Source organism: Lissotriton vulgaris, chromosome 3_1 (assembly GCF_964263255.1).
Source record: "Lissotriton vulgaris chromosome 3_1, aLisVul1.2, whole genome shotgun sequence".
NCBI lineage: Eukaryota > Metazoa > Chordata > Amphibia > Caudata > Salamandridae > Lissotriton > Lissotriton vulgaris.
Window position 1 is genome coordinate 658,148,432 of NC_141689.1, and position 72,089 is coordinate 658,220,520.

Sequence of the window (72,089 nt, forward strand, 5' to 3'; positions counted from 1 at the left end):
GCTTGTAAGGTTCAGAACGGAGGGGTGGCTGATTGTGAGAGCTGTCAGTTCACCCTCCGTTTGTCATCTACGGTGTCTCTGACGGGCCTGTTGATTTATCGCCCGCCTGGCTCTCTGGGAAATTTCCCCAATTCCTTCCTAGAAACAACGACTCTTCTTGCTTCCTCAGCCACCAACTTTGTGGCTCTTGGGGATTTTAATATCCATCTTGACGACCCCTCTAACGCCCCGGGAGTAGATCTGTTGGATGATCTCAAAGCGTTCGGAATCACTCTGGCCAACCCGGGGACGACCCATGAGAAGGGTCACCTGCTTGACCCCATATTCTCTAACCTGGGCCACTTTATTCCATCTCCGGCGCTGCCCCTGCCCTGGACAGACCATTTCTTGGTGTCCGCAGTGTGGCAATTTGATAATCTAGCTGCAATGGTCCCAAGGGTCCACACTTTGGAAAGAGCCTGGTCGAGGCTCTCGATTGACACCTGGTCGGCACATTTGGAGGCAACGCGGCCCCCTCCTGGTTCTAACCCGTTAGTCGCGGAAGCGAATGTACACACTTGGCTTACGGACTCGTTAGATATCCTTCTTCCTAAAAAGAAACAACTTATGAAGGGGAAGAGAGTGGGTTCGGCGCCGTGGTATACGCCCGAATTGAGATCCCTAAGGAAGGGATGCAAGAGGCTAGAGCGGTCCTGGAGGAAGGACTGGTGTGAAACGAAGCGGAAGGATTATCGGGAGGCCCTGAGTATATACAAATCCGCCATTCGTGCAGCAAAATCTGGATTCTTTGAAGAGAGAATAGGCTCCGCGGCCAACTCTTCTAAAGAATCATTCAGAGTTATCAAGGAATTACTCAACATCCCTGAACCCCAGATCATCCATGAGGACCCGCGCAAAAAATGCACAGAACTGGCGTCCTTTTTTAAAACAAAAATTGATAATATACTGGCTTCCCTTCCCCAGGTATCTCCCCCGGGTGATATCCCTGGTCCGCAGGGTAGGATGCGATCAGTGGAGCTGACCTCCTTTGGTACTGTTACCATGGAGGAGGTTCTCTTGATTTTGAGGACCATGAAGAGTGGCTCCCCGAAAGATCCGGTACCTGTTAAATATCTTAAACAGGTGGCATCTACCATTGGTGGCCCAGTGACGGACCTTATAAACTTGTCCCTCGCTCAAGGGGTAGTACCCCCCAGTTGGAAAGGGGCGGTCGTGAAGGCCCTTTTAAAAAAGCCTAATCTGGACCCCACCGACCTTGCCAACTTCAGGCCTATCTCGCTGTTGCCGGGCCTTAGTAAGATCGCTGAGAAGCTGGTCAACTGCCGCTTGTCGGACTTCTTGGAGGCCAATTCCCTCTTAGGTGACTCCCAAACCGGTTTCCGTCCCGGTCAGGGGACTGACACCGCCCTGCTGGCGGTTGTGGAGAACGCTAGGAGCATTTTGGATTCAGGGGGATCAGTGGCAGTGATCCTCCTGGACCTCAGTGCTGCTTTTGACACCGTGGACCATCAGGTGCTTCTCCAACGGCTGGCAGGGGTGGGGATCACCGGTCTGGCCCTCAAGTGGTTTGCTTCCTTCTTGGAAGGTCGCACATTCGAGATATGGGAAGGCCCTGAAAAATCATCTTCAATCCCTCTCCAGTGTGGTGTGCCACAGGGCTCTTCATTGAGCCCTACGTTATTCAACGTCTACATGGCCCCCCTGGAGAGCGTGGTACTGCCACTGGGTATCAAAATCATCAGTTATGCTGATGATACTCAGTTGGTGGTAGGCCTTTCCCAGTCGGCTCACCATCCTGACCGGCTGCACTCGTGTCTGGAGAAGATCTACACATGGATGTGCAGCTCAGCTTTAAAGCTCAACGGCTCCAAGACGGAGCTGATGCTGCTGGGAAACTCCTCTCCATCTCTGTCTCCCAGCAGCTGGCCCGACTGCCTTGGACCTGTACCCACCCCCAAGCAGGAGATTAAGAGCCTCGGGGTCTGGCTTGAGCAGGACCTGTCGTTTAAAACCCATGCCAAAAAGACTGCTGACGTGTGCTTTGGCCTGCTCCGCTCGGCTCGGAAGATTCTACCGCTGCTCCCAGCGGCCACTAGGAGACTTCTCATCCAGGGGCTTATCATCTCGCGGCTGGATTTCAGCAACGCGTTGTTCCTGGGTGCTCCAGAATCTACCATGAACAAACTGCAGCAAGTGCAGAATGCGGCCGCCAGGCTTCTGACGGGTATCCCCAGACATCAATCTGCTCGCCCTGCGCTCAAGGCACTGCATTGGCTCCCTGTGAGGGACAGGGTGAAGTTCAAGTCACTCTGTATCGCTCATAAAGTCCTGCAGGGGGCAGGTCCACCTATTCTGGGGAAGATGGTTCAGCCCTACAAAGCCCTCCGCTCTCTCCGGTCTGACCACCAACATCTTTTGCAGGTTGGGAGGGTGAAGAAAGTAAGAACTGGTGGCAGAAGGTTCTCTATAAACGTAGCCACTCTGTGGAATTCTCTTCCCCTACAACTTCGCTCGGAAGCCAGTCTGCTTCGGTTCCGCAAGCTTTTAAAAACTTTTCTGTTTTCTGCTTAAACCCCCGCATTACTCTGTAGTTTCATTCCCTGGTGAGCGCTGGGATGCCTTTTTGGTAACCAGGCGCTATATAAAACTCAGAATAATAATAACATTCATTGTATAGATTCAGTAAGTGGGGAGCGAGCTTCGTAGCCATTGGTTTCATCAGTTCAATCGGGGGCCCCTTAGTGCCCTTTGACTTACAAGACAGTATGTCTCGAATGGCTTTTTGATTCTCTTCGACCGAGATATCCACCTCAAAGGCCTCTCTATCCTGCTGGGAGATACATGACACCCCAATAGTGGCAAGGAGTTCTGCCGCCCATGGTGCTTGTGAGTGCAGTGGCAGAATATAAGTTTGCTCATAGTATTTCGCGAATGTCTCCGCAATGCCCTGAGGGTCAGTGATCAGAACGTCATCAGGCCCCCTGATCGCGCTCACCCATCTCGCCAACTGTTCCTTGCATTCCAACCTTGCTAATAATTTACCGGTTCGTTCGCCCTGCTTGTAAATTTTGTGACGGGTGGCCAGAGCTCACCTATTAGGGTCCTCTAGAAGCAGTTGTCTATAATCCCGTCTCTTAACATTGAGGGTATGCTGGGCATCTGGGTCTGGGGACTGTGAAGTGGCGCGCTCAAGAAGTAAGATCTCCGTTTCCAACTCACTCACACGCCAATCGCATTCCGCCCTGTGGCCCACCATCAAAGACAATGCTCTCCCCTTTATCACTGCCCCATATGCGCCACAGAGCGTTATCGTTGACTTCACCGAGCACATATTTTCTTCGAAATAGTAGTCAGTGTCCTCCCGTAAATTATCTCTAATGTGTGGGATCTTTAGTGCCCAGGGTTGAATCATGATGGGGCCTGGCTGCACTGCATGGTGTGCCCTAAGACTGCCATGACCGGAGAATGATCTGACACTCCCTTCGCAAGGAATATGGAATCTGTGAAGTCCTGAATGTGTTGTGCATGGGTAAACAGGTAGTTTAGTCTTGATTGGCTGCCATGTACACCAGATTGGAATGCGAAAAGTGTGTCGTGGAGTGTGACCATCTCCAGACGTTCACTATCCCCAAGGCTGTAGCAAAGTCATGTAGCTGTGAGCCGTGTGCAGAGTCAAGTCTGGGCGGGGAATGGTCTATTTGGTCATTCATTGTCAGATTAAAGTCGCCACCCATCACCAGTGTGCCTACGTGCAAGTTCAATAATAGCACCCCTATATCCGCTAGTGTCATGCGTTGAAAAAAAAAGGCTTTTTATGATGTGAAGGGCAGGAATCAATACCTCCAGTTCACACCCACATTCCAAACTGTTTTGGTCGTATTCGCAAACACACTTCTTACTCATTAACATAAGTGGAGATGGATTCTGCAAATTATATCGAATGATCATTTTTGCACTTTAAGGGATGCGACAATCCAATGCAGCACATGTTGATGCTCATATTGCTCACAAGTCGATTTTTGCACACAGTCACCTCTTTTCAACCTGAGAATGATTTAACAGGCCCTCAATCTTTCAATGTTTCCAGTAGATGCACATGAAAATACAAGTCACTAACGTCCTCACTTCCAGTGGCCGCTTAACTCCGATGGGTACTTAACACCTTTGGAATTTGAGTTTTTTTGCTTTCAGGCAGAGATTGCTCATTTCATTGTGAACTCTCAGGACACAACTTAGAATGGGCCACATTTTTCCCACCCACACTGGAGTTACCGGAACCTCGGGAATCTTTAACACCAGGAGTAGGGGAAATCAGGCACCATTTACAGGGCCACTTGCTGAATGAGGGCCTAACATTTGCGTCTGTCAAATTACATCAGTCAAATTCAATCAGAGCACGGGACAGGGAAAGTAACTCCTGTTCCCCAAGTGGGCCGCCATTTCTCTGCATAGATAAAGCTTCAAGAGTCAAGTAGTTAAGGTGGTGCCGGCCACGCTGCAGTGCAGTACTGCAGAGTTCATAGTAATCGTAAGTTCTTTGCACTTTCAGTTCTATCTCGCGTTAGTGATATCAGTAAAACAGGTACGCAATTTCCGTAAAATTATAATTTGATAACTGATATCCATAATAAAGAATTGTGGGAGCCAAAGCTGTGCTTTAAACTTCCACGTTCACACACCACTTTAAACTACGAATACGGTTATCCTGTAAAATGCTCAAAATATTATATTGTCATTTCAAGGCTGCTTTGTAAAATCTCCATCAAAGGGCAATGTTCTCTAGTGGAAAGACATCACTCGTGGGACTTTTCTAAAAGTGAGTTCGAGTATCTGACCTGTAACCTTCAGTATTCCCCAACTTAAGTTTAGTGAAGCTTAAGTAGGCGAAGATGTGGAGGTGAGAATGCATGGCCGTCACACCTGCCAGAAACAGGCTGTTGCTAAGCAATCAAATGTCACACTAATCATCCAAGAAACCCTTCAGAGAGAAAAGTAATCACACTAAACAGAAGCTTCCACCAGACTCCTCTGTGCCGTCCATTTCGCGGAGTCAGAGGAAAAACATAAAAGAGTACAAGAAAAATAACCCTGAAATCCCAAGTCGCGAACAAAGCGTACTGTAGAAAAAGAAAAGTGTGCTCTGGGAATGCATTAATGTTTCCTAATGCGAAAAAAAGATTCTGCCATGATGGCTTGATAAAGGAAAGCGAGAGATTGTTCTTCAGACCGTGATTTACTGCCTGCTAAGCTTCAAATTGCATTTTGAACAAGCAAAACATGACAAGCAAGTGGTAACTGCAAAACAAGTACACTAACACTTGCTTTACAGTTCGTTTGGATAGCACTTCAGAATCCAAAACAAAGATGACGTAAAAATCTCTACAACACGTTAAAAGTAATTTCATTTTGTGAAAGTTATTACACATGAACGGTTGGCTTAAACAGAGACTACCATAGTTGACCATTTTAGCTCATTCCATACTGACTAGTGAGATAAGCGTACCAAAACAAGAGCTTCCGGTCTCTTCCTCAACTTCTCTAGGGCAATAGCCTCACACAGCAGTGACAGGTGTCCCCAAAATGGGAACATAAGGTGTGTGGTGTAAAGTTGAGCTAGGGTTTCTTTTACACCCTTTCTAGTTGTCCAACAGCCAGGTCTCAGGCCAAGGTAAGAAGTTTAAGATATCAAACAAGGTTAGCTAAAAGTTGAACAAAAAAGCTAACAATGAACACTAGAAGTCATTGCCAGATTAATGAGGATAACATGTAACATAACACGTGTATTTGTAAAGCACACCTTCACCCCAAAGGGGTATCGTGGCGCTGAATAACAGATGTTTATTGCTACCCAACTCAATGGTACTCATTTTATCAACCTCATAAAGGATGAGAGGCTGAGTGGACCCGCTGGGATTTGAACCTGTGACCATGAGGTCGAAAACAGGCCACTGCAGGGGATGTGGCATTGGGTGGGGTCTTCCGGAAAGTGTAAGATCAGCGGAAAATTAGAGGGTACTGTGCAAAAAGTGTTTTCATTAGAGTGTGTTATTCTGCAGTCACTTTCCTAGGTACTTGGTACAGGCTACTGATGCGGCTCAGACGATTTTCTGAAGTGGTGATCATTAAGGGCTAGATTATAGGACAAGCAAGGTACATTTGCTAGTTCTTTCTTACTTGAAATTCAAGGTGAGTAGGCTTCTAGGTTCTAGGAAGCATGCTGGTAAGTGCAGGCATACCAACTTTACTGCCAGTTCCAGATTCCTTTGACCTCATTGTCTCAGGGTCACAATAAGAAGAGTAAAATATCTGCCTGCAGGGATGATGACTTTGATAAAGTATTTTAAAGATTATGCAGATCCCGCAGAGCAGAGGAGCAGTGTGAGCCACGAGCAAGCCGCGGTAGCCGTGAGCCACGGGAACCGCGAGCCGCCGAGAGCATTGACGAAAACACTGGTCGTGACCACCCATGGAAGAAAGGGGGTTGCAGCACAGCCCCCGCAGCCTGTGTGAGTTTGTGCAGCGGATACAATCTGCAGAGCCATTATGGCATTACGGTAAACCCCAAACCACACCGCCGCTCCTCAACGCCTCTGTCAATCAGCTATCCGCTCTTCAACAGCTCCATCTCCCGTTAATCTCCTGCTACCACCTGCCAAAACACCACCTCTGCCAGCCAGCTACATTTAGAGACATTAGGGAGTTACAAGAATTGATTGTGGACAAAGACTGGGAAAAGAATCTGGAAAAAGTACTTGGTTGTACTTGTTGGTGATCATGGGAGGCAAGCACGGCTGCCCTTTAGTGGGCGGTCGCAGCAAGTGTGTGCCCCTGGCGTCTTGCAGAGGTGGCCTGAATAGTTCAGGTGCAGCTAGGAACACAGCCTTGTGAGCCCCGCTTGCCCCTGCCCCCACCCCTGCTCCAGCTCACCACCACCGCCCTTGTCCCTGCTCACCATCACCGTATACACACATCACCTTGTTTGAAGTTTCAAGGCAGGTTTGACTCCCGATTTCACATATTAATATTCATTCGCTCACTGCCTTCACGCCTGTGCTGTAATTAACATTGGATTTCGATAATGAGTAATCGCAAGGGAGCGGTGGGGACTCTGGACGCCTTCATTGTTAGGGCAGAATCAATGCTTAATCACAAGATACAACTAACTGAGAGGCGCCTTTCTCTTGACCCACTAACTCTGCGGCGCTCTTCTTTGGGACAGATCACGCAGTGTGAAACCCCTCATACTCAATCGTCTTCCATCTCTCACGGCCCGGTGGACAACACCCCTGCCTCTGCACTTGTACTGGCTCCGGAAGTAACTGTGGTAGTTACCACGCAAGGGTCTGGCATGGGCATGAGAACTCGGATTTCTAAGACCAGTGATGAGGATAAAACAAAGGAACAACCAGCGAAACAAAGGAGGGGAGAGGGAGTGGGTTCTCTAAAACCTAAACCTAAACCTAAACAACAGAAACTGCCCCGGCGTGTAAAAAATGTAATGACAAGTACCTGTTTGGTTGGTACGCAGACTGAAGCCCCCTGTCCTGTTTTTTCTCACAGTGCATTAGTGGACGCTGCCTCAAATACTTCTGGGAAGACAGCCCATGATAATGTTCTGATGTATATTAAAGAGCTATTAGATAACAGCCTGGTACCGTTACAAGGTCGTCTGGATCACATGGATATCACACTGACCGCATTGATTGATAAATAAGCAATCTCACAGTCTACGCCTAACTTAGTGGAGGGTATGGGCATAGCTGCTCTAGTCGCACCTGCTGTTTCTGTATCTAATGATTTACTTAATGATGTTGTTTCTGCCTCACTGGATAAAATGTTTACTAGGGTTACTGCCATTGAGGATCTAATAAGATTAGGGCAGATAGTACCCCTAGCAATTTTTTGAATAAACCCTTACATTTTGTACGGGATGAAATTACGGTAGCCCCCACTGTGCAGACTGAACCTGTACATATTGCAGATAATGTGGCAGAAAGTTCTAGGGGATGTAGTAGCTCCTCGCTTAGAGGTGCCTTGACTCTTAATAATTTAAGAGAAACTCAGCCCATATCAACATCTCGGTTATCCTCTGCAGCTGGGGAGGAGATTAGTCTGAATCTACCCCCGGATGCTACCCCATATATCATCAGTTTGGCCAATGCACCCCAGCTTCCTTTCACAGTTAATGAAACGTTGGAGGGACTGAGAAACAAGACTCTCTGTTGCCTGGGAACAAGAACCGTGCTTACAGAGGTCTTGTTTGGTGAGTTTAAAATGGTAAGACGTGTAAGCTGGGTGGGGAATAGTGATAAAAAGCTTCCCAGTGTCTGCATTGTCCTCACTTTTAGATCCACTAAATTCGTACAGGAGATCCTACGTAGACTTGGTAATGATTTTATTATTAACAATGGTATGAAGGTACTGCCCCTCGGTTTCTTTTATCCCCCAATAAATTATGTCAATTCCTCCCGAAAGCAGAGGCCAAATAATTCTAATGAACATGATAGTTTTATGTTACCATTGCACAATAGATTTGATATCCTGCCATCCTTGGATGATATAGAGTGACCTATTTCTTTGCCTGGCCCAACAGTACAAAAAGGGGCTTTTTTATCTAATTCTTTTAGTTTAGAATCCATGCCCTCTGTTGCAAGGATACCTGCTCATGGCATCCCTAGCCCGAGGTATGCTATTCTTGATACTTATTCTTTTGGCCGACCGGGGTTATCAACTGGTGCCAAGCCACCTAGTGATGTTGTTGGTAATATCACCAAGGGAGCACAGCTGTGTACTGTGAACATGGTACATACATCTTTATTATTTAGTTTGGCCCCTTCACCTAATATTACTAATAATATAGCTGTCTGCACTAAGTCTGTTGCCCAGGGTGAGCCTAGGCCTAGCTTAATGAATATTCTTTCTTGAGACTTGGCGGGACTAGCTACTAAGCTAGCTGATCCCGCCTGGATAGACTTCATATATAACTTTGATATCTTATGTTTCCAGGAAACTTGGATGGACGTGGTTCATCACATCAATGGGTTCAAATCTTTTTTTACGCTGGCTGTACCTTCTACTTGTGGGAGGAATATAGGAGGCTTATGTATATATCTATCCCATAAGATGAATTTGAGCAAGATAGATTTTACTGAATCTAATATCTATTTTCAGGTCCTGAAATTGAGCAATGATAACACACATTGTATTGTCCTTGCCAATTTTTATAATAATATGCCTAACTCAGTATCTGAGGTAGGACTAAGTTAATGTTAATGTTATTTATAAAGCACGCGAATACCAAAAAGGTGTCTCGGCGCTAAGGACAGAAGGCAACCCTACAGAGCACCCCTCACTGAAACAACCAGGGAGCTGGCCTTCCTGATCTCGGAAGGCAGCAAATTCCACAGCTTCGATGTGACATACTGAAAACTCCGCCCACCCCAGTGCATGGTCCGAATTTTAGGCAACGCCAGCAATTTTGCACCAGTGGAACGGAGCTGTCTGGCTGGCTGGTACCACACAAAAAGTTTCTGAAGGAAAAGTGGATCCTTCTGTGTCAGGGCTTTGTAGGCCACACAGAGCGCTTTGAATTTTATTCGTTGCACCACTGGAAGCCAATGCAACTTTCGCATTTCCTCTGAGACAGACTTATGCCGAGGCAGACTCAACAAAAGGTGAGCCGCCGAGTTCTGCACTACCTGAAGTTTCTTCAGACACTGCTTCTGGGCATTAAAATAAAGCCCGTTGCAGTAGTCCAGCTTGGCCTGTATAAGGGAGGTGATCATCACTTTCTTGGTCTCCACTGGAATGTAGGGTAGTACCTTCCTGATTTTTTTTATAAGGAAATGAGAAGCAGACACCATGGCATTAGTTTGTTGAGTAAGTGTCAATCTGTTATCAATCAGCACGCCTGCGTTTTTAGTGTTTACCTTTGGAGTGGGCGGAAAGCCCATTTCTGATGGCCACCAGAGATTACTCCAGGAAGGTTGTAAATTGATGAAAATCAACACTTCTGTCTTATCGGAGTTTAATTTAAGGCTATGGCTGCTTATCCATTATAATTGTGGCCATACAGTAGTGAAACTGCACAGCAGGTGAACTCTGTTTGTTTGTGAGCTGCAACCACAATTTGCGAGTCGTCCGCGTAAGATGTTAACAAAAAACCAAAATCCTTGACCAGCCAAGCAAGTTCGTAAATGTAGACATTGAATAACAGTGGACTCAGTGCGCTTCCCTGCGGAACTCTGCAAGGCAGCACATAGGGCTCCGAGTTGAAACCATCAAAAGACACTGTTGATCTCCTCTCCTGCAAAAAGGAGGCTAGCAGTGCCAATGCCATGCCATCCACACCCAAGATTTTTAATCAGTGAATCAGGAGAGTATGATCAACAGTGTCAAATGCGGCGGAGAGGTCGAGTAAAAGTAATGCCGCAGAGCCTCCTCCATCCATAACCGCTCTGATCTCTTCGGTCGCCTTAATAAGTGCTGTCTCAGTCCTGTGTTCCTTTGCGGAAGCCAAACTGAGAATGGTCCAGCAGCCCGTTGTCATCAATAAAAGTGAGTTCAACATTCATAATTTTGTCAACAATTTTAGCCGGTAAGGGGAGGCGGGCAATAGGCGGTACTTCGACGTAATTGTGGCATCTAGGGTAGGCTTCTTAAGTAACGGGAGAGTGGAGGTCTCCTTCCAACTAACAGGAAATCTGCCTGAAGTGAACATCCTGTTGAAAATGTCTGAGAGCACAGGACTCACCAGGTCCACCAGCTCTTTCAAGAAGGCTGAAGAACATGGGTCCGATGGTGAGCCTGTTTTAGAATCCAGTATGTAATGGCTCACCATAGCTGCCGACACAGGAGAAAACTCAGAAAAACTACTCATACCGTTGTCCATAACCTGCACCTTAAGTGCTGATTGAGGACCTAGCCGTTCTTAAAAATGCTAAAGATGTCCAACACTTTGGTTTTAAAATTAGAAGCCATATCATTAACAAATTGTTGACTCACCTAATTTACTCGATGGTTTGGAAACAGTAAGTTTATTGATGACTGCAAATAACTCTTTTGAAGAACACTTTGCAGCTTCAATCTGAGCTTTAAAATACTTGCTTTTCTCTGCAATCAAGAGATCTTTATAAGACCTAAGACCTATCCTAGAAGGATGTTTGTCAGAGTCATGATAGTTCAGATGCCAGCGGCGTTCCATGCAGCGACAATTCTGTTTCTCTGTGCGAAGGAGATCCGAAAACTAGGGTGCCGATGGCGCAACCCTGTTACAGGAAGTACTCTTTATGGGGACCGCTACACTAATGGTGTCAGACAACCAATTGTTGTAGTTGTTAACTGCATTGTCCACATTATCGCAACCTAGCGGAACGGAACACTCCAGTGTCGTTCGAAGAACTGTTTTATCCACTTTGCTCCAAGCTTTACAGAAGTCTGCCTGTGGAATAATCTTACTGGCCTGACCGGAGTAGCTCCTTGGAAAGTTAAAGCTAATGAAAGAGTGATCCGACCGTGGAAGTGGAGTCCCATCTTTAAATTTGAGACCATTAAAAGATTAAAAGATCCCGTCCAACGTGTGTCCAGCCACATGAGTGGGAACACCAGCTAATTGGTACAGTCCAACTGCGCCTAATGTATCTAGTAGCATAGCTGTCTCTTTGTTGTCAGAGTCCTCTATATAAAAATTAAAATCACCTTAAATATTGAATTCCTTGTTGGATAGCAAGGTTTCTAGCATCTCATCCAGATTTGCTGAAAAACGTGGTTTTGGTCCCAGGAGGACGGTTAACAAGAATACCCTTAAAAGAGAGGTTAGCGCTAAGTCCAGCAGTGAATTGTAGTGCTTCGCAACCAGATAATTAGAAAGGATGAACAGTGACTGCAAAGCAGTCTCTGAATATCATCGCTACTCCTCCACCTCTTTTATTCACAGGCCTATCCATCTTATCAAATCTGTACCCTTCTGGAGTGGCAGTAATAAAATCCGGGTCCGAAGCAGCATCGGCCCACGTTTCTGTGGGCTATTTCGTACCTGTGTTTCCCTAACGATCTAGCGTTGACATGCCCGCTCTGCAATGTAGTCTCAGCCCGGGGATTGAGCACATCAATGGGCTGAAGATTTGATGGGTTATCTATCTTCCTGGTTGTGAAGGCAAATCCACAGCTATGGCATCTGCTGTTGTCACTCAGAGCACACAAGCCGCAACCCCCACTCACTGGATTGAATGCGCGAAGTTCATTCCCGGAATAAATTACCCTATTTCTGAGGAAACTGACAGCGTTCCATGTGCTGGGCGTGGGCCAGGCCCAGACGGGCAAAAACCGGCTTGCCCAAGGCGTGCCTTCGGCGCGCCCATGGCACGCCCGCTGCGCGTCTGCCACATGAATGCCTATATACCTTCCTTCCGGCGTACGACTAGACCGCGTCCTGCCGGAAGTAAAGATTGTGTGGAGAACGGGGCGGAGCTTGCCAGCAGCTAAAATGGCCGCTTGATCCCGGAGCCCCGCCGTGAACCACCCAATATCCTCCAAAATCCTCACACAGAGTGCAGTCTTTCATCCCAGACTCCCCCCCACGGAAGCGGACAATGGCGGAGCTTCTAGCAACCTCAAAATCGCGGTGATTTGAGACCCCGGAGCCCAGCTGCAGCCGTGTGCGGTGCCGCGGAGGACCAGGCCGTGAAGCCGCGACCTTCAGTGACCGTTACGCCGGCCGGCGTGCCCTTGCATGCAGCAGAGGTGAGAGCGCTAACCCGGGCGCTTGTGAAGGGGATCAGTTGAATGGCAAAACTTGCCCTGACTGCCCGCACAGGTCTAGAGAGGCAAGGAGTGGGATCCGCATAATAATCGGAGGATTGCCTCCACCGCGGGCATACTCGAAGTCCAGCGAGGGAGAGTCGGGTGCGAAGCTGGCCCCGTAGAGAGGAGGCGGCTTGCTACGGCAGTGACACTGAGGCCTGGAAGGCTTGGGGACAGATCCTGACACCAGCCAATCTCTGCAACCAAGTAGGAGGCACCCATCGGGAGTGCTGAGAGTGTCCCCCACCCCCCTCAGAATCAGTACTAACTGGCGAAGCTGCGGCCTGGGAGCCTGCTGGGGAATACACGAGCTGCTGCAGTGAGGGCACTCAAGTGAGGAGATTTGGGAGCACAATTGTTGATCCCTCGGTCTGGCGTTGAACTTTGCCCCGGGCGGAGGCTTTGAGAGGGGCCCCCCCAGGCACTCATTTACATTTGGAGTGGCAGCCCCTGAGAGTGACCAGGGGAGGCCTGTGCTATCCAGTGGAGGCAAGAAGCAGAACGCAGAAGGGAAGCAGATCGCTCAAGTTGGTTGGCTTCCACCCGGCCCTAGTGTGGCAGAGACCCAGCTGAACTGAGGGGGCCGAATTGCGAGAGACATACCAAGGCACCAGGGCAGACGGGAGGGGGCCGCCATAATCCGTCTACGACACTTTCTACCTTGCGCCTCGGGAATCCGGAAAGCCCAGACACTGCATCAGGTCCCCCAGGTTAAACCCTTTGCGTTTATAACTGCAGCGTAGTGGCAGTCCGGCCGCAGCAATGGTAAGGGGGACAAAACGCAAAGCAAACTCCAATTTGCGCAGAGACAACTGCAACTGCAAAGCCCCCCGATGGAGCATAGAGAACCCATGCAACCCATGGAGGAACAGACATCCGACTCCAATATCAAGAATATTTTACGCACCATGGAACAAAGCTTGCAAACTAGCATATCTGCCCTGGGCGCCAAGATGGATGCTATGACCTATAGAATGGACCGTATGGCCGAGCGTCTGGATAAGCACGCAGAGAAACACGACATGGCCGAGAGGAAAATAACTGAAGTTGAAGAGGCGCAGACAGAACTAGACACTGCACACAAGAAAATAGATCACCTGATGCGTTCTCTCCAAGACAAGGCGGAGGATTTGGAAGTGTGCTCGCGATGCAGTAACCTCCGGATAACAGGCTTGCTGGAATCCACTCATACTGGCACGATGGAGCTTTTCTTGGAGGAGCTGCTCACTACCCTATTGGGAGATGGAGCATTCTCATCAATGTTTGTGGTGGAGCGGGCGCATAGGTCCTTGGGCCCCCGCCCAAAGCCGGGAGCGCTGCCCCGCCCGATTATCGCCAAGTTGTTAAACTACCGGGACTAGGATACAGCCATCAGACTTGCGAGATCAAAGTCTTCCCTCCAATATGAGGGGACAGCCATTTCGATATTCTCGAACTTCACTGCAAAAGTACAAGAGGCGCGCAAACCCTTCATCCCTCACAAGAAGCGACTCAGAGAGATGGGCCTGGACTATGCGATATTGTACCCCGCCAAACTACGTGTCAACAGACGGGGTCACTCGCATATATTTACGGACCCTAAAGAACTGCTGCAGGCGATGAAGCGCTGGTCGAGGGAGCAGAGGAATGATGACGCAGAAAAGCAGGCTGACGAAGACAATAGTCATCTAGACGACCAGGAATAACCGAGTATCTAGCCCTTTGGAAGGTCCTGTACGAGGAGAACTGGAGTGCAGATTGAGGGACTTCGGCCACTGCTCTGGGGGATGTGCCTGGAATCCGGAAATGCTCTTCAGGGCGAAGACCCGGTCAGATAAGTGGTGGAGAGAATGGAGGAATGCTGGGACACTTTAGATATTTTTCTCCACTTGCTGCCTTTCTGCCGTGGCCTGAGTGGTCACATTTTGAAATGAGAGGTGTCAGGGTGTACGGGGGGGGTGGGCGGGTGGGAGGGGAAGCTGGGAGTCTTACTGAAGTAACAGAGATTCTGTCAGGCAGCTCTGTCTCCACTTACGGTAGTGCGCGGTGGGAGTAGGGGTGGAAGCCTGACATTGAATGTTGTGAACATTAGAGGTAACGGGCTGTTAGGCGACCTCAGTCCCTGGGCGCACGGCCCTTCTGAAGTTCTAGTAGCTATGTTGTGGGATGTGGGAAGGGGGTGGGGTGGGATGGCAGGGAATCTGCATGGCCAAGTTGGGATGGTCTGCTGTGGATGGGGGGTGGAGGGGCTGGGGAATGTTTGGATGCTATTTGGTTTGCTCTGTTTGTTCGTCCTAGCTGCACTGGCATTTGTGGTTGATACTGCTTTACATTGCACTATTCAGCTACTACAATGGCTAAGTTGAATAATGGGAGTGCTGATGGGGAGGCTGCCACGCTCAGAGCGTTGACGTGGAATGTGCGAGGGCTAAAGGATCATCGGAAAATCAGAAAAGTCCTAAATTACTTACAGCGCCACTATGTAGACCTTGCACTGATCCAGGAAACGCACCTCCCGCTCACGAGCAGAATGTTTCTTAGCAGAGGGCTGGTGGGCAATTACACCGCTGCGGGATTCACAACGCATTCTAGAGGGGTCTTAACCTGGGTTAACCCAAAGGCAAAACTGACGCTGTCCTTGCTGAGAGCAGATCCGGAAGGTCGATTTCTAATTTCTAAGATGTGTGGGGAAGGGACACGATCTGATTGTGGTTACTGTTTACGGCCCTAACTACGATTCCCCGGAATTCTATGGTGTGCTTGCGCAGCACTGCCATGCATATTCCACTGCTCAATTGTTATGGGGGGGGGATTTAAACTTGGTGCTAGACCCTGGGCTGGACAGGTCTTCAGGCCCGCCTCGTAAACCTACGGCAGCAGCATCGAAAATGAATTCGGAACTCATCACACTTGACCTGGTTGATGTGTGGAGAAGTAGGTACACTAATAGAGGGGGTTTCACTCATTACTCGGCATACCACAATATACACACCAGAATAGACTACTGGTTGGCGTCATCCTCGCTTATGAGACTCATAAAGTCCTGTGCTGTGCTGGCACATACGCTTTCTGACCACTCGCCGATTCTTTTGGTTCTTGAGACGCCAGCGAAGAGAATTCCACCCTTCACGTGGCGTTTCCCCTCGTACTCCCTTTTAGATGAGCACTTTCGGGGCGAACTAGCGGAAGAGATAGAGAAATTCTTTGAAACTAACGTAGGTTCGGTGGATAGCTTCCAAACAGTGTGGGAAGCGCTTAATGTAGTCATTCGAGGCATCGCTATGGCAAAGCATTCAAGTGTTCTTAAGGCTATACGCCAAAAATTAGTGCACTTGAAAACGCGGCTAACTGAGTTAGAGAGGACCCAATTGGAGGACTCAAGCGATGATGTGACAGAAGACATCAAGACTCTCATAGCATAGTATAACGAGGAAGCAGACAGAGAGGTTCAGCATTTGGGTAAATACGCTACAGCTCGGACTTACGGTGAAGGAGATCGCTCGGGCTACCTTTTGGCCAGGATAATGGGTAACACAAGATGCCCTCAGGTGATATCAGAGTTAGAGACATCAGAGGGACTACTCCTCACAGAGGAAAAAGAGAACATAGACGAGTTCAGTGCCTTTTACTAAGAACTCTACACTTCTCGAGCTGAGCATAATGAGGAGGCCATAGACGGTTACTTGGGACATATACAATTGCCTTTTTTATCGAATTCCGATCGGGAATTCTTGAAGCAGCCAATACACGAGTATGACATAGAGGAGGCGCTTGTGAGTATGCGATCTGAAAGTGCACCAGGGGCGGATGGGCTCACAGTGGGCTTTTATAAGTCATTTAAAGACATACTGATTCCTCAGCTATCCATACTATTTGATGATATCTGTGTGGAGGGCAGCATGCCGCGCTCTATGAGGGAGGCCCTAATAGTGACTATTCTTAAACCGGGCAAACCGGTGCATATTAGTGGTTCTTATAGGCCGCTATCTCTCCTGAATGTGGACGCCAAGCTCTATGCAAAGGTCTTAGCAACTCGCTTGGCATTATTGGCATCGGAGCTGGTTGCCCCGGCGCAAGCCGGATTTATCCCCTCCAGGAATCTCACTTATAATATTAGGACCATACTAGGTACTATGCAGCATGTCAGGCAGGACACCAAAGCCGTGGCTGTCTTCCTGGACATGGAAAAAGCTTTTGATTCCGTGGAATGGCCCTTCATGCTACGAGCATGGAGGTGAATGGGACTGGGTGAACCCTTCTTACAAATGGTGGGTGCACTATATTATCACCCCACTGCCAGGGTCCGTGTAGGTGATCGGGTCTCGGACTCCTTTGTGATTGGCAGAGGCACAAGGCAGGGCTGTCCGCTCTCTCCATTGCTATCTGCACTAGTGGCTGAGCCGCTGGCATGTGCACTCCGGGAGTATCATAGTAATGAAGGGGTGAACTTTCCTACGTACAAGATCGTCATATCAACTTACGCGGAGGACACCTTGCTTTATGTACGCGACCTGGAAGTGAATCTTGTTTCCGTCTTGCGGGACGTGGTGCGTTTTGGTGCACTTTCCGGCCTTCCGATAAACTGGCCGAAACCGGTGGCCTTTCCTCTGACCCCAAAAACCTTGATTTTTGACATGGAGTATCCGTTGCAGTGGACAACGGAACCAATCAGGTATTTAGGGATCATGCTTCACACCGACCAGGAGCTTCTAATAAGTAAAAACTATGGCGTGGCCTATAGTAAGTTGGAAGACGACGTAGAGAAGTGGCTTAGCTTGCCGCTGTCCTTAATGGGACGTATAGCGATCATGAAGATGGTCATCTTACCCAGATTCTTATTTCTCTTTAAGAATATCCCAATTGTACTTCCGAAGGCCTTTTTCAACAACCTGACGCAGCTACTAACTAAACTTGCTTGGGGGGGTAAACAGCCGAGGGTGAAATGGACGACTCTCATGCTCCCACACGATTTGGGGGGACTGAACGCTCCAAATATGGAACGGTACTACAGAGTGGCACAGGCGGCACACATGCACACGTGGATTCATGGCAATGCGTCCATTCCACATGACCGTCTGGAGTGGCTCTTCGCGAGCCCGCTCCCTGCCACAGTATTTCGTCCGACGGACCGCAGAATTAGTATACTGGACTCGATCACGTCCACCAACCACGCCTGGAACGTGTTGCAGCAAAAGCATGGCTGCGCTTTATTGTACTCCCCGCTAATGCCCATAGAGTGGACATTATGGCTGCCTCCTATAATGGAAAAGGGAGTTACCCAGGCGCTGCGTAAACTGGGTATTGTTTCGGCGGGAGACTTATTCCTGAATGGCGCTGTAAAGACATGGGAGCAAGCCGCGCCATCTACTGCAGAGGCCCCTCTCCTCCTTCTCTTCCAATATCTCAGAATTCGAAGTGCATTACTGGACCTCTTGGGGCCGGAGCTGTCGGAACCACCGGAAATGCCAGAACTTACCCATGTTATTAAATCTCCCTCCCCCTACAAATTAGTCACGATTCTATATCGAATGAAAGGAGAACACGATGAACAACAACTCTCAAAAGCTAGGACGGCCTGGCAGCGTGATCTACTCATCACAATAGATGACGAAATGTGGACATACTGCTGTAGGAACACCAGGAAACTCTTGTTGAACGGCAGGCATAGACTGGTACATTTCAAATTCCTCCAGCGAGTGTATTACACTCCGGAGAGGCTACATAGATACGGCCTCCGCCAGTCTGCAGAATGCGAAAGATGCCACGCTCCAGTCGCAGACTTCATACATCTATCGTGGCAGTGCCCGGGTTTAAAGAGATTCTGGATGGGGATTTTTGCCGAAATGAGCAAAATACAAGAACATGAGCTGACGCCCGACCCTGCGCTGGCGCTCCTGGGCCACTCACGGGGCCTCCCTGTCGCGATGCGGCGGCTAACTGATACGGGCATGCTAATAGCCGGGCGAGTCATAGCTATGTGCTGGTTGAGTGGCCCACTTCCGACCATACAGAGGTGGGGGCGGGACATGCGTTATTGCTGTACACAGTCCGAATGCTACAATGAACTACTCCCTCCCACGAGTCGGCCAAAGAATTTTTGGAGCCTGTACCGAGACTATCTTAGGATAAGAGATACTGAGAGGGCTGAGCGTGTGGTGGTACCTGATGGGCAGGAGCGCTCCAATGGCAAGTCCTCTGACGACGGAACGCCCGGGCGCACTGCGGCTGTATGAGGGGGGCACTGGCGAGAAGTGGCAAGAAGCGGCGTGGGAAACCCAGATAACACACGTCCAACGAAGTCGCAGCACAGCAGACTAAGGCTGGTCCCTCATTCGAGTGGTGACCCCTCCACCCAGTGGAACAGGCATACACACACGGGACCAGCTCCCCAGCATAACACAACCAATCCTAGACGAGTGGGAGCGACCTGCAGAGCACAGTTGGGACCAATATTATGCAGAGCAGGGGGGGGTGGGAACTGGTACAGAGGTTGGGGTTGTTGGGGGTTGAGTTAGTAACGAATACACAGGGTACATGACTCTGTACGGGGTGACTGGTCACCCTGGAGACTTGAGCGAAGGGGAACAGGTTTCAGGTCCAATCCTGTGGATAAAAGCACAGTACTCCAGAGAAACTTTATATACGTATATCTGAGTTATTAGGACATTACTTCAAGCGCCGCCGGACCCCCGGGTTGTCGGCTACTGGCTGTGTATCGTTAATGATAAGGCGTTTCCGCTACTGTTCCCGCTGCCGACCTCCGGGTTGTGGCTGACTGCTGTGTATGACGATTTTACATAATAAAGGTTTTTTCAAACTTAAAAAAAAAAAATAGATTGTGTGGGTAAGAAAGAAACCGCCCTCTGCGCAAATGACACAACAGCCGCGGCGAACTGGGGCAGGTCCCTACAAAAACAGTAATTCAGCAGGCAGATTTGGAAATCAAGAACAGTAAAAGTTAAAAACAGTTTTAAAACAGGCTGCCAAAATGTGGCGCTAGCAGGGCTACTCACAGTCCGCTGCTCATCCGCCACATGAATGCCTATATACCTTCCTTCCGGCGGACGACTAGACTGCGTCCTGCCAGAAGTAAAGATTGTGTGAGGAAGAAAGAAACCGACCTTCGCGCAACAGCCACGGCGGACCGGGTTGGTCCCTACAAAAACAGTAAGTCAGCAGGCAGATTTGGAAATCAAGAACAGTAAAATTTAAAAACAGTTTTGAAGTCAGCTACAGAAGGCCTTGGATAATGCTCAAAAGGGAAATAACAAGGATTTTTGTATAATGTGGGTTGGTGACTTCAATTTGGGACCTTGTCCACATGCAGCAGACAGTAATTGTGGTTTATTGTCTGGCGATGAGAAAGATATCTCCCATTTCCTGCATACTCCGTTTGGGGATCATCTACATTTAATTAAGTTTACCCAGGATTTGGGTTTTGCCAATGATCTTTGTTCACCTTCCTCCCAATTTGGTCAAATTTTTAACGGCCGTGGGTTGTGCTAGACTATAGATTTTTTATTAATATCAAACAGACACGCTGGCAGGATATCTAATTTTAACATTTATACAGTTGCTTTTAGTGACCATTATCCGCTGAGTGTCATTTTTGATTTGCCGTCTAACGTGCTATCTAAAAAACACGCTGTTGCACAGGCCTCACAAGATATTGCCATCAATAGGGTCAATGGCTATACAATTAAATGGACAGGGGTAGATTCACTCCAGTTCACTAAGTCACTTTTGACCCGTTGTAAAACAGATTTTTCTGTTTGTCTTGATGAGACTGCCTTGGACTTTAACATCGTTAACTCCTTCTTTAAAATTACACAGGCCATACAAACTAACTTAAGATCAGAGCCTCAAAGATCTGGCATGGATCCGGCCCTCCAGGACCGGTTTGGAGACCCCTGATTTATAAGATAGCTCAATACCAGAGATGTAAGAGATGAACAAAGAGAAGAGAGAAAGAAATAAACATTGCAGGTCAGAGCTCAGCTAGCAACGCATGCTTACTTTTGTTATGATAGGCCCGTAAAACACCTCACCTGTTATCAGAGTTTGGCCAAGATAGAGTGTGGTCAGCTGGTTGCTCGAATGAATTATCAGTGCGATAAATATTTGCAGTGCTCCTGGTGTGAGGGGAGAAAAGGAAAGAGTGTGGTAGATGGTGGTGAGTCTGTGAGTGAAGGACAGGACAAAGGTATTGTGACATAAATAAATACATGCTTTCTAGCCTAACATAGGTCAATTGTTCCTGGATGTAAGCATAGCTCAAGTGTACAAATTATTCATAACAATCTATCATTTGAGCTTGTAGTGGGGTTGTATGTTGTCAACATTTCGACCCCTAAGGTTGAGGGTGAATTCTGTCCTCACGTTGGGGTCTTCATCAGGAAAAACTGAGAAGAGCACTTATGAATAATCAGAAAAAAGTGTAAGAAGTGAGCACTGTAAATATTTATCGCACTGATAATTCATTCAAGCAACTGTGTTGCCATTAGGAAATGCTTTGACTTTATATTGCATTTGATGCCTTTCAAACTCGGAATTAAATCTGACTCAAGTATCATAAAAAAACAAGAGTGGTGAATGCCTTTTCATTAATTATTTGTAATAAGTAATTACCATGACCGCCTTTCTATTGTACTGTACAGGTGAGCATGGCACACAACTAAACACCTAATCAGGCACGGAAAGATCACTCTTTGACAGCAGCTTTAAGTTACTCGTAACTTTCCTGCATACAGTTTGACACACAGTTTTTTTTTCCTTGGTGTTTCATTGCATTTGATCACATCATTTCCTATTTTTCTGGGATTCAGCCCAGGAAGTCTAACTCATCCCATTGATTTCTGCCCTCATGCAGAGATGCAGCCTGCAATGCCAGAGACAGTGACACAGATAAAGTCACTGGCTTACATTAGATATAACCAAAGACTCCCACGGCACTGAAGGGCTGAAGGGCTGTGAAAAGGTAAGCCTTACGTCGTGTATGGCATGTGCAGCATGTTCATTTACTGCCTGGCTTCCGGATGCTTGCCACGAGCAAAGGTCAAGAAGCCCAGCTATAGATCATATCTCTAAATACATCTGGGTACATATGTGTATTTAATGTTTTTATAGAAAGTCAGAGGGGCTGAGCCCCAGGGCCCGGCTGCAAAAAACACAATTGGGTTAGCCGAAGATTTTGAAGGCTTTCTTATATGGCTGAGATACCCGCCACCCCCTCTCAACACAATCCCCAAGGATGGGAAACCGGAAACAGTTCTGAAGTCTTTGGAAGACGGGAGGGAGTAACCCCCCCGGCCGTATTTATTAAAATATGAAACAAAATTAAAACATTAAATAAACAGTTTCATATTATGTACAATTTCCATACCACATTGCGATGTTTGGCTAACCTTAACAGAGTCTCTAATACAAAGATTCTCCTAGCCGAACTAACATCCTGCAAAACATTTACTTGAAATTTTGAAATTGTACATCCTAACGTTTAAGGGCCAACGGCAAGGTCGTAACCGGTGTCAAGATCCCTAACCCAGAAATATCGCCCACACTTGTGAGGGGCGGCCCAGAGGCGTACCTCAAGTGCAATTACCAATTTCCCTTGACTTGACGGGGGCCCCAATAAAACTCGTCGCCACTTAGAGGTCGTACGAGAACTCGTGTGAGGTATCTAGAAGGTAGCGTAGACCTCCCCCCAAACCCCACACAACTTACCATATCTGCCGTCGCAGACGTCCTGGCCCCGGGAAATTCCCCAGGAGGGGGCTGTAACCCCTCCTACCCAGGAAGGGGCCTTGACCGCCTTTCCTCTTCTTTCGGCGACCCATCCTTAGAAGGGACCGCCTCCCCGTTGAGGGGCCAATGGCCACCTCCCCCGAGCGCTCCCATCCGTGCTGGGTGACGCCCACTCATAGGGATCTTCCAATTAGTGCTCACCGATCATGACCTTACCGCCCGACCAAAATAAATACGACAATGCTAACTAAATGACTAAACTAAAATACAGTAGCAACTATACTTTTATTAAAAGCATGCTTACCAATAAACACTAAAGCAGAATTTCTTTATTTGCAAAACACAAATCGACATTCTTTATTACATACTCAAAATCATCACGATAATACCGCGACCTGTAAACGAAAATCAGAGTTATCCATCAACTTTAATCAAAAAACCACTTGCTGTCATCAGGGGCTGGTGGGTGGGTCAAAATTGGCTCTTCGTTCCGTCTCGAGCTCACGTGCAGCGAGGAGGTGCAGCTTCAGAGCACAGGAACAAGAGGATGCCTTCGGATCTTGCTTCTCCTTTTATCCGTCTTCAGGGCGGGCGTAAACCCGCCCCTGCCTGCCCCTAGGGCGTGGCCAGCCGCGTCAGTGTCTAGGCCAACCCACTCTAGGGCGGGAAAAGGCGCGCCCCGGCTACGCCGCTTCGGGCATACCAGCCGAGACTCGCCTCCCGCCCAAGATGGCTTCCCGGGGGGATCGTGGTACTCTGCCATACGTTCGGGGGGACCGAGTGGTCGCCCCTTTCCATATGGCTGAGATACCCGCCACCCCCTCTCAACACAATCCCCAAGGATGGGAAACCGGAAACAGTTCTGAAGTCTTTGGAAGACGGGAGGGAGTAACCCCCCCGGCCGTATTTATTAAAATATGAAACAAAATTAAAACATTAAATAAACAGTTTCATATTATGTACAATTTCATTACCACATTGCGATGTTTGGCTAACCTTAACAGAGTCTCTAATACAAAGATTCTCCTAGCCGAACTAACATCCTGCAAAACATTTACTTGAAATTTTGAAATTGTACATCCTAACGTTTAAGGGCCAACGGCAAGGTCGTAACCGGTGTCAAGATCCCTAACCCAGAAATATCGCCCTCACTTGTGAGGGGCGGCCCAGAGGCGTACCTCAAGTGCAATTACCAATTTCCCTTGACTTGACGGGGGCCCCAATAAAACTCGTCGCCACTTAGAGGTCGTACGAGAACTCGTGTGAGGTATCTAGAAGGTAGCGTAGACCTCCCCCCAAACCCCACACAACTTACCATATCTGCCGTCGCAGACGTCCTGGCCCCGGGAAATTCCCCAGGAGGGGGCTGTAACCCCTCCTACCCAGGAAGGGGCCTTGACCGCCTTTCCTCTTCTTTCGGCGACCCATCCTTAGAAGGGACCGCCTCCCCGTTGAGGGGCCAATGGCCACCTCCCCCGAGCGCTCCCATCCGTGCTGGGTGACGCCCACTCATAGGGATCTTCCAATTAGTGCTCACCGATCATGACCTTACCGCCACAGGCCGGATAGTTGACCGGCTATCCGGACCCCCCACAACACTCCTACCTAAAGGTCATGGTGTAACGTTTTTAGCCATGCTAAGAAATCTCCTATGAGTAACTCATTCCCCACCCGAGACAAATGCACTCCATCCCCCAAATACATACTGTCATCATTAATACACCCATGGGAAATAGCATGCAATGTCTTGGAACGGAACAACCTACTCACTTTGTTATTAAGCTTCCTAACAGAATGATTTAGAGCAGGAACCGAAATAGCCCCCCGCCACACTTTTCGTGGGATCATATGGGACCATGCAATTGTGCACCCTGGAACTCTCCTCGCTAACCAACTTACAGTGGAAAGCATCGCCTCAAGAAGAAGTCGTCTACCAGTGGTGACCAAATCATTACCCCCAAGATGTACTATCACTACAGACGGCGGTGACCTCGTCCGCCCTAGCAAACCCTCAAAAAATGATTGAAACTGGTCAATACAGAGCCCGCCTCTTCCGTAGAAGGACACACTGTACCCGTATTCCCCAGCTACGTGAATCATATCACCTGCCTTGAATACGTCTGCGGCACGCCTCACGTATGAGTGGCCCACAACCCACACCTCCTTTTTCACAGCCGGTGATGTCTGACCGCTGGCCCGGTGTAGGGTCGACTGCAAAGTCTGCCCCGCCTCGTAGGCTTGCGCAACTGAAAACCTAACAAAAACAAGCAGCGTGAGTACATTGCTACAGCTTCACAACATGTGCAACCGCACATACCTCTTATAACAATTGGAGGACCAACGCCCCACCCGTTTAACTTGTTCAACATCCAGACCCCTGGCTGTTGCTTCTGTAGCAGCCCCTATCCGAAAGGAATGGGTCCCAAACTCGCCCGGGTTCAAGCCCGCAGCGGCAATCGACATCGCAAGCACCCGCTGAAACTGAAACTTTGTCAGTGGGGTGGCGTCAGCGTGTCTCAACAAGGTCCCCCCCCCATGATGCCACCCTTCATGCTAAATAATCTTCTAGACACCTTACCGGGCACATGGAGGACCCGGGAATCCTGTGTATGATTACGCAGTCACCCATCCCACTCTGATCGGTCTTAGACCTGACAAATGAGACCGTCATCGTCTCCCCTCTGATCTGGACGTGCTCCTGGCACACTCCTCCTGTCACATCCTGCTTGTTCCTCGCCACTAATTCGCTTACCCGCATAGCCCCATGGAATGCCAGCGTAAAAGCGGCTCGGAATAACACCGTCTCAAACTGAGATGAACACGTAGCAGGGAGACTGGATAATAACTGAGCCAGCCTATCCAAACCTATCGGGCGCCTCTCATCTACTCTGCGACCCTCAAGGCGTTGCCACCCCCATAGCGCTTTCTGTACAACGAAAGACGCTGTCGGATCCTGGATCCCGTGAGCCCTAGCAACAAAGGAAATGGCAGCCCGATGCCTCTGAGCCGTGGCCACCGATTTCCCGACCCGATGTAAGGACATCAGAAAAATCCACCACCCACTCTTCCTGGCCCCAAAGCTCCTCCCTATCAGTCCCCAAAAAGGCCAAATAGGACCGGAACGCCCCTTCATATGCCTTCCTCGTCCTGGGTGCTAAACTCTCTCCCACGAGGTTACGAAGTTCGGGGCACCGAGAGACCAGAGAGCTTCGGGAAAGGGTGCCGGCTCCGGGTCCGCTGTGGGAAGGAAACCCCAGAAAGCCTGTATACGAAAACGAGACAGTGCATCAGCCGCCTGGTTCATTACCCCTGGGACATGTCTTGCTCTGAATAGCACATTCAATTGCATACAAAGTAAAACAATTTCTTTGAGCAGTCTCAAAATCCATTTGCATCGTGCTGCCTGACTATTGATACACTCGACCACGGTCATATTGTCAGACCAAAATACCACCGAGTGATCTCTGAACCCTCCGGGCCAAGTTCTCAGGGCCACTAAAATGGGGAAAAGTTCCAGGAAAGCAATGTTATTTGTCAGTCCACTGTCATGCCACCATGTCGGCCACTTTTGTGCAGACCATCTCGTGCCGAATATGGCACCGAAACCTATGCTCCCTGCCGAATCTGTCCACAGCCCCAGCTCCTCGGAGGACACGGCTGGTTTGTTCCAGACGACTCGACCATTGAAATCCGCCAGAAATGCCAACCAAATGCGCATGTCCTGGCGGACCTCTGCCGAGAGCCTTGTGCGATGATGGCACTCCTTCAGGCCGACCATGGCTTGAGCGATCGAACGGGAAAAGGGGCGGGCCATTGGTATAACCCTCAGGGCAAAATTCAACTGGCCAACTAACTGCTGTAATTGATGCAGCTTAACCTTAGGTCTACTTATACACATTTGCAGGGATGTCCTGAACTTTGACACTTTATCATCTGGTAAACGAAAACAACCTTCTGCGGAGTCTAACTCGATCCCCAGAAACTCGAGGCAAGTGGAAGGCCCCACAGTCTTACCTGGTGCCAATGGCACGCCAAACTGATTCATCAAGACACAAAATTGCGCCAAAGCCTGCCCACATTCCGGATCCCCGGCTGCCCCCAGGAACAAAAAATCATCAAGGTAATGCATCACATGCTGGAAACCCGTCTTCCTTGTGAAGACCCATTGTAGAAAACTACTGAATTTCTCGAAATAGGCACAAGATATAGAGCACCCCATCGGCATACACCTATCCATGTAATAATGACCCTGAAACATGAAACCTAGGAGACGCTGATCGTCAGGATGTACCGGGAGCAACCGGAACGCTGACTCGATATCAGATTTTGCCATCAGCGCCCCGGGCCCCAGGCGATTCAAAATGGCTACGGCCTCATCGAAGGATGCGTACCGCACTGAACACACTTCCGGGTCTATCGCTTCGTTTACGGAAAGACCACGTGGGGCTGATAAATTATGTATCAGCCGAAACTCACCCGGGTCCTTCTTTGGGACCACACCTAAAGGGGAACAAACAAAGTTAGGAACCGGCGGTACACTAAACGGACCGGCGACTCGACCTCGAGTAACCTCTTTCCTGATCTTATCCTGTACCACAGACGTATGCTGGAAGACCGACAGCTGGTTTTTACATTTCCCTACACCCTGAAAGTCCCCCACTGGGATGCGGAAACCATAAGAAAACCCGTTCCGCAACACCCCAGCAGAAACACGATCCGGGTATTCACTGAGCCAAGGAATCATTGCCAAGGTATCAATCGGGGTAGGTAAAGGCGCCCCTCGGACTATGTTAGACCTGTTTGGCGCCTCCTCTACCCCCGTTATCACCCGTTTTGGCTCTGCACGTGGACTCAGGATGGCATGATTGCCCACACCCACTACATTCATGTCTAAATTTGCATGATCCCTGGGGCCTAGTACATTTACCGCTGTTGAAGTTCCAACAAACCCCCCTTTTTCCAGTGTTACTGGCAGGCTTCGAGTAATTGTCTGTACCCGCACCTGCCCGAAAGGGCGTCCCCACATACTGGCGGGAAGATTCGCCAACGATACTCCCCACTAATGGCAATTTTAACATACCAGTCTCCTTCATTTTGGACCATGACACAGAATCATAACAATCCCACGTTAAGTTTTTATCGTGTTCTTTAGCCTTTCTAAACAGGTTATCATAGCAAAACCAATGATTACCCTCGTGTGATACCGAGTACCCCATGATTCGTGATTGATAAATCGGCAATTCGGGTAACAGATCGGGCCTTCTCTCCCCCAAGATCGATGTAAAAACCCCCCACGCTTGGCCCCAATTGCCAATGTTTTTATTTACCTTAAAGGCGGCCATTTTTGCGCGCCAAACACTCGGATGCATGAGCTCCTTCTGGCCCTTTACATGCTCCATCTCATAGTGATCAGTAAGCAACGAGAATATGTTTACATACTCCCCTGCCCATATCTTTTCCTTAATAGCCAAAGGAACATGCTGACCCAATTTTTCCCTACGAGAGGGTGCCGACTCATCCCTCGCAATCGGCAATGGCCGCTTACCTGCACCGGACGTTGTCTCTGCTACTGAACCCGTCCCCTGCGGCTTCTCTACTGCTGCAGCCGGCGTTGACACCTTCGCTGCATCCCGTGACTCACGCAGTTGCTTCATTAGCTCCTGTGCGTCGACAGCCGTGGCGCCCTCGTTACCTTTTCCCAACCACGCTGCCAATTGTGCTGCCAGCTCGGGCGGCATATCTTCCCCGGAAACGGGGGTGACCACAACGGGAATCGGATTCCCTTCCTTCGGCACGGGAGTTGGTGCCTCGAGCGGGGCACTGGGACCGGGGATGTCTTCTCCCGCTGCTCCCCTTCTGGGCCTCTTGTTTTTCCCTCCCGGGGCTGCTCCCGCCAAAGGACGTTTTGGTCCCCCTTCCTCGTTCTTATCCACTCGCCTCTTTAGTTCGGTCATCTCCTTCATGAGAGCACGCAGCATCTGTTCAGTAGTCATGCGCTTTCCCGCCTTCTTCGGCATTCTCCAACAGAGTATCTGCAAAACAAACAAGAACGATTACAACGCTCAAAATTGGCTCTTCGTTCCGTCTCGAGCTCACGTGCAGCGAGGAGGTGCAGCTTCAGAGCACAGGAACAAGAGGATGCCTTCGGATCTTGCTTCTCCTTTTATCCGTCTTCAGGGCGGGCGTAAACCCGCCCCTGCCTGCCCCTAGGGCGTGGCCAGCCGCGTCAGTGTCTAGGCCAACCCACTCTAGGGCGGGAAAAGGTGCGCCCCGGCTACGCCGCTTCGGGCATACCAGCCGAGACTCGCCTCCCGCCCAAGATGGCTTCCCGGGGGGATCGTGGTACTCTGCCATACGTTCGGGGGGACCGAGTGGTCGCCCCTTTCCATTCTTCTGGGGAGGTTGTCAGATTTATTTCAGATGTTGCTGCCTATTGGAACGGATTGTTCCCTACCAGGGTTGGACTGGGAATAAAAACTAGCCCTGGCAATTCTACAGGGCCGGTGAAGGGTTGGGGTGTCCCAGTGAGGTGCAGTGCTACGGCACTTAAGCACCACTGCTGCCGCTTTTGTTACAGGGGGACAATATTGCAGCACTCCTATAAAACCAGCCCCAACATTTCAAATCCAGCCCCAACTGCCACTTTTCCTTAATCTAGAACTTAGTTACTGGATGGGGTCTATTTACCCAATGAGCTGTATTACTCTCAGAAGTTGATGTTTGAAGTGGAGCCTTAACGCAGAGTCACTTTGCTTCATGGAACTGAGGTTAACATGGTCTCTGATCCAGTAAACTGTGGGAGAACTAACCGAGATAAAATATGGTGTGTCTTAATATTGGGATATGGTATTTCTCCCACAAACTTTGTTAGCAGAGGCTGGTTTTACGTTAACGATCACTTCCTTTTGCTAGAGGACCCTTTTGGTTTTTCCCCTCCATTTCCTGGTTCCCCTTTTTGCTTGATCCATAGAGATAGGGGAAGTTCTGGGTCCTGAGGTTTTGCTGAGAAATCTGACTTGCAGTGCTGTTGCTGAGCAAAATAGACTGTAAGCATGAATAGAGCAGAATGATTCGGTGAGTTGTGAGTATTTATGGGGTGTTGTGTCATAGAACATTGTGAAGTCTTGAGTCTTGGATTTGTGAGATGGGTTGCTATGCTATATTCGAACTGTTTGTATATGTGAGGCTGATTCTGGGTTCAATTGGCTGGGTTGCTTGAATATTATTGTTTTGAATTATTATTCTTATTTGTGATTTTGTTCATAAAGGATTTGTTTTTTATTGATGGGTTTGGTTATCGAATTCGTTGAAATACAAGGTCTCAAATGTTTTATTTTACCAGTCTGCATAAGGTGGCATGTAGAGCTAGATGCCACATGCATGCAGATAGGAGTTTCTAGATTAACAGCTTTCTTTTTCAGGGTTTTATGTTTAATTTAGGTTGATAAATGCATTAGCCAGGGTAGATTCCGGCTTGAGGGGGAACTACCTAGTGTGAATTATGGTCTAAAAGATGGCACAAAGGGTGCTGTTCTTCTCATTCTTGTTACTATTGTTTGCGAGGTTTGTCTTATTTTAACTTGCTTACTTCTTACAATTTTAGGTTGAGCAGATAATGTTTGCTTTATGTAAATAAATTGAGAAAGCCTTTTAATTTCTTTTCCTCATTTATGGAGAGGTCGAGATGTGACTGGTTAGTCATCCATGGAACCACGCTGGTATTGGTGAGACATTACTATGAAGTTGTGCTGTTATTTGGCAGTTGCAGACATAGCTGCGTGTGTTCAAAATGCATAAGGTTTCTGTTGTACCGTCTACTAGAAGTCAGAAATTACTTTCAGAGTAAACACATGCAACCCGCCTACAAACGATGATAGACATTGGGGTTTATACATGTTCCTGGATTTCCGAAGCCATAAATATACAGCCTCTGCAGTTTCCCTTAGAGAGTACCTTAAATGTTAGAAAACTAAGGGGCATATTATCAAGGGGGTTTATCTCCGCTTTTTTGGATTTAAAAGCCAAGAAAGCGGAGATAAAATTATCTCCCTATTACCTAGCTGTCGCTAACACCAGTTAGCAACAGCTAGTAGGAGATAGCGACCATCTTGGGCCCCACTTTGCATGTCAGTGATATTTATCACTAATGACATGCAAAGTGGGTGTGCCAAGATGTTAGCGACTGGAAACAGTCGCTAACATCGCTATCTCCTATTACCAACTTTTGGAGATATTCGCGTTAAGCGCGAATATCTCCAAAAGCTAACACCTGCCCTGACCAGTTCTTAGCCATGTTATCCAATGGGAGGTGGATAACATGGCTAAGAGCATTAGCTCGATAATGCATGAATATCGCTGACTTTTCAGCGATATTCATGCATTGCGGCCGATTTTTATCGCATTTGCGATAAACCTTGGTAATACCAAGGTTTATTTGGAATAGAAATCGCCGCAGCTTAGCGGTAAATTTTTGTCTTTAACCAAGCAATAGCCATAATTATCGCTATTGCTTGGTAATATGCCCCTCAATTTCTTGAGATATAGCATGTATGATAGAAAGCCCTTTCCTTAACTTACACAGTTTAAGGCGCTGAACAAATGGGATCTAATGGCTACAAAGAAGGAAAAAAGAGAAAGACAAACAACGTAAAAGGCTAATTTAGGCAATGATAAGAAAACAAACAGGATCAGCAGGGGAAATATTGGAGAAAGGATACAATGGAGGGTGCAAGTACATCTACAACTGTGGCTGTGAGTACAATAGCAAGAGCCCCACCTGAGAGTGCAATGACAAATGTGCCCAGTAGTAGTAGGAATGCCCAATAGATTTCTCAAACTAAAATTGATTCACCTGTTAATACAGTGGTGTTTGAGGAATCTGATAGGTATAGAGCTATTAATGGGAGATTTTTAAAAATGTAATTTGGAGAAATTCTGAGAAGGACAATTGGTTTGAACAGATTATTGGGCCACAATGTTGTTAAGATAAGGTATCTGATTAATTAAGAAGCTGGATGTGTGAATGAGGGCCACAACAAGTTAGAGGAACTGGCTGATGTATGTGAGGTTGATATCAGCAGAATGAAAAATGTGAGAAAGAGTTACAAGATGCACGTGATTCATGATGAAATTAAAGAATTGAGTTTGACTGTTTTTCTCCATTTCTCTTCACAAAGAGAGTCAGTTTTCATTTATATTTCAATTCCAAAATAAAGTTCTCATTCGGTGTAGAATTCCACAAAGGTAAACTGAAAGTCCTTCAATCTTTAGCCAAATCGTACAAAAAATCTAGATACATTGGTACAATATATTGATAATAAATAAGGAGTACAATGTTACAAAATCACAACTTCTCACTACTGATTTGGGGAGGAGAAGAAGTCACCAAAAGTGATTGTTTCTTTTGAGAAAGTGCCATCACCCACTCTTAGGTGGCATGCTTCATCATCGGATGTGTTCCTCATTGGGCTGGTGCTGCAATGCCCAATGAGCCTTGTGAGAGGGTTCAATGCCGGAGATATTTTGTAGAGAAGTGCCGGAAGAGTTTCAGGACTGTCAAGTGTTCCCTGATTTGTAATTGGTGAAGGACTGTAAAGGATGTGAGTTAAAATTGACTATTGGTTCCATTGATGTACGTTTACTCAGAACTACAGTGTACCCTTTAATCAATCTGGGTTTGTGCAAGGAGCAGGCATGGTAACTAACCTTTTATCTCTATTGATCATCATAGACAAACAAAAAACAACAACCAATTTATTTTTGCTTTGTGTGTTTTAAATCTGCCTTGGACTGTGTGCAGTGCAATCTCCTTTGGCAAAAGCTGGTCTACTGGGGTATCCCAGTTAATCTACTGAAAGCAATACATTTAAGCAATACAGATGCTATATCCTGGAACCTGTGCCAGGGTGAGATTGGTGACAGCTTCCCCTTGTCCAGGAAAATAAACACCACCCAGGGCTTTAAACAAGAATGTGCGTTGGCACCGTATTTGTTTAACCTCTTTCTGGCCGACCTCTCAGGAGCTTTAAATGAAATCAATGCACATCCCCAATACTAGGAGAGATTCACATTTCAGATCTCTTATTTGCAGATGATGTAACACTATTAAGTTAAACTAAAATGTCCCTGCAACAAATTATCAATACACTATCCTTTTACTCATATGCTAATGGGATGACAATAAATGAGAAAAAAATAAAGGTAATGGAAGTCAGCAATAGGAATGGAACCCCATAGTTGGTATTTACAAGGAGTCATATAGAAAAGATTAAAACTTATAGAAACCTTGGGTTTCTTTTTGACAATAAGGCCTCTTTTCATTTACACAAGCAGGATCAGCACAGTAAGGGTAGCACTCTACTCAGGCACGGCCAATTCAGGTAAGAGTAGTGGGGCGGTAGGGTGGGACGGGGATGGGGGAAGTCCACAGACGGTGGAATAGTAATTTATTTATTTTATTTACCCTATCTGTCAGCTCCCACTGCCCCGCCCCACTGCCCCACTTCTCTTACTTGAAGAGATCCTTAGGAGGTCCTCTTAACATTCCTCTGCTAAAATTAATTGAAGACTATCTCCTAAGGTGGCTAGGCTCTACGTGGCAGAAATACATCTACCTTAAACTTGATAATCTCAAAAACATTTAGGTTTCTTTTTATTAAACCAAACAATTGCAAGAAAAGTGGCCTACGTCAAGGTCTGGTAGCGAATTAAGTAATTGGTGGATAACCAATTATGTCAAGCTCTCTGGCATGAAGTACAAACAAAAAAACATCAGTCGGCCTGGCAGTACCTAGATCAGGCAATTGATGATTTGGCTGAGCAACCATTGTAGGAAAGTACCTTATCTCTATTTTCATTCAAAAAAGTAGTCAACAACATTCTGATAAAAACATCCATGACAAGAGATAAAGAGGCCTTCTCAACCAGATCCCATGAATGGCCAATCTTAGGAAAATATAAGGCTATTAAGCCTCAACCCCACCTGGAAGATGGGTGGACAAGGCAGTTAAAATGTATCTTCTTAAGATATGATTGTGGCTCCTTCTCGGCCTTATTCACGTCGTTTGTAGCTTTAGGACTACCAACAATGTTTGCTGCAGGCTGTGTACATCTGGGGTGCAGGACATCATTCATATAAAATGCTTTTGCCCTAGCCTTCTGCCTGAAAGAAGGAGACTATTAAGAACATTGTTTAACCAACATGGCACACAAACATGCAGGCGGTAATGACCTGCTTTATGGCAATGGATCCTACATTAAAAAGTAACTTCACTAAATTTATCAAGCTTGCAACAGTAAAACTAAATCTATGAGAGTTGTAGTTCTTTTACTGTATTGATCAAAAATCTACCCTCAAATGCTGCTCTTAATTCATCGCTGCTAATTAATATTTGTTTGTGGCCCCTCTACACTAAGATCCACTTGAACTGTACCTTAGAAGCACTATAGCATGTCTCTCCCTAGATTTGCTTGTCTCACTTATTCGTGGGAAAATTCTCTGGCAGTTACTGGCAGCTCTTCCTGGGTGATATGAATATTTTAACCTATTCATTTTTATAGTTGATGAATTTTAACTCACATTGGCTAAACTATTTTTGTGTGTTTCAGTCTCATGTGTTTTATATTAAGTATTTTAAATGTTTTATCATGATTGCATATTAATATTGGTCTTAATGACCTAAGTTGAAATGCAATATTGATATGCAGTTTAATGGACCTAAATGTCTAAATAAAGTAAAGAAATTAATTCACTTCTTAATATTTTGGTTCTCGATATTCTGTCCACACAGTATTTTTGCAATCAATATTCACGCATAAACGTCTGCACAAGTGGCAAAACGTGTCGAATTGAAGAGAGCTTATTGCTTTACAGAAAAGTGAGGATTTATACAGACAGCTAGTATGGGTTTTGGTGTGATAAATGATTTCAGTCAACTGTAGTCATAAAGGGGTTTTATGACATTGTCTGGAACTTCCATAAGGAACTGTCACTATATACTTGATTTGTTGAAGTAATACAACAGCCAGAAGAGATTTCTTTTTTCAAGTGTGCTGCCCATGAGGCTGAAAAGGATTTGGTTAGTCTTGGTAACAACTATGAAGATCAAGTTGCCAAATATTGTGCACTTGAGAATTAAATAGTGGTTCAAGAAGCTAAGCAATTAGATGATTCAAGAATAGGAACGAAGCATAATTGAGAAAATGTGAATTGTTTCTGGTTTAGTTCAATTAAAAGGTCTTTAAGTGAGATGAGAGATCTTCAGTAGGAAATTATAGAAGATGAGAAATAAAGAGGTGAAACATTGCTTTACAAGAAGAATCATCAAATTTGTATGTTACTCCTGAAAATAACATACTAAAACCCTTCACAAATTGAAACACAACATAATCCTAATATTAATGCAACATTTTAACATATCATTGTATTTGTTGTAAATAACATTGTCTGCATAATGTTCATGCTTATTTCAGTGTGCATGCTATCACCCAGCTGTGATGTAACAGCTCCAACCACAACTATGCTCTTAATCCGTAACCCACATCATACCACACCATGTAAGCAGTTCTCAAAATTCAAAAGAAAAGAAAACACACCAATGCCTCAGCTTTACTGGGGCTCACATCTCCAATTCCTTAACAAAGACCAGTGTATTTTAGTTATCCAAAACAGCAATCCTCCCATCGTATGTGTGGTTTGAGACAGAATAGTATCACATTCACCCTTCATGCCAAGGAATTCCTGCTGACACATGTCACTAAAATAAACCAAGACTCTACATACTTTTACTGATCCTAATCTCCTCTTCCTAAATAAACAACACTGAGTAGGCTACAATCCAGCTCCAGCTATTTGTACAATAGCAAGCTTTGACACATCACAAATATTAAATCAATTATCTAGATCGACCATAATGGTCTCTCTTCAAAGTAGTCAGAGGTTCAGATTCACCTAAAGTACGTGTGTATGCGACTTTCAACATGGGCGCCGTCTTGTATTAAACAAATATCCTTATCTTTCATGTCCCTGTTACAAATATATTATGCTACTTTCTTTATTTCCTCTCTATGATTCTTTCCCTCTCTATGTACTGTCTTCATTCTAGAACTAGTGTGCTGACTTGCTAGGCTCTTGGTTCTGCAGTGACAGTTTGCAGATTGGTCAGCAGGCGTTGGGTCTATTTCCTGCTGTGCTCCTGAATAAACCTTCTGTACAAATCTACCTGGTTTGGAGCTCAATTTACTACATTTTGGCGACATTGGCCTGTAGTTCAGTGAGTCTTACAGCATTGCTCATTGTATTCACGCAATTATCGATGCGTTTAGCGCTACAGCAGAGTGACCCAACAAAGACGAACCCAGCAACCTCTTTCTGCCAAGCGGTAAGGACAGAGGCATTGGCGTGTGTTCCGGCAGAAATCGGAGTTATAGAAATTAAATTGGATGTCAAAAGAGACATCAACGGCTCACTCGTGAGTAGAGCGCGCTCGTTCCCTAGCAACGCTCTTGTGTTCTTCTTCTCCGGCAACCATCTCTCAGCCCCGGATGATGAATGCGAACAGGCAGAAGTGGAGCATTACGTTTGCGTGCAACGTGCATTGCAAGCTCACTTTCACCCGGCGGCCATTTTCTTGGTTAGTCAAACACCCACTGACGAGTCTTCACTGTTTCTGCCTACAACATTTTTACAGTTTAGCCTGGAAGCCTTGGGGAACAATTATACTTATAGCGGTGCTCCTATTTTCCCAATAGGCTCTGCGCATTGGAATAACATAAACGATAATTTAGACGTAGGACTGAGGGCGACTAGGTCTCTATTGAATATGTTAGACTTCATTTAGGTTTGCCAGCTAGCTCAGAGGTCACTAGAAACTTTCTCGAATGAACAGGGAGGAGTGAACTTCCCTGATTAGACAAGAAAGGATTCAGCTTCTGACAACCACCGCATAAACATGACAACTTTGCTCCCCCAGAATAAGGAGTATATCTCCAGAGTTGTGTGAAAATAATAGATAGCTATTTCACTCAGTCAATCGTGCATACTTAGTTTCACCAGAGTGCAGAGAAATAGAGAGACAGGCGTTTTCAATAAAAGGTGTTATTTATTGAGCAGTCTTCTTTCTCATGCAAAAGAGAAATGAATTGCCACAATTGCAATACTTGTTATTAAGTAAAGTGCGTACAGTAAAAGGAGTATTATGAAATAATACTGTAAAAGCATTGATATGGTTTCTGAGCCACATGATACGGTAAAAGGTATAAAATATATACAGTCACATACAATTATAAAAGTTTGACTAAACGTACTCAACTGGTGCTTCTAAATACGCCTACCCCGATGTACCTAACCTAAGCCTAGTACGTGGGAAGGAGTAAATGAGCTGCAGTTTAAGTTAAGTTAGTTTTTGCCAAGAATCTGACCCAAGAATTCTCTACGGATCTAATCAGCTCCGTACCTTGGTTTTAGAATGGAGGAGGTCTTGTATCTCGCTCTCAGGACTCGATCTCCCAGTGACCCGCAAGGGTGATTGGAAACACTGGAGCTGGATTTTCTCGGCAGGAGAAAAAGACAGCGTCTTTCTCAGTGCGTCAAAATGGGAGGGACGGCTTCCTTCGGCACTCGCATCAGCTGCGCTTCAAGTAAGTAGATAGCCACTCTGCTCCAAACCACCGTGTCTTGCTTAAGGCAAACGCTGGTATATTTATACCTGGAAGGTGCCGTGTTTGACGTAATGTTGGACATAAGATGTCAATAAAAGATGTCACTAAGAACTGGCCGTTCTTTCAGTGCTAGCAGGAGTTCTAGGACAAATCAAAACAAAAGCATTGAGAATTCCCAGGTTGCTGGAAGTTTGGTTTGTTGAAAGAACTTGTTGTACTTTCTAGGAGTCTAAGGAAGTAGCCTTGCCGTATTTGGTTTGCATTGGCTATTACTAAATATGGATTTGATTCTTATGCCTTTATAAGGGTATGATTTGTTATAACCACATAAGGGCATAAATCGGGAATATTTAATTAGGGTCCTAGATAAGATCACAACACCTACTCCACGTATAATGTCCATCATTACTAAATACTAAGCAATAAGTAAACATATAGGTATGCATGTGTTTTCCAGCCCACCCAAAATACATCAAATATATCTGAAATGGTATAGATACATGAAAATGAGTATTATACTGTACGCTTTCAAGCAGTGGTATCATTCAGATAATGCAACTATAAATATCAGCTGAATGAATTGCGAAAATTACATTTATGAAATGGCTCTTAATACAGAAGAGAAGGTCGAGACCATTTCATCACATATTTATACAAGATTGTACATGTGCTAGAGGCTGATTCAAATTACTGTCTCTAGAGTCTCTAGGAATAGAAACTCTGTTCTCTAAGAATAATTCTACTTTAAGCAGAGTACCTTGTGCCAAAAAAAAACAGGTAAATATTTTGGAAGTTGCGAAAATAATTTTTCTTTCAGGGGAAAAAAAAGTTCTAAGTGTTTTCAGCAGTGTTGTTTATAAAAACTGAAGGCTGAATTCAAAGTTCAGGGAACGCTGTGTGCTCGCTATTTCAATTGTTATTCTCGTTGTTAGGAGAGAACATTACCTCAGATAAACCAGCAAAAAACGCGTCTACTACAGTAGGTGAAAGGTGGGCCAACTCCGAAAAAGTTAAAATAGTGCATATATGAGATGCATTGCCATCATCGGTGTCTAGATCAGCAATGTTCACAGAGGGTTGTACCTGTGCGCTACCGCTTTCATCTCGTACTTCACCGCCACCTGTTTGAAATGGTGAAGTCTCAACGAATGGCGTCATAAGAATCAGTAGCCACTGGGGACAACACGTTGCGTGAGCCGTTTCCGAACAAAGCAAAGCGTCGACATCCATTGGTACAGTTGATGCTAGTGTAAGACAGACGTCCAACAGGCATTCTTCTCCGCATAGCAGACTTCGAAGCACAAGTAAGATTACATTTTTCCAGTTCGGTCTGACTGAAAGAAACCAGGTAGTATTCAGATCTCTAAGCCGGGCCAATCCGAGGACCTTAGTGATACGGTCTCTGTATCGTATTGCTAGGATCATTTCTTCCATCGTAGCCTGAGTTTTGTCTGTGACTTGGCTTGCCATATCGGAGCGGAAGCAACAAAAATAAAATTCCTGCTACAAGTCCCAAAATAAGAGGCAGGCCACTGAAAAGAGAGTGCACAATATTCAGGAAGATGCCCAGAACCATTTCAAAAGGTGTTAACAGTCCTGAAAATATTGTTTCAAATACATGTGATGTAACAGCTCCAACCACAACTATGCTCTTAATTCATAACCCACATCATACCACACCATGTAAGCAGTTCTCAAAATTCAAAAGAAAACACACCAATGCCTCAGCTTTACTGGGATTCACATCTCCAATTCCTTAACAAAAACCAGTGTATTTTAGTTATCCAAAACAGCAATCCTCCCATTGTATGTGTGGTTTGAGACAGAATAGTATCACATTCACCCTTCATGCCAAGGAATTCCTGCTGACACATGTCACTAAAATAAACCAAGACTCTACATACTTTTACTGATCCTAATCTCCTCTTCCTAAATAAACAACACTGAGTAGGCTACAATCCAGCTCCAGCTACTTTGTACAATAGCAAGCTTTGACACATCACAAATATCAAATCAATTATCTAGATCGACCATAATGGCCTCTCTTCAAAGTAGTCAGAGGTTCAGATTCACCTAGTGTACGTGTGCATGCGACGTTCAACATGGGCGCCGTCTTGTGTGAAACAAATATCCTTATCTTCCATGTCCCTGTTGTAAACATATTATGCTACTTTCTATATTTCCTCTTTATGATCTTTCCCTCTCTATGTACTGTCTTCGTTCTAGAATTAGTGTGCTGACTTACTAGGCTCTTGGTTCTGCAGTGACAGTTTGCAGACTGGTCAGCAGGCGTTGGGTCTATATCCTGCTGTGCTCCTGAATAAACCTTCTATACAACTCTACCTGGTTTGGAGCTCAATTTACTACATTTTGGCGACATTGGCCTGTTGTCCAGTGAGTCTTACAGCATTGCTCATTGTATTCACGCTATTATCGATGCTTGTAGCGCTACAGCAGAGTGACCCAACAAAGACGAACCCAGCAACCTCTTTGTGCCAAGCGGTAAGGACAGAGGCATTGGCGTGTGTTCCGGCAGAAATCGGAGTTATAGAAATTAAATAGGCTGTCAAAAGAGACATCAACGGCTCACCCGTGAGTAGAGCGCGCTCATTCCTTAGCAACGCTCTTGTGTTCGTCTTCTCCGGCAACCATCTCTCAGCCCCGAATGATGAATGCGAACAGGCGGAAGTGGAGCATTACATTTGCGTGCAACGTGCGTTGCAAGCTCGCTTGCACCCGGCGGCCATTTTCTCGGTTAGTCAAACACCAGCTGATGAGTCTTCACTGTTTTTGCCTACAAACTTTTTACAGTTTAGCCCGGAAGCCTTGGGGAACATTTATACTTATAGCGGTGTTCCTATTTTCCCAATAGGCTCTGCGCATTGGAATAACATAAACAATAGTTTAGACGTAGGACTGAGGGCGACTAGGTCTCTATTGAATATGTTAGACTTCATTTAGGTTTGCCAGTTAGCTCAGAGGTCACTAGAAACTTTCTCGAATGAACAGGGAGGAGTGAACTTCCCTGATTAGACAAGAAGGGATACAGCTTCTGACAACCGCATAAACATGACAACTTTGCTCCCCCAGAATAAGGAGTATATCTCCAGAGTCGTGTGAAAATAATAGATAGCTATTTCACTCAGTCGATCGTGCATACTTAGCTTCACCAGAGTGCAGAGAAATAGAGAGACAGGCGTTTTCAATAAAAGGTGTGATTTATTGAGCAGTCTTCTTTCTCATGCAAGAGAAATTAATTGCCACAATTGCAATACTTGTTATAAAGTAAAGTGCGTACAGTAAAAGGAGTATTATGAAATAATACTGTAAACGCATTGATATGGTTTCTGAGCCATATGATACTTTAAAAGGTATAAAATATATACAGTCACATACAATGATAAAAGTTTGACTAAACATACTCAACTGGTGCTTCTAAATACGCCTACCCCGATGTACCTAACCTAATTCTAGTACGTGGGAAGAAGTAAATGAGCTGCAGTTTAAGTTAAGTTAGTTTTTGCCAAGAATCTGACCCAAGAATTCTCTACGGATCTAATCAGCTCCGTACCTTGGTTTTAGAATGGAGGAGGTCTTGTATCTCGCTCTCAGGACTCGATCTCCCAATAACCCGCAAGGGTGACTGGAAACACTGGAGCTGGATTTTCTCGGCAGGAGAAAAAGACAGCGTCTTTCTCAGTGCATCAAAATGTGAGGGACGGCTTCCTTCGGCACTCGCATCAGCTAGGCTTCGGATAAGTAGATAGCCACTCTGCTCCAAACCACCGTGTCTTGCTTAAGGCAAACGCTGGTATATTTATACCTGGAAGGTGCCGTGTTTGACGTAAGGTTGGACATAAGACATCAATAAAAGATGTCACTAAGAACTGGCCGTTCTTTCAGTGCTCGCAGGAGTTCTAGGACAAATCAAAACAAAAGCATGGGGAATTCCCAGGTTGCTGGAGGTTTGGTTTGTTGAAAGAACTCGTTGTACTTTCTAGGAGTCTAAGGAAGTAGCCTTGCCGTATTTGGTTTGCATTGGCTATTACTAAATATGAATTTGATTCTTATGCCTTTATAAGGGTATGATTTGTTATAACCACATAAGGGCATAAATCGGGAATATTTAATTAGGGTCCTAGATAAGATCATAACACCCACTCCACGTATAATGTCCATCATTACTAAATACTAAGAAATATATAAACATATAGGTATGCATGTGTTTTCCAGCCCACCCCAAAATACATCAAATGCATCTGAAATGGTATAGATACACGAAAATGAGTATTATACTGTACGCTTTCAAGCAGTGGTATCATTCAGATAATGCAACTATAAATATCAGCTGAATGAATTGCGAAAATTACATTTATGAAATGGCTCTTAATACAGAAGAGAAGGTTGAGACCATTTCATCACATATTTATACAAGATTGTACATGTGCTAGAGGCTGATTCAAATTACTGTCTCTAAAGTCTCTAGGAATAGAAACTCTGTTCTCTAAGAATAGTTCTACTTTAAGCAGAGTACCTTGTGCCAAAAAAAAAAGTAAATGTAAGTTGCGAAAATAATATTTCTTTCAGGGGAAAAAATAGTTCCAAGTGTTTTCAGCAGTGTTGTTTATAAAAACTGAAGGCCGAATTCAGAGTTCAGGGAATGCTGTGTGCTCGCTATTTCAATTGTTATTCTCGTTGTTAGGAGAGAACATTACCTCAGATAGACCAGCAAAAAACGAGTCTACTACAGTAGGTGAAAGTTGGGCCAACTCCGAAAAAGTTGAAATAGTGCATATATGAGATGCATTGCCATCATCGGTGTCTAGATCAGCAATGTTCACAGAGGGTTGTACCTGTGCGCTACCGCTTTCATCACGTACTTCACGCCACCTGATCGTAATGGTGAAGTCTCAACGAATGGCGTCATCAGAATCGGAAGCCGCTGGGGACAACACGTTGCGTGAGTCGTCTACGGACATAGCAAAGCGTCAACATCCATTATTACTGTTGATGGTAGTGTAAGACAGACGTCCAACAGGCATTCTTCTCCGCATAGCAGACGTCGAAACACAGGTAAGATGAAATTTTTCCAGATCGGTCTGAATGAAAGAAACCAGGTAGTATTCAGATCTCTAAGCCGGGCCAATCCGAGGACCTTAGTGATACGGTCTCTGTATCGTATTGCTAGGATAGTTTCTTCCATCGTAGCCTGAGTTTTGTCTGTGACTTGGCTTGCAATATCGGAGCGGAAGCAACAAAAATAAAATTCCTGCTACAAGTCCCAAAATAAGAGGCAGGCCACCGAAAAGAGAGTGCACAAAATTCAGTAAAATGCCCAGAACCATTTCAAAAGGTGTTAACAGTCCTGAAAATATTGTTTCAAATACATGTGATGTAACAGCTCCAACCACAACTATGCTCTTAATTCGTAACCCACATCATACCACACCATGTAAGCAGTTCTCAAAATTCAAAAGAAAACACACCAATGCCTCAGCTTTACTGGGGCTCACATCTTCAATTCCTTAACAAAAACCAGTGTATTTTAGTTATCCAAAACAGCAATCCTCCCATTGTATGTGTGGTTTGAGACAGAATAGTATCACATTCGCCCTTCATGCCAAGGAATTCCTGCTGACACATGTCACTAAAATAAACCAAGACTCTACATACTTTTACTGATCCTAATCTCCTCTTCCTAAATAAACAACACTGAGTAGGCTACAATCCAGCTCCAGCTATTTGTACAATAGCAAGCTTTGACACATCACAAATATCAAATCAATTATCTAGATCAACCATAATGGCCTCTCTTCAAAGTAGTCAGAGGTTCAGATTCACCTAGTGTACGTGTGCATGCGACGTTCAACATGGGCGCCGTCTTGTGTTAAACAAATATCCTTATCTTCCATGTCCCTGTTGTAAACATATTATGCTACTTTCTTTATTTTCTCTTTATGATCTTTCCCTCTCTATGTACTGTCTTCATTCTAGAATTAGTGTGCTGACTTGCTAGGCTCTTGGTTCTGCAGTGACAGTTTGCAGACTGGTCAGCAGGCGTTGGGTCTATATCCTGCTGTGCTCCTGAATAAACCTTCTATACAACTCTACCTGGTTTGGAGCTCAATTTACTACATTTTGGAGACATTGGCCTGTTGTCCAGTGAGTCTTACAGCATTGCTCATTGTATTCGCGCTATTATCGATGCGTGTAGCGCTACAGTAGAGTGACCCAACAAAAACGAACCCAGCAACCTCTTTCTGCCAAGCAGTAAGGACAGAGGCATTGGCGTGTGTTCCGGCAGAAATCGGAGTTATAGAAATTAAATTGGATGTCAAAAGAGACATCAATGGCTCACCCGTGAGTAGAGCGCGCTCGTTCCCTAGCAACGCTCTTGTGTTCTTCTTCTCCGGCAACCATCTCTCAGCCCTGGATGATGAATGCGAACAGGTGGAAGTGGAGCATTACGTATGCGTGCAACGTGCGTTGCAAGCTCGCTTTCACCCGGCGGCCATTTTCTCGGTTAGTCAAACACCAGCAATCACCGCCACCTGATCGTAATGGTGAAGTCTCAACGAATGGCGTCATAAGAATCAGTAGCCGCTGGGGACAACACGTTGCGTGAGTCCTTTCCGGACAAAGCAAAGCGTCGACATCCATTGGTACTGTTGATGGTAGTGTAAGACAGACGTCCAACAGGCATTCTTCTCCGCATAGCAGACTTCGAAGCACAGGTAAGATGACATTTTTCCAGATTGGTCTGAATGAAAGAAACCAGGTTGTATTCAGATCTCTTAGCCGGGCCAATCCGAGGACCTTAGTGATACGGTCTCGGTATCGTATTGCTAGGATCGTTTCTTCCATCGTAGCCTGAGTTTTGTCTGTGACTTGGCTTGCCATATCGGAGCGGAAGCACCAAAAATACAATTCCTGCTACAAGTCCCAAAATAAGAGGCAGGCCACCGAAAAGAGAGTGCACAAAATTCGGGAAGATGCCCAGAACCATTTCACATGGTGTTAACAGTCCTGAAAATATTGTTTCAAATACATGTGCGATGCCGCTGGTATCTGACATGTTTAAAATTTGGCTTAACATTTCTACGAAATGCATGGGGCAGTTTGTTGATAATAGGGTATGTATCTCTGCTGCTGTTCTTGCAGCCGGCAGGTCATACGTCTCTTTGGACGAGGTAAAGGCACAGTTGTCTGTAAAAGAATAGATTTCATTTTGCTTAAAGTATCAATTTGAATAGAAGAGATATTCACAGAAGGCCATAATGCCGCATCCATGTCTGGATTGCTGTTTGGATACAATACTTGCATACAACAAATGACCCTGGAAGTAACGCTCACGAGATAGGGTGTTCCTGGCATCATTCCACAACAGCTGTGGTCACTTAATATAACGTAGCTACCGTTGGAAAGATGTCTGAAAAATGGCTCTATCTGTGTAGCTGGGGTACCATGCAGATGACATGAAAGGTTGTTTGATGAACCTTTGTAAGAGCTATGCAAGTTTATACCTTCGCATAGGAGTGTACCGCTCAGTGATGTTTTACAATTATTACCACTAAGAAATACCTCTTTCTTGCCCCCAGTCTAACATCTATGTGTTTAAGGTAAATTCCAGGTTGATTTTATGTATCCTTTACCCAACCTTTCATACAGGCCTGCTGGTATTTTACGTTTGTTAGGCGCGCAATCACAGGATTCCAAGTATCCGTCTTGAAGATGATTAGTCCCAATACCTTCTAGAACCAACTAGCGTGACAAGGAATATAACTCTTGCCGCAACCAATTGGCTCCCAAAAGGAAGGGAAAGTGGAAGACAAGGGAAGGGGAAGTGGAAGAGAACCAAACAAATAACACAGAATCTCTTCAAGAGATGACTGTCCTCTGTTTCTCAGGAAGTACTCTGGACTTTCTTCCAATGCCACCTTTTGTCTGAGTGGCTGCGTGACATCAATCACAGAAGGTACACAAGTAACTAACAATTCAAAGAGACTCCTAAATCATTGCGTTTTAATTTACTTGACCAATCCTAAAACATACCAAAGTAAGAATAGCCCATTCCAATACTTCGTAGTTGCAAGGCAGTTTGAATTTCAGCAAACTATTCTCCTTTAAAAATAAGCACAAAAGTATGAGCATCAAGGGTAAACAATTTCTTGGGAACAGTTATTAACCAAACTAAATAATGAGTTAGTATAACTTGTAAATACTCATGCAAACTCAATATTGTCCTACCTTGCTTTTGGAGGTTCTTGTAGTAACTGGGGTTCTGTAATTACAGTAAACAAGAGAAAGAAGCAGCCTAGAAAATGCCTATCAACTTCGATTAGATCTCAAAACATAGGAATGGCAAGCAAAACAGTTGTAGTCACTGTTGCATTGTTTCGCAATTATAAGAGAACTGATTTTTAACATCACTGTTACAATTATTCTTTATTGTCCAGAAATAGTCTTCAGTCTTATCAAGCGTCTTTGTTATTTTCGCTCTGACATTTTCTAAACAAAGATTCCAGTGTCACAAGGCTTTTTTCCGATCGTCTTTGCCAAGGGTTGTTTGTCAACAAACTAAAAATCTTACTTCTTCTTGTTCGCGTTCACAGAAAGAAGAATTGCGGGGACCGCTTTGTCTGGGGAACGGGTCCGATCTCCTTTGAGTTCCGATGCCGAAAACCGGAAGTTCCGACCTTGGATTCGTGAAAGAAACTCCCCCGCGATGGAGATCTCTGCCAGTGAAAGCCCCGAAGGCTCTGGTGAGTGGCGCCGTACGCGAGGCAGGGAAGGGCAGGAAAGCTGAGTCCAGAGTCCAGGAGGGAGGAGGAACAAGGCGACAGGCTGCAGAGACGCTTCGTGGAATCCCGTAATGACGCCAGGCTTGGACGAAGCGAAGCGTCTCTCAGAAGGTCTGAAAGGCTTTTATAGTCTTTCATGCAGGTGTTAACAGCCTTCAGTTTGCGCTCACTAGCACACATGCTCCACGTGCTAACTTAATGAATATTCATACCGAGCAACAGTTCTGACCAAGAATAGGAAAGCAACAAGCTTTGGTACATGCAGAATAGGTAAAGCAACAAGCTTTGGTACATGCAAGCTTTACATAATTTCCTATTAGCACCAGACATGATTATAGCCACAGACATTATTAAACCAACAGATCTATGTCACCCACAGATGAGGAAAACCAAGAAGCCAGACAGTAAGTGCCCATGACAACTTTTGGCAGTATTGAAACTGAAAAGTCGTTATCGGAATTGTAATGGTGCCATGTATTATCCATTCAATGACATGTCTTTCTGACATTGTCAATGGTAATCTCTCAAGTTTTTCAATGCTCAGCAATGTATAGTCTGCTCCTCTCTGTGCCAACGAGATTTGTCTATCAATAAGGTTAAAGATAGAAAATAATGACGTTATGTTGATTAGACGCCATGGCACGTGACCTCAAAGTTTTTGTAACGTCCAGCCTAGCTGAACAATAGAACGCAATTGGGGCTGACCATGTTGTAACATTATCATATCCTGTTCTATTACATCAATAGCAGATGATACAATGCTGTCCAGTGAATAGATTCTGGAGGACAGAGTCGTTAACCCATTGTCCACTACAGACATGTTTTTTTTTCCAAATTAATTTCTCGTATCTTTTCTGCAGTTTTAATTTGATTTAATTTCCAAGCCTCATTGTAAGCTGCGTATATACCGGCGTATATGAAACGTTTTTTATGCTGTTTGCGAGGTCCCAGTACGAAATCTCGCAAGTCAGCACCTTCTTTAAGTAAAGTTAAGTGTTGCTTAATTTCGGGAAGTGTGGATCTCTGTAGCCAGTCGAGTCATAGTTTTCCTGCACTGTATGTTGTAACTATCCCTGGATGTTGTCTCTGGGAATATCTTGGGTCTGGCCTGTTCTGTTTGAACCCCTGTATTTTGTTCAGGAATCTATCTTGACAGTTATTAGTGTCTGCGGGCCAGATCAACCATTTGTTCCAATCAGGAAGTGTTCTGTTTTGTTTTAAAATATAGGCTACATCTAACCCTTCATCTTTAGTGGTGTTTCTATCAGGCATTGGCTTTGGTATAGACGGGTTGTTTAAATCTTTTATCTTGGCTAAAACAAGACAAGTTGTTTGCTGAATTGTGCCATTCAGGAACATTATTTGTTCTGGGATCATACAGGCTCTGAACAATGCTTCTAAACCTTGTACCTGCCATTCTTTTGTACCCCAGATGGTTTTTGTCTCAATGTTGTTTTTTCAAAATTCAAAACCAAATGTAGACATTTTTTCATAAAATTTTTCAGAATAAATCAGTTTAGTGTTTGTCAACATGTTTTTCATTCCTCTCCTATTTAACATTTTAAAAGAGAATGTTTCACGATCAGTGACATTAAAGCCCGAGAAGTATGGGAATTTCTCATAAAATGTTTTTGAGCTGCCTTTTGGTGGGGTTGGACAATGTTCCCATTGATTATAATTGAAAATATTTCTAGGATTTGCAGATTTATGCAGATAATGATGCCCAAAGTGGTTGAAACAGTACATTTCCTCGTAATTCGATGAGCCCTGTAAATAATCATGTGCTGTAAATTTTGCTGGCATTTCTAAATCTGACATCATATTATTAATATTTTCAAAGTCCCAATCATCAGAGAAACTACTAGGTGATACAAAGTCACTTAAAGAAATCTTAAATTGGTGTGGATATTTCAAAAGCTCAACCGGGCCATAAATTTCATAGTCAGTTTTGTCCCAAGCTATACCACCAGGTAAAGGGATGGATGTGATGTTCACTGATGACAGTTCTCTTTTTTCGATGTGTGAGGATCTGTGTGGTTTCAGGTCTAAGTTGATTTTCTGACTTGCTGTGTCCATTGTACTATATTTTCCATCAATAAATCTACCCAAACTTAAAACCAAGATGAGCCGTAGAAGGAGGAAAAGTACGCCTAACACAACCCAAATTTTAATCCATTGTGAGTTTAGATATGTTTCTCCGAGTTGATGAAAGAGTTCTGTGATTTTTTCTTTGAATGTTTTTGTTGCTGGCTTGTCTCCATGTTCACTTGGATCATCGGAAAAGTCATCTAAGTTGATAAAATAGCCAGATGCAATTCTGTCAATTGGTGGGATTGCCTCCGGATTACTATTGATCTTTGCATTTTCTTTTGTTACATTTGTATAGTCCTAGGCTACATCGTTGTAGACTGGTGTTTCTTGATAAACACATGATTGTGGTTTCACCAGGTTGATTGATACAAATCGGTTCTCCTTTTTTTCCAGCAAGGGGCGGTGGTACAACTGATCTTGTTCCGCTGACAGCTAAGACAGGTACTGTTTTTCTGTAAGAAGGCCCAAATTCCTTCTTCACTGCGATCTTTTCTCTGACCAGATCCCCAATCTTTGGAATCCAGACAAGTCTTGCTGGGACAGGTGGTTTTTCTTCAGTGGTAGTTGGCTTTAGCTTTTCGTTACTTAGACTTTTTCTTGTTTCATTTAAGTCCTGTAAAACAGCCAAACGAACTTTGATATCAAAGGCTTTTTGTTGCACCACTGAAGTCTGACAATCCAAGTCCTGAATGATCATTCTGGTACCAAATAAAAGTTCATACGGACTGATACCTCCTAGAGAATTTTTTGGCATATTATTAAAACTACGTTAGACACTTATTAGATATTTGACACACCCATCACCCGAACCTAATACCCTCGCTGTTATAGATTGCTTTATGTCCCGGTTTTTTCTCTCCACTACCGCCTTTCCCTCGGGATGGAATGGACTAGAATACCGCAATGCAAATGCCCATGCTGGCCATGGCCTCCTTTCAAGCCCGAGACCCTGGTCAGAATGTAGCATGCCAATTGCGTATGTGCCGATAAAGACTCGCAAATCTTTTATAACAGTTCTGGCGTCAGCCGAGCGTTGGAGCCACATCCAAATGAATCTTTGTCTTAATATTTATGGGACCGCATATGTCCGGTCGGACGTCTGCGCATAGATAGCCTGATGCTGTCTAATAGTGGTATCTGGGCTGGTTCACAACTACGATCTCTGTTGCAGTCCTCACAATTCATTGCAAATTTATAATTTTCTACGCTCATCCCCGGCCACCAGTATTGTGATTGTAATTCTATTAGAGATTTCAGGATCTCTTGGTGCCTCAGACCCAATCTCATGTGTGCTTCTTGTATCAAGAAGACTCTCCGGTTCGTGTTTGGAAATACTCTATCCCCCACTCCAGGGATTTGAGCAAACGGAACGGAGTTCGCATCAATTATGTATGTATTGCCGAGTGGATAGTTTAGAGGTAACGCCCCATAATTGCCTTCCATTGAGGCTTTTACTGCAAGCAGCGTTTAGCCATCTATTTGTTTTTTTGCATGCTTTTTTGTAGCTACGGAAGCCGAGAGATCAGCTGCCGCTGTTGCTCTATCAGCCAATGAATTCCCTGCAACATGAACAGCATCACGTTGAAGACTCGGCGTATGTATCACGTGATTCTTTTGTAGTTCTTTCTGCAAAAGAACTACTTGTTCCCATAGTTTTGTATGCTTTATTGTGGCACCTGCCTCATTTTTGTAACCATTTTTTATCCAGGTCTGCATGGAAATATTGTAAGATCGGACGCACTAATGCGAATCGCACACTATTAGTGTCCGGAATTCGCAATTGGCATTTTCAAGCGCCATCTTTAGAGATCTTATTTCAGCTCGCTGAGCTGTACAGTTTCTGAGAGATTCAGTTTTAGTGAACATCGGTCTGAATTTACCTAGGCGCCAGCGACCTTTAACAATCGCGCATGCTGCATTGTAAATCTGTTTTTCCACAATGTAGTGTTGTGCAAATCTGTCCATGTAGATTACACAGGTGTACTGTTCGAGGGGCAGAATTTCGATCGGCAGAGGACATTCATTTTCATATTCCATATATTCTAGTTTTTTCATTTTCGGATCAAATGCATGTGTCACGTCTTCTGTTGCAAGTTAAGTTTCCCATTTTATCCATTTTGTATCTAGAGCTTTAGCATTAGGATTGCCTGGTACTGGTACCGCCTCAAGGGCGGATACTGCTGTTAAAACAGATATCCTTTTTCCCTGGGCTAGGGCTCTTTCTTGTGCTACAGAAGTTTGAACCGCAGTTAGTATTTTTTCAGTAGAACTGAATTTCATTTCAGCTTGTGTGTACAAATGTGATTTGTAAGCTATTGGTACAGTTTCTCCCTCATTAGTGGTCAGGTATGTGAATCCGCATCTTCCTGGGATGACTCGGATTACAAGGTTGCGTTCATTTGCGCGTGTTTGCAGTTTTGTTTTAGTTAACATATCTGTCTGTAATGATATTAACATTTCTGTGTGTTTTTGAGTCCAATTAATTAGTTTAAAATCAGGTTTTATTAGTTCGTAGAGAGGTTTAACCCTCTCTGCATAATTTAGAATGTATGTTCTTCCGAAATTCAGGAAACCTAGTTTTGATTGTAATTTCATCAGCGTTTTTGGAGTTTGGAGTACTGCAGACTTCTCTAAGAAGTTGTCTGCTAAGCTTTTGCCTTCACTTGATAATTCATATCCTAAAAATAGGGCAGTTAGATGGGCAATTCGTGATTTTTTAAAGTTAAATTTGTACCCTTCAGCTGCGAACCCAAGTATTATGGTGTTCACTCTTTTCAAGTGAGTCTCCAGGTCATCGTCTGTACGATAGATGTCATCAACATAGGATAATGCCTCATCATCATACATTTGTAGTAACTCGGTTACCCTGGCTGAAAATAATCCTGGGCTGTTCTTGAATCCCTGTGGGAGACGACAACATTGTTTGTGGGTCCCCATGCTGGAGAAAGCGGTCAAATATCTGCTTTCAGGTGCTATGTTTTGACAGAAGAAACCATTTGAAATATCTAATGTCGTTTTATATTTTTTGTGCACAATGTTATTCATTAGTGCTGCACTGTGTGAGTTTTGTACTACAAAAGTTTTACAGCAGGAGTTTAGATGTCTGTAGTCCAAAACTAGACGATATGAATTGTCTGGCTTGGAGAGAGGAAACAAAGGATTGTTCATTTGTGAGGCGCATGTTTCAATCACCCCTTGATATTCAAGTTGATCTGAAAATTTCTTTTACTTGTTTTTTAGCTTCTTGCTTAACAGGATACTGCCTCTGTGCAGTAGGTTGATTTTTTAACTGGATTTTATAGTGAGGAGAATCCTCATCCCATCCTACATGATTTTTATATAATGCAGGGTCTTGGGCCTCTGCCCATTTTCTAGCAAGTGTGTATTTTTTATGAATTGGAATGTGATTTGAGAAGGCAGGCATAATCATTTCTTCGCCATGTGGGCACTCCCTGACAAAGTCTGGTGGCTAGTCTTTCTCTGCTAGAAGGATATCATAGCCTTTAGATAGATTCTCCCAAAAGAGACCTTTTATTTTCCTAGTTTTATCTCCCTCTGTACGTAATGTTATTTCATATAGTTTATGGGGCACGCTCACTCAGGTGTCTGCAGTTTCCACTTGAATGTATTCATTCGTGTCCACTGTCTCCAGAAGATTCTTCAGGATCTTGCGAGCTATGGTCACTTCTGCTGCGCTGTCTAGCATTGTCTGGGCCCACTCTCCGTTTTTCAGTTGTGTCCCCAGAATTCTCTGCATGTTTTATTTTAATACTGGCTACCTTCTTTCTGGGAAATTGTAATTTTTTACTTTGATGAGCAGGTTCTCTGTCTTTGGACTTGACGTGCTCTTCTTTATGGTCTGACCATTCTCTTCTTTCCGATTTCTTTGATGAAGTCTGAAAAGATCAAGAGGAACGTGTATCAATATCTTGATATCTGTCAGGTTTTCTCAAATTGTCCCTATTTCTAAGGTTGTATATTTTTTCAGAGGGCTCCCTTTGGGGAGACTTGCCCCCCCCTTCTGGAGATTTCTCCATTGGGGAGACCTTCCTCTGGACTGAAATTGTTTTTTCTCTGGGAGTGGTTTGTTTGTTACCCTCCCACTTCTTCTTCTGAGAATTGAGATTATTTTTAATAAAAGTGTTTTTCACGATTTTCAATTAGTTGGGGGTTTTACTGGTTCACCACCCAAACTAATTCTGCCTAATTCTTCATTGGATTTTTCAATTATTTTAGCAAGCTCAAAATGTTGGCCTGTTATATCTGTCTCCTTCCATTTTTGGCGGATTGCCACACATGCTGCTTCTCCTTTTATGTTGGCTAATAATATAGCTGAGACCTGCTTAAAGTCTTTCAGTAATGTCATACCCAGAGTTAAAGCAGGTTCTGGACCGTATTCATTTTGAATCTGTCTTAGTACATCTGGTATAACCGCCATAGACGGAACACCATGTGTTTTTGTGTAGATGGAAGCAAAGACTGTACCCCAAGAGTCACAGTCCTCCACATGTGGTGCGATCCCCATTGGGAGACAGATAGTCAGAATTCTGTGTTTTTCGTGAGGGGTAGTATCAGGAAATACTACCTCTATCTGAGTGATTTTTTGAGCTAACCAGAATGGAATTTGTTCCCGTTTTGCGGGTGTTTTACCAAGACATGATTGTATATTCTGTGGTGTAATCTTGTTTGTGTCCCCCTGTTGAGGGCTGTTTTGTGGAATTTTAATTGCAGGTTGTACTGTTGAAGTCCGCATGACATATTGAACCAATTGTTTATGAATTTTAATTAGTTGTTTTAGCTGAACTAAAAGTTATCTGTCTGACATTGCTGTGGTGTGTAGCTGGCTAGAACCGGCCATGTGGCTTTTGGTCTACCTAGTGGACCGAGCCTGGTAATGTAATTTTGATGTTTTAGGGCGCCATTAAACAAGAGCTGGTGCTCTTGGTATGTTAGTTAAATTTCAACTTCCTCGAAAGGAGAGTATTTCGCTGGAGATTTCACTATTTTGTAGTAGTGGAACTCTTGTGTTACATCCAGGTATAGAATACCTCTGTCTGCCGAAATTCATGTGCCTCTACCACAAATATGACTGTACCACCTTTTGATGATACTCCATTTTCTATAGGTTTTATAGTTATGGTTTTTCTTATATTGACCGGGATGATTATTGCATCATAGTCGTTATCTCGGACAAGTGTGTCATCCGCTGCGAGTTGAACTGCCAAAGCAGCTCTCTCCCTTTCGTCCTCACTCTCTGTCATTTTACTGACTGAAAGTTTTGCAGAGCAATTTTTGAGGAAACGAAGATTAGGTGCACAATATTTTGGAACACTATATCCTTCAACGTTGACTATACAATACACTAATACACAGGATTCTTATCCTACTAAGTTCCGGTGCATATTTAACCTTTCACCCACTCCAGACGTCTATTGGAGTTTTTACGGGAAAATGGGGCCTGTGTGAAAAGCACGACTGAGTTACTCTATTATCTTGCGTTAGATTATCGCCTTACCAAACGTTGGGCGCCATGTAGTGTAGTTCCTATTTTCCCAATTGGCTCTGCGCATTGGAATAACATAAACGATAGTTTAGACGTAGGACTGAGGTCTACTATGTCTCTATTGAATACGTTAGACTTAATTTAGGTTTGCCAGCTAGCTCAGAGGTCACTAGAAACTTTCTCGAATGAACAGGGAGGATTGAACTTCCCTGATTAGACAAGAAGGGATTCAGCTTCTGACAACCGCATAAACATGACAACTTTGCTCCCACAGAATAAGAAGTATATCTCCAGAGTCGTGTGAAAATAATAGATAGCTATTTCACTCAGTCAATCGTGCATACTTAGTTTCACCAGAGTGCAGAGAAATAGAGAGACAGGCGTTTTCAATAAAAGGTGTTATTTATTGAGCAGTCTTCTTTCTCATGCAAGAGAAATTAATTGCCACAATTGCAATACTTGTTATAAAGTAAAGTGCGTACAGTAAAAGGAGTATTATGAAATAATACTGCAAAAGCATTGATATGGTTTCTTAGCCATATGATACTTTAAAAGGTAAAAAATATATACAGTCACATACAATGATAAAAGTTTGACTAAACGTACTCAACTGGTGCTTCTAAATACGCCTACCCCGATGTACCTAACCTTAGCCTAGTACGTGGGAAGGAGTATATAAGCTGCAGTTTAAGTTAAGTTAGTTTTTGCCAAGAATCTGACTCAAGAATTCTCTAAGGATCTAATAAGCTCCGTACCTTGTTTTTAGAATGGAGGAGGTCTTGTATCTCGCTCTCAGGACTCGATCTCCCAGTAACCCGCAAGGGTGACTGGAAACATTGGAGCTGGATTTTCTCGGCAGGAGAAAAAGATAGCGTCTTTCTCAGTGCGTCAAAATGGGAGGGACGGCTTCCTTTGGCACTTGCATCAGCTGGGCTTCGGATAAGTAGATAGCCGCTCTGCTCCAAACCACCGTGTCTTGCTTAAGGAAAAAGCTGGTATATTTATACCTGGAAGGTGCAATGTTTGATGTAAGGTTGGACATAAGACATCAATAAAAGATGTCACTAAGAACTGGCCGTTCTTTCAGTGCTCGCAGGAGTTCTAGGACAAACCAAAACAAAAGCATGGGGAATTCCCATGTTGCTGGAGGTTTGGTTTGTTGAAGGAACTCGTTGTATTTTTAGGAGTCTAAGGAAGTAGGCTTGCCGTATTTGGTTTGCATTGGCTATTACTAAATATGGATTTGATTCTTATGCATTTATAAGGGTATGATTTGTTACACATTCTAGAGAGAGAGACATTCCCTTAACCTACCCAACCCTGAATCACTTTTGGAGCCACTATCCCAATTCTGCGATGCCTTCCTTCAACCTTTGGTGAAGCAGATCCCTTCATACCTACAGGACACCAGAGACGTCCTCCGTCTGATTAATGAAGTGATGTCAGAGAAGATGTTGATCTCCTTCTAACTCTAGACGTAGAAGCGTTGTACACCAACATCCCGCAACAAGCTACCCTGGAGGCTGTGGACTCCGTTCTGCGGCAGGAAGAGTGGTCCTCCTCCACCCCGATAGCCTTCATCATGGAACTAGCCCATATAGCCCTCACTGAAAACTTTTTCAGGTATGAGTCGCAACTCTACCACCAGATCCGCGGGACCTCGATGGGTTCGACGTTTGCACCGAGCCTGGCCTGCATCTATATGGCAACCTTCGAAAAAAACCACATCTACGTACCCGAGCAGAACCCGTTCCGAGAACATCTCACACTCTGGCGTCGATATATCGACGATATTTTAGTCTTTTGGAAAGGTGATCGGACCAGCTGCGAAGCATTTTGTGCGTGGATTAACCTGCAAGACCCCTTTTTGAAATTTACAGGCACGATCTCTGAGGAATCTGTACCCTTTCTAGATCTGACAATCACAACAACGCTGTTTAAGAAAGGGACAGACAGGAACAGTCTGCTTTTGTATAACAGCCACCATACCAGAGCCCTGAAGGACAACCTGCCTTTTGGGCAATTCCTGCGGCTTCGCAGAAACTGTACATCAGTAACAGACTACAAACAAGAAGCTAATAATCTCCAACACAAGCTTCAGGACAGGGGGTACCCGACTCTACTTCTTAAGTCATCATCTAAAAGGGCTCTCAACAATAACAGAGACTCATTGCTGGAAGTCCATACTAAGGAGCAAGACAACACAATCACATGTGTAACATCTTACACAAGAAACTCCAACTTCATAAAAAAGACTGTGAACTCACATTGGGGAATCCTCAATACGGCGGGCCTTGAAATAACTCGGCCGTGTTTCGCATTTAAGAGGACATCCAACCTCAAGGATACCTTGATCCATACCCGCCCCAAGAAAACGAGCACCCGCCCAGTTAATACACTTTGGGACCTGCCACCAGTGACGGGACATTATACTTGTGGTTCCTGTGTTGTTTGCCCTCAGACCATCCAAGGTAAAACCATAGAACTTCCAAACGGTTTCACCTGGCACCTCAACAAGCATACAAACTGCAACAGCGCAAGATGCATCTACATGCTGACATGTCCATGCAAGATGATCTACATCGGCATGACGATGCGCACCGTGAAACTACGCATCATGGAACATAACAGCAACATCCGCTGTAAAAAGACACACACCAGGCTGTATGAACACTGTAGACAACACAACCACCTGGCAGAAAACATACAATGGACTATCCTTGAATGCCACCCTTCCATTAACCTACAGGCATTATTCAGAATGGAACAGCGATGGGTGCATCGTCTCCAAACAGATGAACATGGTCTAAATGATTCTGTGCCTTGGAATATGCTAGCCAGATAATCTAGACTTGGATTGTTCCTACCCAAGACTAAGTACTATCCTGCTACACCCATTGTAGGCACCCCCAGCATTCTCTCAATTGGGGTTACTCCATTCCAAGATGGCGCTTTGCTAAGAACATTGATTCGGACGGTGGCTGCCCTCTCTTTCCACACCACGCTTGCCCGCGTTACCTAGCAACGCTTTGCACACACGCCCACTCGCGGCATTCTGCTTCTTTAGCAGCTCAGCCACACACCGATTCACCGGCTGTCCTGCGATCTCGCTGCTGTGGTAGAAGTAGGTGCTTACAAGCCCAGTGCCTCGAGCATACAAGGTAAGATGTGGTCCACGGACACGATGGTTCTGTGTGTGTAGTGGTCTAGTTCTTGCTGCTCAGCCATTAGTAGTATGAATGTTAGTGGAATGTTGGTGCGCGCGTGAGTGGAGTGTTGGAATGCTTGTGTGAGCGTGAGGATTCAGTTAGAGTAGTTGGAGTCGGGCTGAGCAGCAAGTGAGCTGCTCCTGGTGGGGTCCCCCCATGATACTTACTATCTGAAGAATAAAGCATCCTTCTAATGCTACACCTTGTCTACTCATCATTTATCCATCTTATTACATATGGCGACGATCAGGAAAAACCCGCATGTGCTGTATTGAAGGATGTTGAACTTAAAACGGAATTTAACAAAGGTGAAACAGCTAAAACGAAATTGAAAACGGAACTTTAAAAAAGGTAAAGCAGCTGTTTTTGGGAGCCTGACACCTGGGGACCCCACCAGTGACTGTCACCGTCGCCCGCTGAAATGTGTCAGGACTCGAAGCTCTTCATGCGACAGTTGTCTGTTTGCTGTTTTTGTATCCGTAAATATACCGGACCTGTTTCTACCAATTTAAGATTTATCTATCACTCTCCCAACAATCTTGGATCAGTATGAGCCCCATCTGAGGAGAATCCGACTAATCCGAGGCACTGCGGAGCTCTAATGACAAGTTAAAGAGAGATCGGTAAAGTGATCTGGCTCGCTCGACATCGATTTCAATGTCAGGGCAGAGTTGTGTAATTTATCCATTGAGCCATTGAGCGGGAGAGAATGAATGGTTGCTGCCATCTTCTGGATGGAAAACGAACTTTTATTTGGACTTTAAATTAATTCGAGGAGTAAGACTATTCAATTTCGTTTCCTCTGGGAGTCTGCACAATTTCGCTTCATATTGATTGGCACCTGGGTGAGCAGTTCGTCTGTGGGCAATGTTTATTTACTTGGTTTTGGCCCTATACATTTCTTGGAGCTCCCTATGTCAGTTAAACCGCAGTCAGTTTGAATTTAGCTCGAGCCACGCTCACCTGCATCTTTTCACGAGACGATTCGATCTTCATGACATCAGAGTTCCTCCTGGACGTCTGTGTTTACTGACGTACCGTGAACCACCTGGGTCTACGTCTACGTCGAAAAACGTGCCGCCATTTTGTGTTTTCACCGGAGCTCTACATTTAGTCACGCAATCTTCCGCTTCTGCCAATCATCTTGGCTCATCTGTGCCTGGCAATATGTTGAAGCGTCTGTGTGAAACTATCAACACCGTTGTTGTCATTGGCCTCATTGGCCACAGGGTGCAAGTTTTTCTCTCTCCACTCGAAGTACCTAAAGGATTTTCTGATCGGCGTGGGACATGTTCAACTTAAACCAGTTGCTGATTGGTGTGGGACATGTGCAACACTATTCTCGGGTGAGAGAGTTCGCTCACCGGCGGCTATCCTATTCGCTTTACTGTGTTTTTAGTTTAAAATTATTCGAGAGTTGGTAATAATTTTCGTTTAAAAAAAAAAATCTTAAAGTTAATTTGCCTGTGTTGCACCTTTAGCAACACCATGCTTTTGGCTTATTTATAAATATAATGAATTTGCCTGTGTTGCGCAGTTTTGCTTTTAGCAACACCAAGCCTTTAGCTACTTTATTTTACAAAAACAAATGTAATGAATTTGCCTGTGTTGCTCAGTTACGCTTACAGCAGCACCAAGCTTTTAGCTTATTTGTTTAAAAAAAAGGTAATGAATTTGCCTGTGTTGCGCAGTTTCGCGTTCAGCAACACCAAGCTTTTAGCTTATTTGTTTAAAAAAAATATGTAATGAATTTGCCTGTGTTGCGCAGTTACGCTTTCAGCAACACCAAGCTTTTAGCTTCTTTATTTTAAAAGATGTCATTAATTTGCCTGTGTTGTGCTTACAGCAACACCAAGCTTGGTAGCTTATTTAGTTAAAAAGAAAATGGCATAGGTACTACAGTTTTATTTATAGGCTGTAGGATATGCTATTCATAACTCATACATTAGTCAAGTGTTTTCTTTTCAGGGAATGCATTTATATGTTATGGTTTTGGCCAATCTATTTATTATCAATGCTCTAAGCTTTGACTGTTTTTAGGGTAGTTATGTTTGGGAGCTGGTCTCCTTACACTTGTTTTATGCTTCAGTGTGGGTGATGCGCACACCTTTTTACACTGTCTTCTCCCTATACAGTTTTGTGCTTTATGCAAGTATAGATTGTTGCCTACAGCTTCTTAATTCAGCCAGTAACGGAATTTTCATAACACGCATTCATTGCCCGTGTCATTTTAGTCATACTGGAAATGGCACATAACTCATTAATGTACGTTATTTAATTTAACTATATGATTATAGTTTGTTTTATCAAGGTTCACTTTGTTGTAGCCTTTGGCTACGTGGTCTTCCTGGCTTGTGGATTTTCCATTTAGTTAAGGGGTTGCCACTTTTTCCTGTGTACGGGGATTTCCACTTTATTGGATAGGTCACTTCGTGATATTCACTTTTTCGTGCATATATCACCTGCTGTGTCTCTACTTATTTTGTTTTAATTTAATGGGTTTAATTATCCACTGTGTGTAGATTCTACAGCTTCTGTAATTTTGTGACAGTGTATGATTTTATTCTTTTAGTTGTGGTACATTATTCCTCACCTTACCTTGTCACGTTGAACTTATTTTATAGATCATCAGGGTGAAATCTTCACCTTTCTTAATATATTTTGTTTTTCTCTTACTCTTTGTAATATGCTTATGAATTGCATACTATGTCTTTTGTTCTTTATTAATGCAATGTATTTACTTTTGCGATTTATTGCATATTTCTTTTCCTTCACATCCTGTGTTAGCAATTTTACACCAATGTTATTTCATGTTGTGAATGTACTTACAGAATTTTTGTTTCCTTTCAAAAGGGGGAAGGTGATGTAGTGGTCTAGTTCTTGCTGCTCAGCCATTAGTAGTATGAATGTTAGTGGAATGTTGGTGCGCGCGTCAGTGGAGTGTTGGAATGCTTGTGTGAGCGTGAGGATTCAGTTAGAGTAGTTGGAGTCGAGCTGAGCAGCAAGTGAGCTGCTCCTGGTGGGGTACCCCCATGATACTTACTATCTGAAGAATAAAGCATCCTTCTAATGCTACACCTTGTCTACTCATCATTTATCCATCTTATAACAGTGTGCCATCAATTGGCAATCCCCTTGGCTTAACCACTTAAAACCATCTTGCTCCGTCAACCACAATCATAACCGGAATATTTATTCTATTCAGGTAACTACCTTACAGCTCAGGCGCCACAAGGACAGTCAGTGGGGTCCGTCTACCAGGGACTAAGGGTAAGGACCTCTTGAGAATATTCGACCCTGGTGTTCCCGGTTGTTCTTCACCGATTGAAGTGCCTTGGTTCTGATTTTAAATTTTCAACTCCCAATTTAACGAATGCACTACCCCTTGGCTGTAAACCACAAAAGAGTGACTAAGCATGGAGTGTATAGCCTTATGTACATCGTTTTTATGCAACCTTACCACTGATGACATTTGGCACTTAAAATGCAAACCCTCTCCCCGCTTACTTTGTTTTGTAAGTAATTTCTCTCTCTAGCACCTTCACTTCGTGTTGGTAGGGTTCATTGTACCATACCTTTTGTGCATGTTGACTATACTTGTATAATCTTCCAGTTGTTAGGCACAACATTGACTGTGCCCTTCTCTCCTTCTTTCCCCACACCTAGGGCGGGAAATCACGCAGGATCCCATCCTGCGATACTCTGCAGGTTGTATATCTAACTTTTGCTAACGGTTAACAATCCCTGCAAGTTGATGAGCATTTAGGTCCTGAAGAATTGCCCTAGTGGCATGAAACATGTTGACCGCACCATAGGCGAGGGTTGAACGAGGCCAGATCACCTTACTCTTTGTGCCTCGGTATCCCTCCCTTCACCACTTTTAAACGAGGCAGTGAGCCATATCATTAAAGGTTCTTAATGGACTCCACTGACCTTTTTTAACTGTTCACTCACGCTCACAATTGCACCCCCTTCTGGCCCCTCACACACATGCATCTATTGGCTGAGGAATAGAAGATCTCCACTAAAGAGTAGCACCCAGTGCTACCCGACAGGCATTGCACCGCCAGCCTGCTGTTGGAGCAGGAGGCCAATGATGACACAAAACAATCATCGGGTGGGATGGCAACAGTCGTCCAACCTTTGAATTGTGTGAGGCGTCCTTAATTCCGTCAAGGGATTACCTCAATCCCTATCACACAACACATTCTAGAGAGAGAGACATTCCCTTAACCTACCCAACCCTCTGTGGGGAACTCTGTACACCCTTTTGATTCCCTATGATTTGTTATAACCACATAAGGGCATAAATCGGGAATATTTAATTAGGGTCATAGATAAGATCACAACACTATGAACATCATTTTCTTCTTGTATAGCCTACAAGTGAACATTACTTACATCTAAATTCTTGCTCATATGGAAAATTATTGCCTATCACTTGAGAACTTTAACTTGTATTCCTGTGTTACTGTGATAAACAAAGATGGCACAACAAGTTGTGGTCACTCTCCCACCTCCATTTTTAAGTGAACCTGGCAATCCCTCTTTTGCCTGGGAGGATTGGTTCATTATGTTTGATAACTACTTGGAGGCACTTGATGGCAAAGAGTTCTCCTCTAAGAGGAAAAAGGCAATTCTTTTAAGCACCTTAGGCAAGGAAGGACAAAGAATTTTTTAGATTTTTACCTATTGCTTTGCAAGCTAACGGTCAGGCCATCCCTGATGAGTATAAGGAGGCAATTTCAAGGTTAGAGGTCATATTTGCAAAAAAGGAAAATCTTGTCATGAATCACTATAAATCCTATACTCAGAAACAAAGGCCAGAGGAGTCAATTGATGACTTTGTTGCACGTTTGAGAGAACTCTCTATAAAATGCAAGTTTGGGGCCATGTGTGACGAACTCATCCAAGATCAGTTGATTGTACAGTGTAATAAACGCAAGATCCAAGGGGCGGCTAAGAATCCCACCTTGAAGTTGGCGATAGAGCTTTCTCAAGTTATTGAGAAATCCGAGAAGTGTATAAAAGTTATTGAGAATTCAAAGAAAAAAAGTTTGGAACAGGAGGTCTCAGAGGTTTCGGAAAAAGTATGTGACCACGAGGCAGACCAGGCTGTAGATGATTCAGTTGCTGTTGTAAAAAGCGAATTTAGGTCTAATGTAAAAAGAAACACTCCTACTAACAAGGTTTTTACAAGGTGTGGCAGCGATTCTCACACCTCGGAGGCGAGATTTTGCTTCGCTGCCAATAAGGAGTGCCTTAAATGTGGTCGCATTGGTCATTTCTCGAAAATGTGCAAGGCAAAGAGTAGACAAAAAGTTGCTGTGGTGGAGGAGTACACAGATAACTATCCATCTATAAAGAACAAATTGTTAGTTGTTGACGACATTGATGTTGCTAATATCAATGATAAAAGACAGACGAGACCTACGGCTGTTTTCGGAATAGATGGATGTGAAGTATCACTAATGGTGGACACTGGATCACGATATACTATCATTCCTCAATCCACTTTCAAGATGTTGTGGGATGACAAGCCATTACTAGAGAGTGACATTTCTCCAAAGGGGTTCCAAGGAGAGACTATAGACATTGTGGGGTATTTTGAGTAAGAGATTTTATTCAAAAACAGGTCCACAGTGGGTAAGGTCTATGTGTCATTCGATGGTCCTCCTATTTTGGGCTGGCTCCATCAATACGACCTATTCATCATTATCAATCCCAGAGCGCCATGGTGTTGGAGGATGACTCTATTGAGTCTATGATGAATGAATTTGATTCTGTTTTTAAAAGTGATCTGTGTGAACTCAAGGGGTATTCTCATCTCATTAAAGTAAAGGATGATTGTTTAGCTATCCAACATAAGTTGAGGAGGATTCCATTAGCAATTAGGAATGAAGTGAGGTCTTTATTGGAGGAGATGTTGCAGAGTGGAGTCATTGAACTGGTGGAAGGATCCTCATGGGTTTTTCCAGTTGTGATTTCTAAAAAATCTGATGGCAAGTTAAGATTCTGCGTTGCTCTCAGGTCTTCAAATAAATGTGTCATCGCTGATACGTTTCCCTTACCTAATATAGGCGAATTGGTATCCACTCTTGTTGGTGCTAGTTTTTTCTCTAAGCTGGACCTCAAGAGTGCGTACCATCAGTTAAGGTTACACGACAATTGCAAACACCTCACTGCTTTTATCACCACCGAAGGAATTTTCCAATTTACACGTCTGCCATTTGGTCTGATTTCAGCTGCTAGTGTGTTCCAACGCATGGTTGCTGAAATATTTAAGGGGTTAAAGAAGGTGGTGTACTTCCAAGACAATATTCTTGTCTTTGGCAATTCTGTTTCTGACCATAACCAAGTACTCAGACAGGACTTACATAGGATTTGGGATACAGGTCTCACATTGTGCAAAGAGAAGTGTGCATTTCTTGTGGAACAGATTGAGTATTTGGGTCATGCGATTTCAGCCTCTGGTATGAAGCCAAAAAAAGATCTGTTGTTAGCGATACGTTCAGCCCCGCACCCCATGGATAAGGACCAACTCAGATCATTCATGGGGTTAATAGAGTATTACTCTAAATTTGTTAAAACCTTTTTGGAAAAGACAATTTGTTTGAGAGCTTTACTTAAGAAGGGCTGTAAATTTAAGTGGGGATCTGAACAGGAGTCTGCTTTTAGTCAGGTTAAAAATGACATCTGTGAGGCAGGTGTTCTTGCACCCTTTGACACTAAACGTATACCTGTACTCATGGTTGATGCTAGTGCATCTGGGTTGGGTGCCTTGCGTCTACAAAAACATGGTGAAGGAGAACGCCCCATTGCTTTGGCTTCTAGGACTCTGTCTGCCTCTGAATGGATTTTTTTATATACTTTATTCGATATAAAAATATCATAAAAGTAAGGACAAACTTAGTTCATTATAAACATCCATCATTACATACAACAGGTAAGAATATAAAAGTACGTAGCGCCACCCTGTGATCCTCAAAACACAGATTTTTACAAATTGGTTTAAGCCATTTCCTCCTGGCGCCCCCATAAACTGGGCAAGCAAAGAGGAAGTGGAGAGGAAGTGGGGGATGGATTCATTGAGGGCCCCACAACCAGGGCAATTAGAAGATGCCAAGCTGTATTTTTTCCAACCTGTTACCAAATCATTGAGCATTCTATCTTGTTGAGATTGTATAAAGTGGAGATACTGTTCTAATTTATCATCAAGCTGATGCTCCAAGAACTGTTCAGTAAGGATCCCACGGTTGGGTTTGTGGGCCTCCTCTTCTTTCACCCAGTCCCAATAAGCTTTCTTGATAATATGCTTTGCTGGTGGGGTCTGGCTGGCCTATGCCTCCCCATAACCGATTTCTTTTACCAACTGCTTTAGTTTACAGATACATTCGATCTCATTACCTGTATCTAAATTGATGATCTCATTCAGTGCAGCGGCATAAATAGCCAATTCAGGCTCACCCAAAAAAGTAACAGACGTAATCTTACAATATCTTTGATGGAGCGCTTTCCCAGATCTTTACGGAGTGGTATCAGTGGGGTAGAAGGCGGGAGAGAAACCAAACCTCTAAAGAACTTATTTTCTGATCTCTCTAGGTCACTGATATTCTCAAACCCCCATAATTCTGACTCGTAGAGTGCTGAGTGTAATGCTTTCCCCTCATAGACCACGAGGGCTGGGGCTACTGGTCTACTGATGGAAAGCCGCTGTTCTCTCAGGATTGCCCCGGACACGCGCTTGTGATTGAGGAGCATTTTGGCCAGTTGGGTGATCCACTTCATCAAGTTATTGACCCGAATGCCCAGGTAATCAAAAAACTCTACTATGTCTAGTGGCCTGCCATTAAGTGTAATCCCGTTCCTAAAGCGTTTGGATAGGGATAGTGTCATCAGTTTTGTTTTACTAGTATTATTCAATAGACCGCGTGAGTCGAAAAACTGACTGAACCTATCTAGCAGTTTCTGTAGGCCACTTGGACTTTTTGGCATCAAAAGGGACCCCATTGATGAATAGAGAGAACAATGTTGGAACCAGCACACAACCCTGGCGTACCCCCTTGTTCACCGCCACCCTTTCTGTCAACTGTCCCTGGTTTCCCCACTTGACTCTCGCGTAGTTGCCCTGGTGAAGTTGTTTAACCCCTTCGGTGCTCATGACGAGCTCAGCTCGTCATGAGGCACAGTTCTTGTGTGCTCATGACGAGTTGAGCTCGTCATGACCACATCCGTTTCTATTGTGGTCCATCACAGGGGAAGAATATCTCGAGCAGCCAAGGTGTTAATGAAATCAAGAATCAAAGTTGGAATACCTAAATCAGACAGCACCTGCCAAAGCTTGGCACGGGAAACCAAGTCGAACGCGGTCTTAAGATAAATGAAGGTCAAATATAAACTGCCTTTTCCAATGACCACTACTATCCAGTGGATCATATAAAATCTGAAGACTTGGTCCATCGTGCCTACTTTCTGTCTAAAACCTGCCTGGAAGTGCGAAAGCACACTGCCATCATCCATCCACAACCTTATCCTCACAAGGAGGACCCTGCCAACCACCTTCTGTATTAAGTTGATTAAACTAATCGGCCTGTAGTTGGCAGGATCCTCCCTATTCCCTTTTTTATATATGGCTACCACCTCAGCGCCCTTCCAGGAATCCGGGACAGGATGGCCTCTAGCAATTAGATTCATTAAAAGCAAGATGAAATTGGCCCACAATTTTAATTCATGCAAAAGGAGGCCACCAGGAAGGCCATCAGGGCCACCGCCTTTCCTGATGCTTACCCAGCTGCAGCAGAAGAAACCTCATTAATCGTAAAATGTTCAAATGGTCTGGAACCAACGGACAATTCATCTAATGTGGTGCCCTCCAAAGGCAATGGGAGAATCTCACTGTGTTGAGATGGGGTACTATCAGCGTCACTATACAGGTCAAGAAAATGTGCATGCCACTGCTGTTCTGTGATATGGTTGGGTATCAGGTCATCACCCTTCCAAATACCTTTGTTAATTAGCCCCCAAAACACAGTGGCATCTTTCAAATGGGAGGCAGATTTAAGTTCCTGCTAGTGGGCTTCTTCCCAATTTCGCTTAGCTTGCTCAATGGCCCTGGCCTACCCCTTCCTGGCTGTTCTAACTAAGGAGGGATTATTACTTTGTAGGGCCATAGATAGGATATGTATCTTTTCCCTACAAGCAGCTGAGTACCACAAATTTGATGGTCTGAGGAGTTTTTTTCTGGTTGCTAGGCTTCATAGTGGTAAGGAGCCTTCCCAGCCTTTCTATTATATCTTGGTAGAACTTAGGAAGGGGAGAGTTCTGTACTCCCTCCACGGTAATGCTGAGTAGTTCAAGCTCTATAGACTTCTGCTCTATGAGCTCTCTGATACTGTACAGTTTGTCCTCCGCCTGTGAAACCTTATGCCATTTAAGGCGGCGGTTACAGTTGGAGGGCACTACCTCTTTTGTTGACATCCTCGCTCCGTTAAGGGACCTAGCAACAGCCCAGTTATTGCTCAATTGCAAGCATAGGGGATTATGGTTACTCTCCTGGGTCGGTTTGATTTCCATGTCCAAGAGGCCCCAAATCCGTGTGTCCAGCAGGATGTAGTAGATCCATGACGGGAAACTGGGCCTATTGTATGTATTGGCCCTACTTGGATCGGAACGTGTCCTGCCATTCACAACTCTTAAATTATACTCCAGGGTTAGGGCGTTCATTTGGATAGCCCTTTGTGTCAACTTCTTAATTGGGGCTAAACTAAGGGAGGGAATTGCTAATTTGCTGTACTGCTCCCCAGTGCCCAATAGATCCTCACTACACAGGGGTTCGTAAGTGCAATTAAAAACCCCAGCCACAATGGTAACGGAATTGGGCGAAATACTGGACAGCTCATACTCTAGTGCAGCTATGGTTGCAGATGATTGCGCCCCTGGAGACCCTCTAGCATACACGTTAAAAATCTCCACGTTCAGACCGGTTGTAGGGCCTTTCACCGTCGGGTGTAAGATATCATTTGAGAGGGTAGTGTGCATGGTAGTTGTCCAGTTAAGGAAATGTTTAACCAAATTAAAAGACCCCCCCGAAGGGCGGCCTTTCCCTGAGCTTGTAGCTGGAATAAAATAAATAGCAAACCCAGGACAAGGGAACCATACTCCATGTCTCCTGGAACAAACAGATATCTTGGCTGTCCATAAATTCATTCCACTCTGGTAGCATCAGTTTTTTTTTGTAGGCCTGCTATGTTCCAAGAGAGAAAGCAGATTACCCCTGGGTTACTTCCCGCAGACCAAATGCCTCTATCATCTGCACAACTAGTACAGACAGTGTATAAGCTTCTCCCCTCCCCTCTTCCCAGCCCCCGACTGCTTGGACAAAGGGCCTTTCCATCACCCCCCCCCCCTCTGCTTCTGTGCAAGAATCAGGTGCCAGAACTACATCCAGTCAATCGACTGTGCTCAGTCCAGACTCTCTTCCTTCCCTCTCAGACGACCATAGTGGGGAACTACGAATCTGTATTGCAGAATGCCTGGGGGGGGGGGGGGGGAGGGAGTACGGAATTCGAGAGCCACCAGGTTCTCCGCAATTTCAGCGTTAAATACCTGAATCTCAATACAGTCAGTCTGCGAGTTGCCCATTGAGATCCTCCTTACTTTCGCCACGTCCTCCCGTATTACCAACCTACAGCCCCTCACATGTCGTATCCAGTGCATCACTTTACCGGAGTGAAGCTATGGAAGTTTGTTTTAGGAGGGTGCTGATCTAGTGAGATTCCTCTACCACCCTGAGCTATACCTGTCTCGGTATAAGAGTTGGATATATTGTGTAGAGTAGACCTTTCTGTGGGGACCTGGGCACAGATCAATTATCTTGTTGTTGGCCTGTTACTAGCCGCCTTAGCACTCCCTACCGCAGACTCGATGCCTGAGCTAGTGCGAGAGGGTGGTATGGAAGGAGAAGATATGCCAGATGGTCTATACATAAGCGCATCCACCTTCTCTCTCAGCATGGCCAGTTCCCTTTCAAGGCATTCTAATCTTTGTTGTAGGGTAATGTTTTGGGGGGCACAAATACTGCACTTTGCTATATAAGTAGACAGCTCTACCACATTATCATTGTTCAAGATGGGAATTATGCTACCCTCATCGATAGATCCTAAAACTGCAAACCTGTTCGAACACGGTAATTGGGCATTTATGCAGTCCCATTGAATCCCCCTGGTGTTAGATCTTATTGCTTCGCTTGGACTTTTCACTGCAGAGAGAGTCCCTAAAGATTCCTCCGCTGATCTATGTACTTCACAGATGGTGGGCTTTTGGGGTGGTTTCTTGCTGAAAATTGCGGGAATTACTCTTCTCTGTGGCTGTGCTAATGCTATCGCATCATCAAGTAAATTAGTATTAGCAGCTAAGTTAATTGTATTACTGGCACCCAAAACATCTTCACATTCATTCACCATGGCTTTGATCCTTGTTAGGACACAATTGCTAGCTGCGTGGGATACTTTCTTAGCTTTTTTCCCTCTTTTACTTAAAAGCGGCCCTCCACTAGCTTCCTCTTTCCCATTGCGTTAGATGCACTAAACATCAGAGCAAAAGACACAGTTCACAGTTACAAGCTCGAGTGTATAGCCAGTAGAGCCCAGGCTGATTGCATCAAGCAGTACCTGGGTCTGTATGTCTGCAGTTCAAATGTAAGAGGGGGGCCCTGCCCTGCCTCTTCCTGGTGATGATGGGCTAGGACGGTCCCGCCCTTGGCACGGGCGCATCCCGCGACTCAGGAATCTGCAGGCAATTAAATGCCCACAGATGGACAAGGGAGGGGCTGCTGGGTAACTCGCGCCACTGGTGCTCTGTGGGGCTTGAAGTCCTGCCCCTGCTGCTGGTCGTCTCCCTCTGTCACAACAAAGCGAAGCGTCTCCCGCGAAGCGGGAGGCGCAAGCAGTTGAAGTACCCACAGGTGGAGAAGGGAGGGGCTGCAGGGTCACTTGCAGTGCTGGTGCTCAGTGGGGCTTGTAGTCCTGCCCCTGCTGCTGGTCGTCTCCCTCGGCCACAACGAAGCGAAGCATCTCCTGCAAAGCGGGAGGCGCAAGCAGTTGAAGTAGCCCACAGGTGGAGAAGGGAGGGGGTGCCGGGTCACTCGTGGCGCTGGTGCTCTGTGGGGTCTTGAAGTCCTGCCCCTGCTGCTGGTCATCTCTCTCCGCCACAACGAAGTGAAGCGTCTCCTGCAAAGCGGGAGGCGCAAGCAGTTGAAGTAGCCCAGAGGTGGAGAAGGGAGTGGCTGCCGGGTCACTAGCGGCGCTGGTGCTCTGTGGGGCTTGAACTCCTGCCCCTGCTGCTGGTCATCTCCCTCGGCCACAATGAAGCGAAGCATCTCCCGCCAAGCGGGAGACGCAAGCAGTTGAAGTAGCCCACAGGTGGAGAAGGGAGGGGCTGCCGGGTCACTTGTGGCGCTGGTGCTCTGTGGGGCTTAAAGTCCTGCCCCTGCTGCTGGTCATCTTCCTCGGCCACAATGAAGTGAAGCGTCTACCGCTAAGCGGGAGGCGCAAGCAGTTGAAGTAGCCCATAGGTGGAGAAGGGAGGGGCTGCCGGGTCACTCGCGTGCACTGGTGCTCTGTGGGGCTTGAAGTCCTGCCCCTGCTGCTGGTCGTCTACCTCGGCCACAATGAAGCGAAGCATCTGAACGGAATTACAGTGTGATAGAGAGAGAAGCTTTAGCAGCTGTGTGGGGCACACACTATTTTCGTACTTACCTTTGGGGATCAGTTTTATTCTCAAAACAGATCATAAGCCTTTGATTCTCATTTTGGCTCCCGGTGGTGAGGTCAGAGGATTGCCTAGATTGGCAAGATTGGCAGCAACGTTACAAGATTTTCACTTTGACATACAGCATGTTCAGGGTTGGCGGAACCTTTAGGCAGATTGTTTTTCCAGACTAGCTATTGAAGCAGATGAGTTAGTTTTAAAGGTTGATTTTATGGATGAAAGTGTTGCTTGGATTCAAGATGTGGTTGCTATTAGTGAAGGTTCATTTTCGCAAGAGGAATGGCCTTAAGCCATGAAAAATGACCATGTTCTAAAAGAAGGTTATAAATATGGTCAAACATGGTTCTAGGAGGGAGATTTGTGTTCAAGTTGCTGTTCATTCTTTATGTTAATTTTGGATGAATTGTCTACTTATGGTGATGAGATGTTGTTGCGTAATGATAAGTTAATTCCTCCTTCTGATCTCAGGAATAAACTAATTTCTAATGCTCATAAGGGACACCTTGGTCAGACCCTAACTCAACAGAGGCTTAAAGCTAATTTTTGATGGCCTGGGATGGACTCTCAGGTTGCTATGTGGGTAGAATGTTGTGAGACCTGTAAGGAAGGTGAAAAAAGGCTGAAGGTGGCTGTTGGTTCGACCATGGGCGAGATTTCTTCTCCGGATGCACCGTGGCATACTATTTGCCTGGATTTTATTGGGCCCATGGTGGAACTCAACATACATCAACGGTTTGCAATAGAATTTGTTGATGTCTACAGTAAATGGTTGGTCGTTGAGTTTGTGAAGGACATTACTACAGACACCACTATCAAAATGTTTTGAAGTCACTTTTTCAAGGGGAAGGTTATCCCAGTGTTATTTTCATGGACAATGGGACACAGTTGATCTCACATAGTATGCGTTCTTTTCTGTCTCATTGTGGTGTGTCTCATCATCGCACCTCTCTATATAACCCACAGGGGAATGGTCTTTGTGAGAGGATTAATAGATTAGTAAAGGGCACAATACAACTGGCTTTCTCTAGAGGGGTAATGCTTTGGACCTTGTTCAGGAAATGGTCTGTGCATATCGGACCACTGTTCATGGTGGGAAGACCAAATCTCCTTTTGAGGTTATGCGTGGCAGGGTCACGGGGACCAAGCTGGTTCCCTCTTGGGTGAAAAATCTCTTTACTAAAAGTCTCACTGTGGGGACAGAAAGTGCTGCTGTGAAAAGTCGTTGGAGAATTTCAAAAGGTGATTTGGTAAAGGTCAAACCGGGAAGGGTTTCTAAGGGGTTAACAAAGTTTAGGGGGCCTTTCTATGTCAAGGATGTTTTTCCTCACTATGTTGTGCTTTCCAATGGGGAAAAATGGAACTTGAGGAGGGTCGCCTTTTATCAAAGAAATGGTTCTCTGGCCTCTGACATTTCTTTGAAAGATTCTGTTAATGGTTCTCATACACATAGGGGTAGTGGTTACATGCTTACCTCTCCAGAAGAATGTATCTCATTCTCTTCTCCCTCTGACAGGATTTGTGATGGTGGGGGTGATGTCTCGGATTCTGGTTTTCCTAGTTTTCGAAGCACCATCATTGATTCTTCTTCCCCTGAAGTATCTTCCTCTCATCTCAGTCCCAAAATTCCAAGGTATCCTAATCCACCTGTTTATCTAAATGACTATGTTTGTAATTAATGTTTTTGTATTCTGTTTTTTTGCAAAGGAGGAAGATGTGTTGTAAACATATTATGTTACTTTCTTTATTTCCTTTATGATTCTTTCCCTCTCTATGTACAGTCTTCATTCTAGAATTAGTGTGCTGACTTGCTAGGCTCTTGGTTCTGCTGTGACAGTTTGCAGACTGGTCAGCAGGCGTTGGTTCTATATCCTGCTGTGCTACCGAATAAACCTTCTATACAACTCTACCTGGTTTGGAGCTCAATTTACTACAGTCCCATTGTGTCAAATGAGCCTTTATGCTCTGCTCTAGAGAGTCCACATTTTTTAATTTCCTGGTACCCTTATCCAACCTAGAAAGAGTGACCCAAAACTACTGTAATAATAATCCCTGTCATCCCATCATAACAAAATCCACCCATGCATGTTTGCCAAATATTTGGTCTCAGTCTTTAGCCACACTTGAAAGAACTGTTTTTTGGCTGATTCCAAGATTACAAATCTCATCACTCTCAAACAATGTTAAAATGCATTCATTGAGCCTACATATTCCACTCAGTAAAGATGCCATCTTTGAATATCGCAGTACCCCATCTAAAGCAGAAAGAGTGACTATGCTCTATCTCCCATTCACTTGCCTATCCTCCCCGCATCTACTGAAGCAGAAGTGGAGGATTCTCCTTCTCCCACATCACAGCAAAGACCTGGAACAGACTCCATACTCACCTCTGGACCATTGCCTCACTTCTGGAATTCTGAATATCCCTCAAGACCTGGCTGTTCAAATAAGCCTCCGGGACCTGCAAGCGCCTAGGTACTCTATTGGGTGATTAGCCGTGCATTATAAATCCTGATTGATTGGTAGTTTAGAAATTAA